General features: G+C 33.2%; 1 protein-coding gene and 1 non-coding gene across 2 annotated transcripts; both read right to left on the bottom strand.

Moving 5' to 3' along the window:
* Nucleotides 1-39804: 39804 nt before the first annotated feature.
* Nucleotides 39805-39999, bottom strand: LOC139846323 (U2 spliceosomal RNA). The gene has a single exon (XR_011759044.1). It is a non-coding gene; the product is annotated as a U2 spliceosomal RNA (small nuclear RNA).
* A 12589-nt stretch (nucleotides 40000-52588) lies between these two features.
* LOC139845444 (transcription factor bHLH63) lies at nucleotides 52589-56087 on the bottom strand. The gene is made up of 7 exons (XM_071835701.1): nucleotides 55457-56087; nucleotides 54972-55196; nucleotides 54713-54847; nucleotides 54534-54605; nucleotides 53449-53664; nucleotides 53191-53293; nucleotides 52589-52800 (listed from the first exon to the last, which is right to left on the bottom strand). Exons 1-7 carry the CDS (start codon nucleotides 55838-55840, stop codon nucleotides 52763-52765), a joined length of 1173 nt encoding a protein of 390 aa, XP_071691802.1. The 5' UTR covers nucleotides 55841-56087; the 3' UTR covers nucleotides 52589-52762.
* Nucleotides 56088-72089: the final 16002 nt, after the last annotated feature.

Raw genomic sequence — 72089 nt, 5'->3', positions numbered from 1 at the left:
ATTATTATTTTTACAAAATTATTAATATTGTTATTACAAAGATTATTCCTATTACCATTTTTTACGAAGATTATTATCATATATCATCACCATTATTATTATAAGTATTATCATTACTATTATTATCATTATTTTATTTTAATTACCATTATTAATTTTGTTATTATTAGGTATCATTATTATTAATATTATAACTAGTAATATTATATACATATAAAAATATATTTAATACATAACATAACTATATCATCATTTTGACAAATAATAAGATTTTTAGTTAAAACATACAAATAAATATATATTTTATCAACGTATTAATAAGACATATAATTTACTAATATAACAATTATTATATCACCAATAATAAAATATAAATTTGTTCGATTACGATTATATATCTTAATAGATATAAAATTAATATAGGTTCGTGAATCCGAGGCCAACCTTACATTTGTTCAATGACGTCATATGTATTTTTACTACAAAATACAGTCTTGTGAGTTTCATTTACTCCCTTTTACTCTTTACATTTTCGGGACTGAGAATACATGCGCTGTTTTTACAACTGCTTTATTAAATGCTTTTGAAAGATATTTTGAACTGCGAATACATGAAATGCTTTTATAAATGTTTGACAAGATAGACACAAGCAAAACATTCCTCGAATGAATTATTATGCAGACAGAAGTTCTGCGGATTATTATTGAATTATGTGGACAAGATAATTGCCACCTTTGAATTATGTGGACATGATAATTGCCACCATTGAATTATGTGGACATGATAATTGCCACCAATTGATATGAATGTTATGTATCGAGAGAATGATTTTATACACAGGTTATGTGTATGTTATTTTTGTGCACAAGATATGTGTACGGTTACTAAGATTTATGAAAGATGATTTCGTACACGAGAAAGGTGTACTGTATTTAAAAGATATCGCATGTGCATTACAGGTGGGTATAGGATTCGGGCCCATTTGTACCATGCAGGATTTAAATCTTGTGGTCTATCAAAATGATGAATTTTTTTTGTTTTATGATAAACATATGAACTCACCAACCTTTTGGTTGACACTTTAAAGCATGTTTATTCTCAGGTATGAAAGAAACCTTCCGCTGTGCATTTGCTCATTTTAAGGACATTACATGGAGTCGTTCATGGCATATAGAGGTCCGTTCATCACAATGGCACCAGATGTTATTGTATTCGTTCAGAAGGATTTGGACGGGGTATGACATGTTCTGGATAACACTAGTCTTACCACCTTTATCTTTATCTCTACCAAATACTGTATCCGTCTCAAATTTATTATCTTCTTTTAACTTTTCTTTTCAAATTTGATTTTAAATTATTTTTTATGTGTTATATAATACTTTATGAATATTGTACCTTTAAAAATATATTCAAAATCAATTTATTATACCATTATACTAAACCTTAAAGTAAAAGCGATTCAACAATGTCTCCTTTTCTCTCTCAAACCTTTAAACCAACATATCCAAACTCAATTCCGGTCAATCCAAATCATAACCCCCAATTCAACAACACAAAACCTCACAACCAAACAACAATCACGCCTCCTATCCCCCTAAATCAACAATTTTTTTGGGTGCTTTATCACGCTATACCATTCCTGATGTCATCAAAAGCACTCTAAAGAATTATGGTCAAATACAGGGCCTATCTTGGAAACAAGATCGCAGCTTTGCTTTTGTGAAATTCGCTAATTCATTTTAAGCTTCAAAAGTGGTGGATCGTATGAATGGTAAAATTTTAAATGGCAGAAAGATCTATGTGGGTTTCGCCAAAAAAGATATGGTAGTCCAAGGTGGGAAAGAAGATGATCCGTTGACTGGTGGATCCAATTCGTTTAATATAAACCTTTCATTTTACAACAAACTCAACGACAACTTATGTGATGACCCGGAAATTTCTGACTAAATTTAAACTTAATCTTTAACGTTTTCGACACGATAAGCAAAGTCTATGAAGTTGAATCCTAAAATTCTTGAACTATTCAAATACCCTTCGATTGTTCTCAACGATTCGCGAACAAATATATGTAAATAGATACATATATATACTATAACTTGAAAACGTAACAAAGTGTTATGAAAACGATACTGTGCATTAACCTTATTGGTTTGATTATCTGATTGATATATTTAACTACGGAGTTAAAAGATTATGCCAAACGATTGAATTAAAAGATATTTATTGAGTCCCTTAAAGATTATGATATTATTATGAGTCTCTGTTGTGAGGTCCACGTTGATTTGGGAAATTGTTCATTTTTAACGATATTCGAAATAAATGGTAAAGTGTTTGTTTAAATAACGTAATTTGGAGACATACAATAATAAGGAATATTAACTGTTGGAATTAGATATATGAATAACTTGTGATATGTATTTTAAAACGTATATATTAATATTGAAAATATATAAAATATAATATTAAACTGGTCATAAAACGAATTGTTATTATATATATATTAACAAATAGCGAGACAATGATTTATAGAAGTAAATGACCAAAACACTCGAAAGTTTAATATATACTTTGAGTGGTATAGTTTAGGGATAATTTAAGGCTATATTTTGACAAAGGTACGTGACACGAAACATAAAATGCAAGTTTTCTAAACGTACGAAAATGCGTTCGAGAAACCGAAACCGGGGCATAAGTCGAGTGACAACATACGAGACATCAGAACAAAAATTTCAAGTCAACTATGCACGAGAATGTAATATAATATATAATTAATTAATATAAATTATATATATTATATATTAATAAATAAATATGTCGACAAACAAGAAAACAAAAGTTTGTGAGCTGGATCAGAGGGCCATGCGATCGCATGGCCTTGATGCCTAAAAACCATGCGATCGCATGGGGTTGGAAATCAGGCCACATCTATAAATTCAGTCGAATTCGTTCCAGTTTTGCACACATACATATTACACTCGTATATATATTTATATTTATACTATTATTATTATTATTATTATTATTATTATTATTATTATTATTATTATTATTAAGATTAATATTATTATTAATCTTATTATTATTAATATTAATATTATTAATTAGTATTATACATAAAATACTACGACGAAGTTATGAGCGTGTCACTTTCAAAATGGTTTTCAAGCGAGATAGAGCTAAGGAAATTATGGGTTATTGCCAAGGAGGTTATGGGTAATGTTCGGGGGTATATTTGTGAATCAAACCTAGTGTTTATCATCTCCGTTACGTCTACGTACTTTCCTACAATATTGAATCTCAATACTGATACGTAAGCACTCATATTTTATATTTTATATATTAATTGTGTATCCATGTCTAGTGCTCGAGTATATATATTTATACATGTTTGTATGCTAAATCGCTAAACAGTTTATAATGAATCACGAATTAAATACATATATTATTGGTAAAAGGTATATGATATACATGTTTTTGGAAAGCTGGCGAAAAATCAATGACTTTTCATTTAGACATCGAATAGTTTTTATGAACGGATTAAAAGATATGATCAACTGAATTATAATTGATGTTAATTGGAATTGCTTATGAATTTGCAATTAAGATTTAAACAACTTGTTTACAAGATTGATAAAATGGATTTTTAAATATTACCAGCCGCGTAAATGAATCCTTATATAAGGTACGTCTCGTTTGTTGAACTATTGTCAAAATTGACTTTTTGAAACAACATTGGATAACTTTTGTATGTCGATATCGAGCATTAGGATTGTGATACACTATGACCTGACCTAGCTTGATAGACATTTATTAACCAACATATGTTCTCTAGGTTGAGGTCTACGATTATTTGGTAATCCGAGTTTCGGTCACATTACGATGAACAACTTTATGTGCTGCTAAGGTGAGTTTCATTTGCTCCCTTTTTAATTGCTTTTGCAATATATATTTTTGGGCTGAGAATACATGCACTTTATTTTAAACGCAATGGATACAAGTACATACTAAATTCTACACCGAGTTTGAACCGAAAATCCCTTAGCTTTGGTAACTAGTAACTGCCGGTTATAAGAACTGGTGGGCGCGAGTAGTTATATATGGATCCATAGGGCTTGACATCCCCGTCTGTTCCAGGTATAGAAACCCTAGTCTGAACTATAAAACAGATGTATGCTATTTGAGTGTATCGTATATGTTGGTTGCATGTTAAACACAGGGGTACTTATTAGATAGACGTTAAAGTTTAGTTACCAGGGTGCTCAATCTTGTAGAATATTTTAATAAACGTTTCTGGACGAAACAACTGAAATCTTGTGATCCACCTTTATATACAGATTATATGAAACTATAAAACTATGAACTCACCAACCTTTGTGTTGACACTTGTTAGCATGTTTATTCTCAGGTTTCCTAGAAGTCTTCCGCTATTTGCTTATGTGTTAGACAAGCTATGTGCATGGAGTCTTACATGACATATTTTTCAAGGAAACGTTGCATTCACCAAATCATCACCATGTATCTTATTTTGACTGTATTGTCAACGGAAGTATTAATGTAAACTATTATTTACGGTGATTGTCTATATGTAGAAATCATCAGATGTCAAAAACCTTTGATTTAAATATTCATTTATGATGTGCCTTTTTAAAAGAATGCAATGTTTACAAAACGTATCATATAGAGGTCAAATACCTCGCAATGAAATCGATGAATGACGTATTCGTCCATATGGATTTGGAGCGATCATCACAGTTGGTATCAGAGCATTGGTCCTAGTGAACCAGGTCTTGCATGAGTGTGTCTAACTGATAGTTGTTAGGATGCATTAGTAAGTTTGGACTTCGACCATGTCTGCATGTCAAAAGTTTTGCTTATCATTTTTGTCGGAAATTACCTACTTATCATTCCTAGTCTAGACACATTTTACTGCATTGATTGCATGAATAGTGTATAGACAAAATTCATATCTTAGTGTATCTGTTACTGTAAACTTTTCCTGACATCTTCTGAAAATTTCTCCGTGATTTATGGAATTTGGTATTATATATACATATGTAAATTATGTATTGAAGAATACCAAACTAAATTCTATAATCTAATTCATATCAAAAATCATCTCCCTAATTATACAAGATGGATCCCGTATCTAGTTCATATTCCTTAAACTCTGACAGCTATTCCGATATGGATATTCACCTGAATTCCGAAGACAGTGTAACCGGAATGGATCAATCAATTAGCCATCATCTATTCTGGATGAATTGGGGATGGGTTCATAATCTACTTAATCATTGGAGACAAGAAAAAGGCGATCCCTTCCATCCACCAGATTCACCTCTTGGCGAAGAACCTGAAGCACTTACCGGTGAACCCGTTCGTAACACCATTTTCACCCTCATTTCCAGAACAGCTCGCAACAACTATGTAATATCCAATATTGTAAATCTTATTCATCCGCTTATCCGAACAGCCAATCATCCCAGTATAATAGAAGAAGTCAACGAGCTTCGTGCTCGGGTAGTGGCTTTGTAGAATATAGTGCAAGGATTACAAACACCAGCAGCAGCACCAGCAGCATAAACAGTACCACCGATAACAACACCAACAGTACCATTACCACCACCAACAATAACATCCCCATCACACGCCTCAACATCACAATCTATACCTCGGATATCAACATCATACGCACCATAGGTACTAAGGAGTACCAACAACAATAATCGATGAAGTATTGATTCATAATTTCATTGAAGAAATATTCTGCGGCGATTATGTAATCTCTAAAGTCTTAGAGATTATCTATTCCAGCCGTAACTGTAAATCAGATGAGTGGACCGAAATGATAGAAGGAAGAGTAGAAACCCTGACCAGAATGGTGTACGATTTACAAGCTAGACTTGTTTTACCAGCAGCATCAACAGTATCGTCAGTATCACCAACACCGGCAAAACCTGTAGCACTACAAGTTCCACCAATTTCATAATCACCAACATCATCACAAATCAACAACGCGTATATTGTATCAACGAGTTATGAAGTATTAACTCATTTTCCCTGAAGAAATTATATGTATATTTTATATATATATGTGAAATTTGAAAACAAAATAAATCTTTTCGTACTAAGCTATTACATGTGAATCATAACTGGTAGGTACTACTCGGTTAGTTCATGTTACTAATATGCTATACATCCTTCGTTAATGACTTAACAATCGTTAACTACAATCTCTGTTTCAACTCAATGAATTCCATTTCCTAATAAACCAAGTGTATTATTCAATTACATAATTGATTTTACATTTTCATTTTCGATGTACTCGAAACTTTCCAGAAAACATCATCTGTGCCTTGTAAGGTTTACAAAAATTCCACGAGCATCAACATCCTTCACCGAGGAATATCAATAAGAATAAATAATGAAGTATTAATTTCATTAGTGAAATACTCCGCGAAGATTAGGTAATCTCTAATGTTTTGGAGATTATTCATTCAAGCTAAAAATTAAATGAGCTTAATATGATATTAACTCATTAAATCTGTATTACATCTGAAGAAAATATACATACAGATATTTTCATAAAGACTGTAATGAAAATTCTTTGTACAAAGTATTAATTGTGAAATTTTTTTAACGGGTAGGTAATACCCGGGAAATATTTAAGTTTGCAATTAATATGCTACACTGTACAACTTTGATTCAAATTTTTTTAATAAAGCTCACAATGATATACAATCTTTTTCATACAAATTCAATTACATATTCTGATATTGACGAATTAGAATCTAAGTCATAACTCTGAACCGGTGACATCATTCTTAGATCCTTACATCTTTCGAAGCAATACTTTGACTTCAAAACTGTGCAAGATCCTTCAACATTGTTTTTAACGAAAATAATCTTGCAATCCCTTTTCAAAGTATCCAGTTTTATCACACTTCCAACCAGTTAACTTCGACTTTTCAAGATTAACCTTATTGTAACTTTGACATATACATTTTTGTTACTGGGGAACCTTTTATGTTCCACCACACATGCAGTAAATTTACCAACAACTTCGTTGATCCTTGACCCTCCGAAAAATCATTATAATCATTGAAACCCTATCATATACTCGTCTACATCTTCTAACGGTAATTACCATACCAACTACCGAGAATTAGCAATCAGTATTTCAAATTTCGCAGCAATTCTACGCCAACAGTTATATATATACATATAATGTCTATCTCCTATACTTACTTACTTCGAATGTGAAGTTTCTGAAAAACACCTTAAACCGTGAACTAGTTCTCGAAATTTTGAAAAGTACTGATGAAGCAGCAAAAACTGTAAACGACCTTAACAGTAAAAAGTTTGATGATAAAGAATAGTGTGTTGGCAAAGCTTAGAAAAAGAAAAGGTTTGGAACTGAAAAACGGATTGAGCAAAGTATGAAGGAGGCTGTGGATAAATCACAAAGACGAAACCTGCCTTCCAAGAATCCAAATGATTCAGTATTTGCTGAAGCCATTAACGAATACCTTACTTCCGAATCTAAACCCTTGCGGACAATATTCTTCATCATCCTCTGATATTAGAAATTCTAAGATATTATCATATCTTTCATTATAAATATCTTCGATATTTCTGAAGATATCTTCATAACTATTATCATCTGAAATTATTTATCTCTTCACGCTATCTATGTTACATCATAAAAGAAACTATTTTAGTTTCTAATTTCTGAAAATTTTGAAAAAATGGATGTTTTTGAAGTAGTGTTGGGGATTGAAGCATGAGTTAGTATAATATAATGACACTTGATCAACGTGATTATATTACAGTAAGTCATGCTGAGTTTCTAATGGAACATGATAAAGGTTCACAGATCATACCCTCATCATGAACCATGTTACATAACTCTTTCATTCTATTTAACCTCTAAACATATCAAGAAAATATTTTTCTTGATGATTCGGTCTTTTTCGAGGTATTCTGGTAATTTGACAAATCAGATTGTGCCATTACCGTTTCTTTCTTAGAATATTACTTATGTTCATTCTGAAATTCATACCTACAAATTCTGGACCATTATTCGCTTGACTTAAAGTCAGGAAGAGAAAACGAAGGCATTAAGCTCCGAAATATAATGAAAAATATAAAGCCCGAAAACAACCCCAAAATTACAAACCGTGTATATCAATGCGTATAGCAATATAAAGACACGAGAGAATGAAAAACAATATAACTCCAAGGTAATAGTAGAAGAAAATAACCTCCTCTGGTGGCAGATGAAAAAGAAGAATGAATGATATGATAGCCAAGAAAATATCAAGAATCATAACTGGATGAAGTATTTTCACAAATCTTTTGTAAGTATGAAATAAGGAAGAAGATTATAGGAGTGGTGAAAATAAATGAAACGGATGAGGTCAATTTATAGCAAAATATCAGACATAGCAATCGAGGCAGATTACGCATTTAATCAAAGGAAATCCTAATTTTCTTAAATTCCGAAGAATCAAATCTTATTTAAATTATGAAGATTTTCTATTCCTTAAATTCCGAAAATCAATCGTTACTACGTCAAGAGATAAGACGAATCTCTATTCTCCATTTTACTCTATTACGATAACTTCCCTCATACGCTTCGAATAATTGTATTTTTTTATCCATATTATTCAACGGTGAAAAAAATTCTATTTATCAACACATATTCGTCATGAAAACATTTTTATTGTTAGCCATGACGACCTCACTCAAATTTCGGGACGAAATTTCTTTAACGGGAAGGTACTGTGATGACCCGGAAATTTCTGACTAAATATAAACTTAATCTTTAACGTTTCCGACACGATAAGCAAAGTCTATGAAGTTGAATCCTAAAATTCTTGAACTATTCAAATACCCTTCGATTGTTCTCAACGATTCGCGAACAAATATATGTAAATAGATACATATATATACTATAACTTGAAAACGTAACAAAGTGTTATGAAAACGATACTGTGCATTAACCTTATTGGTTTGATTATCTGATTGATATATTTAACTACGGAGTTAAAAGATTATTCCAAACGATTGAATTAAAAGATATTTATTGAGTCCCTTAAAGATTATGATATTATTACGAGTCTCTGTTGTGAGGTCCACGTTGATTTGGGAAACTGTTCATTTTTAACGATATTCGAAATAAATGGTAAAGTGTTTGTTTAAATAACGTAATTTGGAGACATACAATAATAAGAAATATTAACTGTTGGAATTAGATATATGAATAACTTGTGATATGTATTTTAAAACGTATATATTAATATTGAAAATATATAAAATATAATATTAAACTGGTCATAAAATGATTTGTTATTATATATATATTAACAAATAGCGAGACAATGATTTATAGAAGTAAATGACCAAAACACTCGAAAGTTTAATATATACTTTGAGTGGTATAGTTTAGGGATAATTTAAGACTATATTTTGACAAAGGTACGTGACACGAAATGTAAAATGCAAGTTTTCTAAACGTACGAAAATGCGTTCGAGAAACCGAAACCGGGGCATAAGTCGAGTGACAACGTACGAGACATCGGAACGAAAATTTCAAGTCAACTATGCACGAGAATATAATATAATATATAATTAATTAATATAAATTATATATATTATATATTAATAAATAAATATGTCGACAAACAAGAAAACAAAAGTTTGTGAGCTGGATCAGAGGGCCATGCGATCGCATGGCCTTTGTGACGACCCGGGAATTTCCGACCAAATTTAAACTTAATCTTAATAGGAATTCGACATGATAAGCAAAGTCTGTAATATTGAAATCTTAAAAACTTTGAATTGTGTTCATGTAAACATTTGACCTTTGACTAGTCTCGACAATTCACGAACAATTAATTATGAATAGATATGTGTGTATGTGTATATATATATGAGTTCAATACATAATTGATGATTATATGTTTATCGAATATATACTAAAATGTATAAATATTCAATATTAAATATATGTTATTATATATATAATAATTATTAAATATTACATATTACTTTATTAAATGTAAGTAAAATATAACTATAGTATTTTTAGTACTTTTATTAATGCTATTAATATTAATATTAGTATTATTATTTTTAGTTATTATTATTTGATATTATCATCATTATCATTAAGAGTTATGTTTATAAATTATTATTATCATTATAATTATAGTTAGGAGAAAATAATACAATTTATTACATTTATCATTAATAATAATATCATTTTTTCTTTTTTTAGTATTATCAATAACGTTAATATTATTATGATTAATTATATTAAACATGTTAAATTAATTAATATATATAAGATCATACGTACGTAACATAATCAGATTTGTTTTGAGTCTCAATCCAACTGTTTTCAATTTTCGTTCTTGTCCTAAATCAGTTTTATATCGTCATCAAAGGTACCAATCTATAAACTTTACAGCCTAATAATTTTCTTAATTTTCCTTGATTAAATAGAACCCTGTCAATATCAAGTGACTATAAAACAAAGAATTACACTGTGTTTTCACTTGAACTTCATAACAACCATCTTTTTACATCCATTCGATTCTCTTTTTCTTTTATGATTTCCGGCAACACACCTTCTTCCTTGTTCCATTAATCGCTAATCACCACCAAAAAAAAAAAAATACTATAATAAAAAAAATAACTACTATCTTCATCCTTAAACCTACCATTCTTTTAGACGGTATGTATTGTCTTGCTACTACTATACCTTTCTGATTTAACTATAATGATATACAATTATATTTGATGATATAACAAATGATAATACTAATAACCCTACTTGAATACATAATTAATTATACAAAGCCTTCCTTTATTAAAGTGTCGGTAATGGGTTAGTTGATTTATAATGGAGTTATTAAATTTAATGGATCCAATGTTAATCTATTACAATTCCATCGAAACAAGAGGGGCCACTCAATTGACGTTTTAAAGTTTTATAATTTGATGATGAGGGCTTCGATTGTCTGTTTCTTTCTGTCGCTACAACTCAACGAAAACTTTGAACCACTTTTAATATTCGATATTTTGTGTTGCCATCGTGTACTTCAAAAACAAAACCCATCTGATTTCCCTTTTCTTCTACAGCTCATGCTATTTTCTTTTCCTCCTTCGAAACCCATGTAAATATCAGACAACTATAGAAAAAGATTCCATTGATTTATAGGGCCACGTCTTATTTTTTTTTTCCTTCCTTTGTGAGTTGGCCGCTCAAGTGGATCATTTAAGGAACATGCAGTTTTTTTTTTATTTAGATAAACCCTTTGAATTTGGACGAACCCCACTTGATTAATATAAACATGAAATCATATTGCAAGGTGATTTGGTTGGGCCACCATATATTTTTTTTTTACCATGAACACACATTTTTTTCTTTTGGCCGTGGAATTTTTATTCATGTGGGGCTTGAGGTGTAATGGAAGATGATGAGGTATACGTTCCATATGTAAAGATATATGATGTTGAGTTTGGTATATGATGAGTTGTAAAGGAAATATGAGGCAGCAATATTTTTTGATCCTTGATAATGCTAAAAACGAACATATATTTCATAGCATTATTCCTCAAGAAAGACAAGCTTTTAGTTGCAATTGTTCTATTTACAAGTGATATTCGTTTAAATAATAAAAGGTGAAGACAAAAGACAGATTCAACGAATTGAAGACGCAAACGACCAAAAAGCTCAAAAGTACAAAATACAATCAAAGAGGTTCCAATTATTGATAAGAAACGTCTCGAAATTACAAGAGTACAAGATTCAAAACGCAAAGTACAAGATATTAAATTATACGCAAGGACGTTCGAAAATCCGGAACCGGGACATGAGTCAACTCTCAACGCTCGATGCAACGGACTAAAAATTATAAGTCAACTATGCACATAAATATAATATAATATTTAAATAATTCTTATAATTATTTAATATATTATATTATTTATAAAACCGTCGGCAGAAGAAAACAACCAAATGTGAGCCTCCCCAGCTGGCCATGCGATCGCATGGCCTGGAAGGCATAAATCCATGCGATCGCATGAGCCCCAGTTCCAGCCCACATGCCTATAAAAATCGAGCTTTGGTGCACCACAAATCCATCTATCTTTCTCTTCTCTCCATATATACGTAAAATATATATTTATAATTTATTTTTTAATTTTAATTTTAATTATAATTCTAATAATAAGGGTATGTTAGCGAATATTGTAAGGGTGTAAGTCGAAATTCTGTCCGTGTAACGCTACGCTATTTTTAATCATTGTAAGTTATGTTCAACCTTTTTACATTAATGTCTCGTAGCTAAGTTATTATTATGCTTATTTAATCCGAAGTAATCATGATGTTGGGCTAATTACTAAAATTGGGTAATTGGGCTTTGTATCATAATTGGGGTTTGGACAAAAGAACGACACTTGTGGAAATTAGACTATGGGCTATTAATGGGCTTTATATTTGTTTAACTAAATGATAGTTTGTTAATGTTAATATAAAGATTTACAATTGGGCGTCCCTATAAATTACCATATACACTCGATCGGACACGATGGGCGGGGTATTTATATGTACGAATAATCGTTCATTTAACCGGACACGGGAATGGATTAATAGCCACTAGAATAATTAAAACAGGGGTGAAATTATGTAAAAGGACACTTGGTATAATTGATAACAAAATATTAAAACCTTGGGTTACACTCAGTCGACATCCTGGTGTAATTATTAAACAAAGTATTAAAATCTTGTTACAGTTTAAGTCCCCAATTAGTTGGAATATTTAACTTCGGGTATAAGAATAATTTGACGAGGACACTCGCACTTTATATTTATGACTGATGGACTGTTATGGACAAAAACCAGACGAACATATTAAATAATCCAGGACAAAGGACAATTAACCCATGGGCATAAAACTAAAATCAACACGTCAAACATCATGATTACGGAAGTTTAAATAAGCATAATTCTTTTATTTCATATTTAATTTCCTTTATTTTATATTTAATTGCACTTCTAATTATCGCATTTTTATTTATTGTTATTGTATTTAATTGCACTTTTAATTATCGCAAGTTTATTTTATCGCATTTTTATTAATCGCAATTTCATTATCGTTATTTACTTTATGCTTTAATTTAAGTCTTGTATTTATTTTTAATATTTTACATTTGGTTTTAACTGCGACTAAAGTTTTAAAATCGACAAACCGGTCATTAAACGGTAAAAACCCCTCTTTATAATAATAATATTACTTATATATATATATATATATATATTTGTATTTTTATAAAAGTAAACTAATATAGCGTTAAGCTTTGTTTAAAAAGATTCCCTGTGGAACGAACCGGACTTACTAAAAACTACACTACTGTACGATTAGGTACACTGCCTATAAGTGTTGTAGCAAGGTTTAAGTATATCCATTCTATAAATAAATAAATATCTTGTGTAAAATTGTATCGTATTTAATAGTATTTCCTGGTAAAATTTAATAGTATTTTATACCACTCCGCTACCACATCAAGTATTTTTGGCGCCGCTGCCGGGGACATCATTCTAGCTTAAAAGCCGGAAGCGCAACGCTAATATAAAAAAAAAAGATTTTTATTTTTAGTACGCTTTTGTAAAAATACGTTTTAAATATTCAAAAATATTAAAAGAAAAATAAAAATATAAATATTTTTTTTAAGAGTTTGGTAAATATTTAAGTTTTATAAAGTTTCTTTATTTCTATTTTTTTTATTTTGTAAAAATATAAGTTTTATTTAATTAATAAATATATTTTATATTTTACAGCAAAAACAGGAAAAAAAAATTAAATTTCGGCCTGTACTGTAGCAGCCCACTCTATGGCCCGAAACCCTAGCCCATGCGATCGCATGGCTGGGCAACTGAGGACTCCTGCGATCGCATGAGCCCATCTGACACGCCAGATTAGACTGCAGCCAGCAATCATTACGGAGTATAATTATTAATTATAATTAATTATAACCCTAATTAGGGTTTAGGTTATTATATTAATTAATTTTAGATATTAATTAATTTGTATTTAAAATTTTAATTAGTTTTTATAAATTACAAAATTAATAGTTTAATAAAATAAATAATATAAAAATAATATTTTTATAAAAATTGTACTTTTTACAACTTTTTGTATATTTTTATATTTTGTCCCTTTTTAATCGTTTTAGCGTAACTTTTGTATTTTTCGCTCATATTTAGTTTTAATTTTATAGTCTTTGTCATAGTTATTTTTACTTCTAAATTTTTAGGCTTTGCCGTAGAATTCCTTAAGTGCTTTTTCTTTAGACTAAGATTTAAGTGCTTTAGAATTTTGCGACGCCTTTTTAAGTTTTAGTTTCTTTTTAAGTTATTTCCATTTGGGATTTAGTTTTTCTTGTAAGCTTTAATATTTTTAGACGACTTTTACCTATGTATCAATTATCATTCCAATTAGTAATTTCAATTTGCGATTATAATTTTAAGTTAGTTGTAGTAATAAGGTTAGGTTAGTCAAGTATTTTTAAGTTTTATAAGTTTCTTTTATTTTTCCGTCACCTTTTATTTTTCAACCATTTTTCTTTTTCGACCTTTTTCGACGAACTCTTTTTCTTTCTTATTTCTCGCTTTTCTAGTTTTAGGACATAGATTTTTATTCTACTTCTTATCTAAAATTCTTAAAATTACGAAAATTTATTTTAAGTGGTTAAATTGATAGACATCAAAATTTTCTGGTTCGTAGTAATAGTTGGATTTGTACGTGGACCGGGTTATTGGAGCCAAACAGTCCTCAATTATATTGAGACCAAACGAATCCTGCCCCTCTGCTGCATCTTTTGGCTATTCAAAACGTGGGCAAAATCAGAAAAGTCTATTAATTGGATAACTTATTATAATTTTTCTTTCCTTTTAAAAACTAATAGGATATTCAGTGAATGCACCGAGCAAGACGTTCATCACCTTTTATACGTTCACCACCTGTAACCAGATCAAGACATTTAGCAAATATAACCGCCGTTGATTTTTCTTTAGAATCGTCATCCAGTCGACCAAGTACTTCAGTTCAAATTTCCAATAATCCATTTTTTGAACCCGACCTCACAATTGAGAATCCGGAGAATATTCAGGAACGGTTCGTAGATCCTGAACCACTAAACTTTCCCCTGGAACCACCAATCATTCAAACAGAGATTGTTGAGGAACGAACCATTAAATCAGAATCCTCTAGTGATTCCGATTCAACAAATTCAATTATGGAGAATCTGGAACCTTTAAGTATGGAAGACCGAATGAGAGCTAAACGCACTGGCCAAGGTCACGCAATTACTCATCCAGACATTAATGCGCCAGATTATGAAATCAAAGGACAAATTCTACACATGGTGATTAATCAATGCCAATTTAGTGGTGCGCCGAAGGAAGATCTAAATGAACATCTACGTACCTTTAATAGGATCTGCACACTATTTAAAATCCGAGAAGTGGAGGATGAACAGATATATCTCATGTTATTTCCCTGGACTTTAAAGGGAGAAGCCAAAGATTGGTTGGAATTGTTACCTGAAGGGGCGATTGATACATGGGATGTTTTAGTTGACAAATTTCTTAAACAATTCTTTCCTGCATCTAAAGCCGTAAGACTTCAAGCAGAAATTGTTACGTTCACACAGAAACCAAATGAAACTCTATATGAGGCGTGGACAAGATATGGAAAGTTATTAAGAGGATGTCCGCAACATGGTTTAGATACCTGTCAAATAGTACAAATATTCTACCAAGGATGCGACATCACTACAAGGAAAGACATAGATATAGCAGCTGGTGGTTCTATTATGAAGAAAACCGAAACTGATGCTTACAAAATTATTGATAACACTGCTTCCCACTCACATGAGTGGCACCAAGAAAAAGATATCATTAGATCATCTAAAGCAGCTAGAGCCGATTCTAGCCATGACTTAGATTCCATTTCTGCAAAGATAGATGCTGTCGAGAGACGAATGGAAAAGATGACTAAAGATATTCACTCCATACGAATTAGTTGTGAGCAGTGTGGAGGACCACATTTGACAAAAGATTGTCTCAGTATTGAATTAACAATGGAACAAAGAGAGAATATTTCATACATAAACCAAAGGCCTGGAAATAATTATCAGAATAATTATCAACCGCCAAGACCGATTTACAATCAAAACCAGAATTATAACAGAAATATTCCATACAACAACCAACAAGGTCCTAGCAATCAACAAGTATCCAATAATACTTACAATCAGCAAAGACCTAATTTTCAAAATAAACCACCACAACAAACCGATGATAAAAAGCCGAATTTAGAAGATATGATGACGAAGCTAGTTGAAACTCAAACACAGTTTTTCACATCTCAGAAACAAACTAATGAACAAAATGCGCACGCATTTAGAAATCAACAAGCTTCTATTCAAAATCTGGAACAAGAAGTAAGTAACCTAGCAAGGTTAATAGGTGAAAGAAAATCGGGAAGTCTACCTAGTGATACAAATGCTAACCCCCGGAATGAAACAGCTAAAGCCATTACCACAAGAAGTGGTACAACACTCAAACCACCGGAAATACCTGTAACTTCTGATGAAGCTATTCCTACTCCACAAGAACCACAACCTGATCAAGATAAGGAAAAAAAACCGGTAGTTGAAAAGGTTAATGAAGATAACACAGTTAAGGATAAACCTTATGTTAAACCATACCAACCACCACTTCCTTACCCGAGTAAAATGAAGAAAGAAAAACTTGAAGCCGAGCAATCCAAATTCTTGGATATGTTTAAACAGATAAATGTAAATCTTCCTTTCATTGATGTGATTTCAGGAATGCCTAGATATGCTAAATTCTTGAAAGATCTAATCTCAAATAGAAAGAAAATGGAAGAACTCTCGGCTGTTACTATGAATGCTAATTGTTCAGCAGTGCTGTTGAATAAGATACCAGAAAAATTATCTGATCCAGGAAGTTTCACAATTCCGTGTTTTCTGGGTAGTCTTAGTTCAATAGAAGCATTGGCAGACTTAGGTGCTAGTATAAATTTAATGCCGTATTCACTATACGCTAAACTAGACCTTGGAGAATTGAAACCAACCAGAATAAGCATACAACTAGCCGATAGATCAATAAAATATCCTAGAGGGATAATGGAGAACATGCTAGTTAAAGTTGGTACTTTAGTATTTCCAGTAGATTTTGTTGTTCTGGACATGGAAGAAGATTCTCAAGTTCCTCTCATATTAGGAAGACCATTTTTAAACACGGCTAAAGCAATGATAGACGTGTTCGGTAAGAAATTGACCCTAAGTATAGAGGATGAGAGTGTTACCTTTTCAGTTGATAGAGCAATGCAACAACCACAATCTGCAGATGATACATGTTATTATATTCAAACTATAGATGCACATGCAGAATTATTAGAAGAATTTCCAGAATTACAAGGAACAGGAGAATGTTCTTTAGGAGAAGGTAATGAACCAATTGATGAAGCTGAAATGTTAGCTACACTTATAGCTAATGGATATGAACCAACAACAGAAGAAATTCAAATGCTAAAAGAAGAAGACAGATATCGATACAAATCATCGATAGAAGAACCTCCGAAATTAGAGTTAAAGCCACTTCCAAACCATTTGGAATACGCTTATTTACATGTTGAATCTGAATTACCTGTAATAATATCGTCTTCTCTTACTGAAAATGAGAAATCACAACTCATTTCTGTGTTGAAAGCTCATAAACCAGCCATTGCATGGAAGATTCATGATATTAAAGGAATAAGTCCTTCGTATTGCACACATAAAATCCTTATGGAAGAAGGTCATAAAACGTATGTGCAACGCCAACGAAGACTAAATCCTAATATGCAAGATGTAGTTAAGAAAGAGATTATTAAACTGCTAGATGCAGGTCTAATTTATCCAATCTCTGATAGTCCATGGGTAAGCCTAGTTCAATGCGTACCTAAGAAGGGTGGCATGACTGTCATTACAAATGAGAAAAATGAGCTTATTCCTACTAGGACTGTAACAGGATGGCGTGTATGTATTGATTATAAAAAATTAAATGACGCCACCAGAAAAGATCACTTTCCCTTACCTTTCATAGATCAAATGTTGGAAAGATTAGCCGGAAATAGTTATTATTGTTTTCTAGATGGATTTTCCGGATATTTTCAAATTCCAATAGCACCCGAGGACCAAGAGAAAACCACATTCACGTGCCCTTATGGTACTTTTGCTTACAAACGCATGCCATTTGGACTTTGCAACGCCCCAGCAACCTTCCAAAGGTGCATGATGGTGATTTTTCATGACATGATAGAAGAATGCATGGAAGTATTCATGGATGACTTTTCAGTCTTCGGTGATACATTTGAATCATGTCTAGTTAATCTGGAACGAATGCTTATTAGATGCGAACAATCAAATCTAGTTCTTAATTGGGAGAAATGCCATTTTATGGTTAAAGAAGGCATCGTTCTTGGTCATAAAATTTCAAAAGAAGGAATTGAAGTGGATAGAGCTAAAGTAGATGTAATTGCTAAACTTCCACATCCTACCAATGTTAGAGGAATTAGGAGTTTTCTAGGGCATGCCGGTTTTTACCGACGTTTCATAAAAGATTTTTCTAAAATTGCCACTCCTATGAATAAACTCCTAGAAAAGGATGCGCCATTCATCTTTTTAGATGAGTGTATCAAATCTTTTAATATTCTTAAAGAGAAACTCACTAATGCGCCGATCATGATAACACCAAATTGGAATCTACCATTTGAACTAATGTGCGATGCAAGTGATTTTGCAATGGGAGCCGTTTTAGGACAAAGGATTGAAAAACGATTTCAACCTATATATTACGCTAGTAAGACGTTACAAGGAGCACAAACAAACTATACAACTACTGAAAAAGAACTCCTTGCTATTGTCTTTGCTTTTGACAAATTTCGATCATATCTCGTTCTAGCAAAAACGGTGGTCTATACCGACCATTCTGCTCTTAGATACCTATTTTCAAAACAAGATGCTAAACCAAGATTAATCCGTTGGATCTTACTCTTACAAGAGTTTGATATTGAAATCCGAGATAAAAGAGGAGCAGAAAATCTCGCCGCTGATCATCTTTCTCGTCTTGAAAATCCCGAATTAGAAGTTCTAAATGAATCGGCCATACAAGACAACTTTCCTGATGAATATCTATTGAAGATAGATTATAAAGAAATTCCATGGTTTGCAGACTATGCAAACTACTTAGTTTGTGGATTCCTTGAAAAAGGATTATCGTACCAAAAACGAAAGAAATTCTTCAGTGATATAAAACACTATTTCTGGGAAGATCCACATTTGTTTAAAAGTTGTCCCGATGGAATAATACGCCGATGTGTATTTGGAGATGAAGCTAGTAAAATTTTAAACCATTGTCACACAGGACCAACAGGAGGGCATTATGGGCCTCAACTATCAGCAAGAAAAGTTTATGATGCTGGATTCTATTGGCCTACAATTTACAAAGACGCACACCTTCTTTGCAAATCCTGTGATGCTTGTCAAAGAGCCAGAAAAATAAGTCAACGTGATGAAATGCCACAAAATGTCATCCAAGTATGTGAAGTATTTGACATGTGGGGTATTGACTTTATGGGTCCATTTCCAAAATCTCATAATAATCTATATATACTCGTAGCCATTGATTATGTATCTAAATGGGCGGAAGCACAAGCTCTCCCAACTAACGATGCACGAGTTGTAGTCAACTTTTTAAAACGTCTTTTTGCAAGGTTTGGAACACCGAAAGCTTTGATAAGTGATCGGGGTACTCATTTATGTAATAATCAACTTGAGAAAGTTCTTAAAAGATATGGAGTAACTCATAAAATCTCCACCGCATATCATCCACAAACAAGTGGACAAGTTGAAAATACCAACCGAGCTTTAAAACGTATTCTAGAGAAAACCGTAGGATCAAATCCAAAGGAATGGTCCATTAAATTGGAGGATGCACTCTGGGCTTTTAGAACAGCCTACAAAACTCCAATTGGAACCACACCTTTTAGACTTGTTTATGGAAAAGCATGTCATCTTCCAGTAGAAATTGAACACAAAGCATTTTGGGCTTTGAAGACATGTAATCTTGATTTACATGAAGCCGGACGTCTACGATTAAGTCAACTAAACGAATTAGAAGAATTAAGACATGAAGCATACGATAATTCGTTAATCTATAAGGAAAGAACGAAGAAATGGCATGATAAAAGAATCAGAAGTTCAAAAGAATTTAAGGAAGGAGACAGAGTTCTTCTTTTCAATTCACGATTCAAGCTATTTCCTGGAAAATTGAAATCAAGATGGTCTGGACCATTCATAGTCAAAAGAGTTTTCTTATACGAAACGATAGAATTAATAAATTCAAATGGGATTGAATTTAAAGTTAATGGTCACAGAGTTAAACATTACATACATGATCCGATGGAAGTCGACAACGAAGTTAATCACAATTTCGACACCACAGCTAACTAAGTGTGGGGAGAATCAAGTCTTTAAAGGATAATATGTATTTCTGTTAGAGTTAGATTGTCTGTTTTCGTGTAGTTCCCGAAAATGGAACCCGGATGGTCTTTCCCTAGCAGACCCTAAAGAACTAGTCTTCTCCCCCCATTCTGAATTTTTATTTTTTTTAGGTTTTTACAAAATGAAGACTGCCTGTGAACTAAACCATGGTCTAATGCTACACGCTTTGATCACTAAACGTAATAATGACATACTACCGAGTGAATTAGTATCAGTAATCAGAGAAAGAATGGACGGAGTTAGAAAAGAATCTAGATGCGAAGATAATAAGTTACAATTTGGTAAAGGAAAATCAAAATCCGCAGCGAAAAGAAGAGCACGACACCTAGAAAGATGTCACAAATGCGGAAAATGGTCACATGGAGGTAAATGTTCAAATAATCAAACCTATTCAAATACCGAATTTGTTACTTTATGCAGAGACGGACCGTTCATATGTTTAGAAGAAAAGACACTGAATGCTCGAGGTTACGCCTATGTAGCTATGGAAAACCAATTAAACCGACTATCTTATGAATGGGATAGATCATATAACTAAGAAATCTATCTCACAGGTAAGTCTGTACAGTTTTTATTTTATTTTTTTTTATTTTTAACCTTTTGATAATAAACGCTAATTTGTTCGCTATAAAGTATTAAATTGGTATTGAATAAAATTAGGTTTGGCGACCGAAATTATTGATATCATTCAAAAATTTATTACATCACTGCTAAATGTAACGTTTATTCTTAAGGTATAAATATCTTTAATCAATCAACCCAAAATATTTCAAAAATTCGTCATGAGTTAAATTAGGTCTTGGAACCGAAATTACTTTACCGAAAAGAGGGGCGCATATTTTTGATAATATTTGATTGATTAAAGTGGGATAAAAAGCCAAAAAGTTTTTTAATTTTATTTTTACCATGTTTTTAAAATTAATATTTAAATCTTAAATTAATATTGTAAACTTTGTAAAAACAATATTTTTAAAATTGTAAGTATTTGAATTTTTAAATTAAGTTTGGTGTGAATTTTTAATTTTTAAAATATGAATTTTTAATTTTATGCATTTCAAATTTTAAGTTTGGTGTGAATTTTTAATATTAATTTTGAATTTTATATTTAAGTTGTGTGAATTTAAAAACAAAAATTTACTTTATCTCATTAAGTTAAAAATAGGATTTTTAAAATTCTTCGTAAGTTGAAGACTAGGTCTTTGAACCGAAATTGCTTTACCCGAGGAAGGGACGAGAACTTTTATTATCATTATTTTTAATCTTATTGAATTAAAGTATGCCAAAAACATTAAAAAACCAAAAAACCTTTACTTTAAAAAAAAAACCGCGCTTTGATTTGACAAATTTTAAAATTTTGTCGAGGGACAGACTAGGACAACGATCCGAAACGCCCTCGCTCCTAAAGGAAAACAAAATTTTTAAAATTTAATTAATTATAAGTTTTATAAAGCATAAGGTTTTATATAAAAAAAAAAAAAAAGCTGAAGACACTGTAGCCGGTACCCCATGCGATCGCATGGGGTTTGCACTTGGAACCCATGCGATCGCATGGGGACCAAATGCAGGTCAGAAACAAATACAGCAGCGGGTCTGTTATTCACACAAAACACACACATACACCCGAAAAAACTCTCAAATCTTCACCAAATTTCGCTAAAATTCACCGTAATTCGTCATTTTTCTTGCTCTAATCATGCCTAGATTCTCATTCTTTAGCAAATTGGTAAAAATTACACCCCTAAACTCTATAAATTCCTAGTTTTTGTGATAATTACCAATTTTTTACCTAATGCAATTTTGTTAATTTCTAGTGTAATTAGTGTTAAATTGTTAGTATTTTATGCATGTATAACCTAGATTGATGCTATTTAACATGATTTGAAGCCAAAAACTTCAAAATTTTTAGAAATCTAGGGTTTGTGTTCTTGAGCAATTTGGGGCTTTTTGATATAAACAGGTTATGGCCGATTTTTGTCATGAATTATTGCTAAATTGAGTAGTGTAACATGTTTAGATAGTTAAATGATCCAAACAATGATCCTAAACATAATTTTTGGAGATTAAAGTGGACTTTTTAAGTCCAAAATTCATGAACTTGATTAATTTGATATATTTGCCATTTGAGACTTGTTTAATTATTAATAATGAATATTTTGACATGTTATTTGAGTTAAATGCTTATGAATTTTGTATACATTTTCATATGTGCTTATTTGAAAAGTGTAGAATTGTGAAAATGTGTATAAGTTTAATTTTGATTTAACATGTTATAGTGATTGTTTTAAGTTGTTATTTTGCTAACACTAATGCATATTTGGATGCACAATTTTTGTGTTTAATGTGTTTTACAGAGAGTCGATACTGGAGGTTCAGGAGCATCATCATCTAGACGACTAGCACCAGCACCAGAACCAGAACCAGAAATGCAACACGAACAAGAACCACAACAGGAACAACAACAGCCTGATCAGCACATACCTTATTATGATCCAGTACAGTTTGTTGATGAATTCATAGTATTCCCAATGAGGCCGCCAGTAGAATTCCCAACGATTCCTGAGCACACTCTACATCCTAATCTGAGATTTGATAGAAGATGGAGACATTACGAGACATATCAAAGGAACAAATTCAAATTGGTAACAAAAAATGTAGAGGTGCCAAGGGTAATTGATTGGGCCCCTTTGGAAACGGTCCATCTAGCTGACCGTGTTAGACAGCTTTTAGTTCAAAGGTATGGCAGTTCTTCTTTTACAGATTGGGAACGTCTTTTCACCATTCGTAGACCTGTATATAAGGAATGGTGTGTTGAGTTGATGAGTACTGTATCACTTGATACAAATATAGTTAGGATAGATGATAGAAGATTTCTTAGGTTTATCCTTGGCGGTAGGATGTACAAAATGTCCATGCTGGACATGACCAGGGCCTTACAGATATATACTCCTGGTGAGTTGCTATTACCCGATTGTACAAACTTGATTCATTATGGTGAACGGGTAGATAGTAACTTTGACGCTGACGCCATTTGGAGGCGTATGTCACATTTTGATGTTTTTACACGAGCAGGAGGACTCTCCTATACACATATTGACAGAGCCGAGCTTCGTATTATTCATAGATTTTTGGCTAACTCGATTACACAAAGAGGTCATAATAAAGAAAAAATTACCTTATATGATTTATTCTACCTAAAGTGTATTCGGGATCCTAGAAGCTTTGTCAATATCCCTTACTATGTTGCTTTTTATTTATCTAAAATGGTAGAGGGAATGCAGGACGGGAGTATAATAGGAGGAGGTATTTTTGTTACTCTCATTGGAGAGTATTTAGGTGTTGATAGGAACCAAGGGGGTCCATTACAGATTTGTAGAGAACAGGTTGAGCCCTTAGGATTGAAAGTTTATGTGGGTGCTAAGGTATTGAAAAGTAGACGTAACCAGGCAGTACCCTATGAGGGATCTCATCCTCAGGTAGAGAGAGGCTCATACGAGGAAATGGAGGAGGCGGAAGACATTAGGGATGTCTTTCGAGATGCTATTCTTGACGTCCACGTTCGTATAGATGATGAAGCAATGACGAACGCGGCAAGACATAGTATGTATGAGCAGTGGAACTCCGAGCGAGTATACGAGGATTATAGGCGACGCCAACACGATAGCTGGTTAGTTCATCAGCACCAAATCATGAGCCAGCTATCATATCAGGTACCAAATAACTATGTACCTACTCGACCTGCTCATTTTCCGCCACATAGCCCCGATATCCGACCACCCTTTAACCGGTATGACTATAACCAAGCCTATCAGAACACCTATAACCAACAATGGAACCCACCCGATGAGATGAACTGGAACCCCTATCCAGACTGATTTAGTTCCATTTGGTTATTTTTATGATTATTATGTTTTTATCTTTTGACTTTTTCATGTTTAAACTTATGTTATTGGATATATTTGTGTAATTTTTATTATTTTATTATTATTGTGTACTAATATTTCATATTTAGAATTTGAAAGTGGGATATTAAGTCCCATTTCAAATTGCCATGCATGATTATACTTGTATGTATGTATATTGTCGATTGTTCAAAACAGGGTAAAACAGCGCATTTTCAAAGACTGGCATTAAGTTCAGCAAAAGCTACTAATTTTGACGACAAGATGACAAATAAATGTGATGTAACAACAGACGAAATGAACAAATGCTATGCACCATTTATCATTCAGCAAACAAACGTCAATATATTTGGAAACTTTGGTAAAATTTAATCATTTCTACGCTAATCACCCTCAATAATTTAAATTGTACTGATTTCTTGCAAATGAGGGTATTGCAAGATCTTAAGTGTGGGAAGGGGTTAAATTCTTTCGGATTTTAAATTTTTTTACTTTATACACTTGGTTACCATTAAAAATACTAGTAAAGCAGTAGTTGTATTAGAATATAGTGCTCTCTGATAATAAATAACAGCCCTAGTCTTATATACTGACTACCCAATTCTAGTAAATTTTTTAAAAATTTTCAATTAAATGAACTCAAATTCATGTTTATACATATTTATGAACGATAAAACTAGGTGTTAACACCGAAATTATTGTTACCTCGGAAAGGACATAAATTGAGAAACAAACCAAAATGTTAAAATTCATTTAAAATGGAATAGAGGACGATAAAAAGGAAAATAAAAGCCAAGTGTGGGAAAATTTACCAAGTTATTTTAAACATATGTCACATATATCTGTAACAAATAACTGAAAATACTTTTGCTTTGGACTAAACTAAACCATTTTACCCGATGAAAGAAAAGAAGAGATGGATCTACACGATGAATCAATTCCATCATTAAAAGGAAGTAAAGTCTTCCGAAAAAGACACGCGCTTCTTGATTTAGGTCAAGAAGTTGTCGTCTAGACCAGCTGTAGGTTGACGAAAAATCTAGAAAAGTCATCTCTAAAATCAGTAGGAAATCCACGGACCTCAGCATCAAACAGGGTCGCCAAGTGGTCAGATTTATCCTAACCATGAGAAGGATTTATCTCGTACAATGGGGGGGCACCGTGCAAATTAGCTTGATAAGACTAATGAATCAGATCTCCAGAAAGGATAATCTCCTTAAAAGATCAAAAAATCAGCTTTTAAGACTGATATTACTCAATCCTTGAGATTGACTTTAAAGATTGAGAATTACAAACTCATGGAATTCGATGATATCTAAACTCGAGCTTGAATTAGAAAATATTTTGATCAAATTAAAACCGATTTGTTTTCTGAAAACCCATTTTCAATGCGTTCATTACCATTGAACGTAAAATCCTAGGAATTCACCTGGAATTCATTAGGTCACCTGAACCAAATCGGGTGTCAACCGTAAGAACGGTGGTTGCATAGTGGTCAAAGATAGGACCTTGTGCCAGACCGAAAAATCATAAGGGTGAGCTTTACTATTGCTCCTACCAAGGATAGTAATTGCATCCGACACGTTATAGACCATAATTAAAAGCATGACAGGGGACATTGCCTTAACAGTTGCTTGTTCAACGCTTTCCTTTACAACCGGACGGTAGTTTATCGAAAGGTAATATACGGGACAAGTAAACTGGACGTGTTGCTTTCCAAATACAAGGTTAGCAAGTGGGTGACACAAAACCGCAAGTTTTGAGCTAAAATTTTCAAATCTGAAACCCACCAAACCCACAAAAATATTTTGCAAACACCGGTGAAGGGTTATTCGGGAAAACTTATCTAGGGTAAAAGCTAGATTGAATTTTCAAAAGATCAAATATTTTCATAAAGATCCAATTTCCTTAAGGATCTACATTTTCATAGTCATGTGGGACTGTAAACCGCCTTTCAAATGTGCACTTTGCTTTGGAAACCGAAAGTAAATCGGCTATTTGATTGCAAGTGTCGTTGACCTAAACCCGAGGCAACTGTAGATGACACACCCACCTTTAACCATGGTTCTATCGTTACTATCATTGTTTATACCGCCGTATAGAAATCACTGATGTACAAAGTGTGAAGAATAAAGAAGTGATTCTAGTATTTCAAGACGATATTGCTTGAGGACAAGCAACGCTCAAGTGTGGGAATATTTGATAATGCTAAAAACGAATATATATTTCATAGCATTATTCCTCAAGAAAGACAAGCTTTTAGTTGCAATTGTTCTATTTACAAGTGATATTCGTTTAAATAATAAAAGGTGAAGACAAAAGACAGATTCGACGAATTGAAGACGCAAACGACCAAAAAGCTCAAAAGTACAAAATACAATCAAAGAGGTTCCAATTATTGATAAGAAACGTCTCGAAATTACAAGAGTACAAGATTCAAAACGCAAAGTACAAGATATTAAATTATACGCAAGGACGTTCGAAAATCCGGAACCGGGACATGAGTCAACTCTCAACGCTCGACGCAACGGACTAAAAATTATAAGTCAACTATGCACATAAATATAATATAATATTTAAATAATTCTTATAATTATTTAATATATTATATTATTTATAAAACCGTCGGCAGAAGAAAACAACCAAATGTGAGCCTCCCCAGCTGGCCATGCGATCGCATGGCCTGGAAGGCATAAATCCATGCGATCGCATGAGCCCCAGTTCCAGCCCACATGCCTATAAAAATCGAGCTTTGGTGCACCACAAATCCATCTATCTTTCTCTTCTCTCCATATATACGTAAAATATATATTTATAATTTATTTTTTAATTTTAATTTTAATTATAATTCTAATAATAAGAGTATGTTAGCGAATATTGTAAGGGTGTAAGTCGAAATTCTGTCCGTGTAACGCTACGCTATTTTTAATCATTGTAAGTTATGTTCAACCTTTTTACATTAATGTCCCGTAGCTAAGTTATTATTATGCTTATTTAATCCGAAGTAATCATGATGTTGGGCTAATTACTAAAATTGGGTAATTGGGCTTTGTATCATAATTGGGGTTTGGACAAAAGAACGACACTTGTGGAAATTAGACTATGGGCTATTAATGGGCTTTATATTTGTTTAACTAAATGATAGTTTGTTAATGTTAATATAAAGATTTACAATTGGGCGTCCCTATAAATTACCATATACACTCGATCGGACACGATGGGCGGGGTATTTATATGTACGAATAATCGTTCATTTAACCGGACACGGGAATGGATTAATAGCCACTAGAATAATTAAAACAGGGGTGAAATTATGTAAAAGGACACTTGGTATAATTGATAACAAAATATTAAAACCTTGGGTTACACTCAGTCGACATCCTGGTGTAATTATTAAACAAAGTATTAAAATCTTGTTACAGTTTAAGTCCCCAATTAGTTGGAATATTTAACTTCGGGTATAAGAATAATTTGACGAGGACACTCGCACTTTATATTTATGACTGATGGACTGTTATGGACAAAAACCAGACGGACATATTAAATAATCCAGGACAAAGGACAATTAACCCATGGGCATAAAACTAAAATCAACACGTCAAACATCATGATTACGGAAGTTTAAATAAGCATAATTCTTTTATTTCATATTTAATTTCCTTTATTTTATATTTAATTGCACTTCTAATTATCGCATTTTTATTTATTGTTATTGTATTTAATTGCACTTTTAATTATCGCAAGTTTATTTTATCGCATTTTTATTAATCGCAATTTCATTATCGTTATTTACTTTATGCTTTAATTTAAGTCTTGTATTTATTTTTAATATTTTACATTTGGTTTTAACTGCGACTAAAGTTTTAAAATCGACAAACCGGTCATTAAACGGTAAAAACCCCCATTTATAATAATAATATTACTTATATATATATATTTGTATTTTTATAAAAGTAAACTAATATAGCGTTAAGCTTTGTTTAAAAAGATTCCCTGTGGAACGAACCGGACTTACTAAAAACTACACTACTGTACGATTAGGTACACTGCCTATAAGTGTTGTAGCAAGGTTTAAGTATATCCATTCTATAAATAAATAAATATCTTGTGTAAAATTGTATCGTATTTAATAGTATTTCCTGGTAAAATTTAATAGTATTTTATACCCCTTAGCTTTGACATCAATCCTAATCTCACGTAAACAAATTAGGCCATTTGAATTGATTGGTCTGATAATAGACTGCGTTCACTTGTGCCAGCTAAGTCGATTATTGGGCAAATAACATCAACCCACGAGCAAACAAGTTCACAACACTTTCTCTGCCTGCTTGTTCCGAGATTATTGTGACAGAAACAGAATATTACTCCGTATTAGTATTGTGAATATTGATAGGGTTTTAAAGGTGTAAATGTATAACATAACAGAAAAAGAATGGTAGATGAATGGTCTAGGGTGTTGTCAGTTAAGCAAGGGATCTCGAGTTCGAAACCAGGTATAGGCGATTTATTTTTTTATTTATAACGCTGGGCTGTCAGGTAGTTGGGCCGAGAAATCAAATTAATGTTGGGCTGCCATGTTTTCTAGTTGGGCCGAGAGAAAATGGGCATGGAAATGAGGACATAATACTAGGAATTTTGATATGTAGTGAGAAATAAAACGATAATGATATTGTTGTATGATGACTTCGATGATGATGATCATGGGAGATGATATATGATGTTGAAGGTGATGATAAGGATAGTCGTATCATGATAATGACGATATGATGATATAAAGAAGAACTAGAAACAGCTAGAACGGGTTATACATAACTGGGTTACAATTTAATATAGAAAAATAGAAATGAACGAATGGTTAGGCGTGTGTTGAATGAACGAGAGGTCACGGGTTCAAGTCCGGGAAAAGGCACTTACTTTTGGAACTTATTCTTCGAGGTAGTTACTAGATTTTTATTTTTATTATTATTAATATTATCATTTTTATTATTACCAGAATTATTATTATTATTATTATTATTAATAGTATTATTTTCATATAACAAATAAATATTATATACTCATATTAATATTACATAAAATTATATTAAATATATTAACATCAATTATATAGAAATGTCAAATAACAAACTATCGAATTTTAATTGTAACATCAAATAGGTATGTATATAAATATAGATATATCAATATAACTATATAAATATTAACCATTGTTGGAATATATACATAAATGATATAGGTTCGTGAATCCGAGGTCAACCCTACACTTGTTAAATGACGTCATATGTATTTTTACTACAAAATACAGTATGGTGAGTTCATTTGCTCCCTTTTACTCTTTACATTTTTAGGACTGAGAATACATGCGCTGCTTTTATAAATGTTTTACGAAATGGACACAAGTAATTGAAACTACATTATATGGTTGAATTATCGAAATCTAATATGCCCCTTTTTATTAAGTCTGGTAATCTAAGAATTAGGGAACAGACACCCAAATTGACGCGAACTCTAAAGATAGATCTATCGGGCCCAACAAGCCCCATTCAAAGTACCGGATGCTTTAGTACTTTGAAATTTATATCATGTCCGAAGGAGGATCCCGGAATGATGGGGATATTCTTATATACATATTGTGAATGTCGGTTACCAGGTGTTCAATCCATATGAATGATATTTTTGTCTCTATGCATGGGACGTACGTTTATGAGAAATGGAAATATGAAATCTTGTGGTCTATTAAAATTATGAAATGATTATTTATGATAAACTAATGAACTTACCAACCTTTTGGTTGACACTTGAAAGCATGTTTATTCTCAGGTACGAAAGAAATCTTCCGCTGTGCATTAACTCATTTTATAGGTATTACTTGGAGTCATTCATGACATATTTCAAAAGACGTTGCATTCGAATCGTCGAGTTCATCAAGATTATTATTAAGTCAATTTTAGTTAGATATATTATGAAATGGTATGCATGCCTGTCAACTTTCGATGTAATAAAAGATTGTCTTTTCAAAAACGAATGCAATGTTTGTAAAATGTATCATATAGAGGTCAAGTACCTCGCGATGTAATCAATTGTTGTGAATCATTTATAATCGATATGGACTTCGTCCGGATGGATTAGGACGGGTCCTGACAGCCTTGATGCCTAAAAACCATGCGATCGCATGGGGTTGGAAATCAGGCCACATCTATAAATTCAGTCGAATTCGTTCCAGTTTTGCACACATACATATTACACTCGTATATATATTTATATTTATATTTATATTATTATTATTATTATTATTATTATTATTATTATTATTATTATTATTAAGATTAATATTATTATTAATCTTATTATTATTAATATTAATATTATTAATTAGTATTATACATAAAATACTACGACGAGGTTATGAGCGTGTCACTTTCAAAATGGTTTTCAAGCGAGATAGAGCTAAGAAAATTATGTGTTATTGCCAAGGAGGTTATGGGTAATGTTCGGGGGTATATTTGTGAATCAAACCTAGTGTTTATCATCTCCGTTACGTCTACGTACTTTCCTACAATATTGAATCTCAATACTGATACGTAAGCACTCATATTTTATATTTTATATATTAATTGTGTATCCATGTCTAGTGCTCGAGTATATATATTTATACATGTTTGTATGCTAAATTTCGTCGCTAAACAGTTTATAATGAATCACGAATTAAATACATATATTACTGGTAAAAGGTATATGATATACATGTTTTTGGAAAGCTGACGAAAAATCAATGACTTTTCATTTAGACATCGAATAGTTTCGATGAACGGATTAAAAGATATGATCAACTGAATTATAATTGATGTTAATTGGAATTGCTTATGAATTTGCAATTAAGATTTAAACAACTTGTTTACAAGATTGATAAAATGGATTTTTAAATATTACCAGCCGAGTAAATGAATCCTTATATAAGGTACGTCTCGTTTGTTGAACTATTGTCAAAATTGACTTTTTGAAACAACATTGGATAACTTTTGTATGTCGATATCGAGCATTAGGATTGTGATACACTATGACCTGACCTAGCTTGATAGACATTTATTGACCAACATATGTTCTCTAGGTTGAGGTCTACGATTATTTGGTAATTCGAGTTTCGGTCACATTACGATGAACAACTTTATGTGCTGCTAAGGTGAGTTTCATTTGCTCCCTTTTTAATTGCTTTTACAATATATATTTTTGGGCTGAGAATACATGCACTTTATTTTAAACACAATGGATACAAGTACATACTAAATTCTACACCGAGTTTGAACCGAAAATCCCTTAGCTTTGGTAACTAGTAACTGCTGGTTATAAGAACTGGTGGGCGCGAGTAGTTATATATGGATCCATAGGGCTTGACATCCCCGTCTGTTCCAGGTATAGAAACCCTAGCCTGAACTATAAAACAGATGTATGCTATTTGAGTGTATCGTATATGTTGGTTGCATGTTAAACACAGGGGTACTTATTAGATAGATGTTAAAGTTTAGTTACCAGGGTGCTCAATCTTGTAGAATATTTTAATAAACGTTTCTGGACGAAACAACTGAAATCTTGTGATCCACCTTTATATACAGATTATATGAAACTATAAAACTATGAACTCACCAACCTTTGTGTTGACACTTGTTAGCATGTTTATTCTCAGGTTTCCTAGAAGTCTTCTGCTATTTGTTTATGTGTTAGACAAGCTATGTGCATGGAGTCTTACATGACATATTTTTCAAGGAAACGTTGCATTCACCAAATCATCACCATGTATCTTATTTTGACTGTATTGTCAACGGAAGTATTATTGTAAACTATTATTTACGGTGATTGTCTATATGTAGAAATCATCAGATGTCGAAAACCCTTGATTTAAATATTCATTTATGATGTGCCTTTTTAAAAGAATGCAATGTTTACAAAACGTATCATATAGAGGTCAAATACCTCGCAATGAAATCGATGAATGACGTGTTCGTCCATATGGATTTGGAGCGATCGTCACAACTTAGATCTTACTGCTATCATTATTGACAAAGAGCCTATGAAAGCTCAGAAATTGCTTAAATGGTTGAAAAGCCGTAGTATTGCAATTCGATCTGTTTCTGTTTGGGGTTTATTCGCTTACGTTGTTCAATGTGCCGATGCCGAGAGTTTTCACAGGATGACTATGGGTCCCACTATGAACGTTGTTGAATTTGCAGAAGTCGTCATTGGAACCAAAGAACAAACAAATTCTCAAGATTCACAAAGTTAGCAATCAAAGGAATCCCCTTTGAATGTTGCTCGTCAGATTGCACAATTGAAGTTGCAAAAGAATTTGGAAAGGTTATTCAAATAGACACAAAGTCTCATCGGGCTACACAAGCAGATACACTATTTGCTTTAGTTGAAGTTTGTGATCCAGGTCCTATCAAAACTTATGCTTATGATAAAGTATCGAATCAATTTAGATGTAAACTGTGGGTTGAAGAACTTCATCTTCATGATGAAGTTGAGATTGTGTCAGAGGATATTATAGAAGAGTACAATCATGTGTTACAGTGTACAATCAATGCAGTTGAAGAACAAAAAAGAGCCATGATTCGGGACATTGTTTGCCCGGAATCTAATCTTAATTCGCCGGAAAATCCACCGGAAGAAGGAGAAATTACCGTTGGGGATGAGGATTTAAACTATGTAACTCCAACTAAATCTTTTAGCAACGGTAACAAATCAAAAGATATTCATTATTCGTTAGAAAATGTAACTAGTGATGTCAAATCTCAAAAAGATATTGTGGATGGGATCAAAAAGTCAATTTTTACATCTAATGGGAATAATAATAAGGACAGGCATGCGCAAGATACAGATAATATTTCCACTCCCCATAAGGAGTCCTTTTCACTAAACCAAAATGACTTTCATACCCTTTCTTCCAAAGCAACAAACCTTATTTCATCTCCTGTTCAATACAAAAATGACTCATCTGCCATTTTCAAACATTTGAAAAATAAAGCAGACATTTCTTTTTCCAGCCCTGTTTCAAAGTTTAACTCTCAAGTTCCAATTGAAGAACAATGCATTGGAGAAAATAACAACTCCTCAGCTTCTGCCTCTTTTACTCCTGCTGTCCAAAATACCCATTCCTCGTCTATTTCCAACTGGTTTAAAAACGTTGCTCATTCCAAGGTTGTCTCCTTTAATGGTCACACTCTTTCGCCTTCTGCAACAGAACCACACCAATCTGATCATTGTCTTGGAAATTCTTGTAAGAAAGAATGTCAAGAAATCAAAGCTAGATGCTTACCCATTGAAAAACCTATTCAACCTTTTGTTCAGACCAAAAAAGGTGGTACGAAAATGTCCAAAGAAAATACCAACAATTGGATGGACGAGGTACCAAACTTATCCGATATTTTCGACATCACCAGCGAGATCAATCACGTAGTAGGCATTTCTGCAAATGTCAAAAACAACAACACAAACGGACAACAATTTGGTTCAAAAAAGTTAACATATAAAGAAGAGTTGTATAATTTTGGAGTGATGATAGAAAATATGACTAACGATGATACTCCAATCAAGAATCATTAATCAAGAGGCTAGTTTCTTACCATTTTCATCACTCTTACAGATTCAATTTCCTGTACAAAGACGTTTAATTTCGACAAAATTACATGTGCTCAATCTCCTCTGACAAACAATATTGTTTCATTTGGTCTTCGTATCGCCAATTTGATCCTCGAGATTCTATTGAAGACGATGAATCTTTCCAGTAATTAGCAATTGACGTGTTTTTAGGGCTCAGGTGTTGAATGGACGCTTCCAATTCAATTAGGGGAGGATGGATCTTCAATGACGATTGAATCGTCTCTTTCTCCTCTTTGTTTAGGCTAATGAGCTTCGCTTTTGTTGGGCTTGTTTTATTGTTAGGTGCTTAAGTCCGCTTTTCGAGTGGGCCTGGTATTCGAGTGGGCTCTTAATCCGGGTCAATATTGGGGTTGGCGTTTCTCGTATGCATGGTTTTGCTTTCGAGCTTCTTTTGTTTCGTGTTGTTCTTTCAATCTTCTGTCATGATTTTTTTTTTTTTTTTTTTTTTTTTTTTTTGCGCTCAAAAGCCTCTTTCATTGTAATATGTTGAATATTTATCGTTCTGATGAAAGTTTTTTAATAAATTTCTTTTTTGCCGTAAAAAAAATCAATTTATTATAATCAATTTATTATATATAAATGATGAGTTGTATTCCCTTGAAACCAAACATTTGCTTGAAATTCAATGAACCAATCAGAGCGCGACATGTGGCGCGACAATCACATGTGATTGGAAAAAAAATTAAAAATTTTTTAAATTTTTTTTTAAATTTTAAAAAAAAAAATTTCGGAAATTTTTTTTTATGAATTTTTTTTTTTTTTTTAAAATTTAGCATATCAAATCCAATCACATGTGATTGTAAAATCCAATCACATGTGATTGTGGAACTCAATCAATATGATTCAGCATATCAAATCCAATCACATGTGATTAAAAAAATTACAATTTTTTTAAAAAAATTTCAACCGGAAACATACTTTAATTCGGTGATTTGATCAAGTTTGTTAGCGTTTCGTGATCATATCTTCAAAATTTTAGACTTGGTGTTTGAAGGTTTTAGCACAAATTTAGTGAAATTCGTTATTATTCGTCATTTTACTGAATTTTATTTTTCAATCACATGTGATTGGATTTGACATGCAACAATCACATGTGATTGGGTTTTACAATCACATGTGATTGGCATGCCCAATCACATGTGATTTACTGCATGTTAAATTTAATCACATGTGATTGAAAAAAAAATTCGAAGAAAAAAAATTTTGAAATTTTTTTTTTTCGAATTTTTTTTTATTTTTTTTTTCAATCACATGTGATTATCGCGCCACGTGTCGCAATCTGATTGGTCCCTTGAATCTCAACTTAAAGTTTGGTCTCATTGGTCGCATTGTTATTTTTTTTTATAGAATGAGAGACCATTGACTGCTACACCGCCATCTTCGGCTACTACGACGGCATCACCTCCGCTTTCCTTCCCAAACCCCAAATTGATTACCGCTACACTACTCGGAGATTCACCAGCGGCGGAGCAACAACATCCACCGGAGGCGTAGCTGTCGTACATTACTCCAACTACTACGCCCGACTATTGCGCCGTACATTATACGCCGACATCAATTACAGGTGAATTTATTTTATTTCATTAGCCTCAATTTTTATTTTCATATTTCAATCGATAATTTGATTTTCAATATCGCGAGATGAATTCGCAATCGATATCGATGTGATGGTATATGTCTTGGTGTGTTTGATTTATGTAGCTCATGTGTGGTGAATTTTAAAATTAAATTCGCCCATTAATGTTTGGTGATAATTAGGGTTCCTGAGCGTATAATGTATAATTTGTTGATATATGAAGTAATGATTTTTTGATGTTTGAAGTATCTTGTTACGACAATTTTAGAGATGATTTGTTATGTATTAATTGTAAAAAAACTAATAATCAACCTACCAATCAGTCACAATAAGTATGAGAAATGAGAATGCAATCTTTGAACGAAGAAGAAGAAGAAGAATATATGATTCGGCGTCGATGATAATCCTAAATCCAAACACGCTTTTGATTGGGCTCTTCTTCATTTTTGGCGTCCCGGTGATAACACTTAAATGAATCAAAGAGAGGTAGCAAAGTTATGATGGGTGAGGATTCAATAGGAATAAAACTGCAAAAGTTATTAAAACCAATCAAATATGCTAACTTACTACAATCCATTTTCAATTAACTATTAGACCAATTTTAACCCTGCTCTGACGTCACAGGCATATTGTTCACTTTTTGGCCAAAATGTGCAATCTGCCTGTAACGTGGCAGTGTCAGCATTTGACACTCAAATAACCCTGACGCCCCTCCAGTGTCAAATATGTCCCACCAGTTTTATACAATTTAAATTTAATATATTATTTAATAAAAACTAAAATATTTTAAACATTAATAAACTTAAAATCATACATTCGGATAAAAAAAAACTAAAAACATACATAATACGGAAAAAAAATAATATTCGTTACTTAAAAACTTAAAAACTAATTGTCGTCTTCGGATGAGTCGTTGTTTTGAGGTGGTGGCGTTGGTTGGAGCAAGTATCTTTATTTGTCGAGGAACACTTTTTGAAGCCCTTCAATCATTTGTTTTCGGACTTGGTCATCGATTGCCGGGGGGTTGATGGTTAAATTGGTAGCTCCTTGAAACGCGGTTTGGAGTGTTGCTTCCTTTTTCGCATGTTCTATACCCGATGTTCTTGCTTCCTTATGCTTTGAAATAGCTTCCAAAGCCTCATCCGCTTTTGATGATCGAGTTGAAGAACGAGTTTTGTCGGTGTCGGTACTTGTTGATCGAGCCTTCTTTTTTGCCCGTTCTCGCCCCCATTGGCCTTGGAAAAGGATCATTCTCGAAAAGATCGTTTTGAGAAAGTGGAACATCAAAATCTTCATCGTTGGCATCTAAAGAAACATGACTACGCGTGCCGGGAACGTACCACTTCGCGTTATCTTTCAAAAACCACCAAGCATCCATCATATTAATTTTTTTCCCTTTGGTATTTAGTACATAGATTTCATGGGCTCTATTCTCAGCATCGAGGTCACTCTCTCCGCTTCTCCTATTTCGTAGGGCTTCGTTGTAAGCGACATTATACTCTTGACAATTTTTGTTAATATTTCTCCATTTTGAGGACAATTGGTCATCGCCTCTATACCACCCGTGCTTGTTGTTATTAAATTTCTTATAAACCGTACCCCACAACGATTCATACTTTTGCGAATTTTCCTTTCGGGAATCTTGAGAAGAATCGATCCAACATTGCGCCAACCACTCTTTTTCTTTGGTAGTCCATAGTGTGCACTTTTTTTTTAATCGGAACTTGTTCGGTACCTACATATATTATATATACATAATGAACATAAATATTCTATTCCATTAACATAAATAATCAAACTATATATACACATAAATATTCTATATATATATATATATATATATATATATATATACACACACACACATATACATATACATATACCGAAATATGTAAAAAAAATCATGATTAATACAAATATATACATATACATATACCGAAATATTAAAAAAAATAATCAAATTTTACCTTCTTTTTTTATGTTTTCGTTGTTTACGTTGTTGCGTTTTCGGCACCGTATCAACTTGAGTCACCGGACTTTCCGGACGCGGAGTTTCGGGACGGGGAGATTCCGGATGCGGTGTGATCGGAGGCGGAGTTCCGAAATTGCGGGCTTGTTCAAAAAGTGAGTTTTGTTGCAACCAAACTTGATGTTGTTCTTCGGGTGTCAATGGACGATGTTGGGGCAAAACAATTGGAATTTGTTGTAGATGGCTCGGGTGTGATGAACCTCGACCTATATACGATCCGTACCTCAACATATCGGTGTACGATACGTATTCGTTCGGGTATGGTGGTCTTTGGTTCGGGTATGGTGGTCGTTGATTCGGATTCGACATAGTTAGATTTAAAAAAAAATTGAAAGTTGGAGATAGGAATGGATAAATGGACAAGATAGTTGTATGTGGATGAAGATGATGATATAAAAAGATAAAATAAAAAGATTTTACGGAAAAAAAAGAAGTGAAAACCGGTCAAAGTATCCTTTGGGACGCGGACCAACCAGCGATCGACACCTGTCCCTGACGTTACTGTTACCACCCGTTGGAAATCTCACCGACGCCCCTCATCCGTCACGTCTGACGCCCCACTATAGGCGTCAGGGGGCGTCACCCGTCGCCAGCTTGTCTGACGGGACCCTTCTGACGCCGGGTTAAAATTGGTCTTACAAGATAGTTGATTGATGGTCATTCTCGAGTTTGGACTTCATTGATAGTACATCATATCTTGTGGTGATCGGGGATTAGTTGGAAATGGTCACGAGATACTTATTAGACAGCTTAAATTCGATTAAAAATATTAGACACGAACTTAATAAACCATTGGTTCAGTTAAATTTTGGTTGTCGTTACCAAGCTCGCTAAGATGTAAGATTATACCTTTCTTTAGACCTTTTCGTTAGGTATTGGTTCGTTTTGTATAATCCTTGATACCTCTTATATTTACTCACCACAATAGTTTATTTGTGCGGGTAGCCTCCCTCACAAAACATGGAACTGCATCTGCTAACGAGACTTGCACCCTTGGAAAATAAAATAAAATAAAATAAAATCCTTTAAGATGAGATTTCTATCAAGAAGAACCTATTAAACATTCTACAACAATAAAATCTTGTCATTAATGATATTTAATTGACTATGTGATTGAACATTCTATTAATTAATAACTTTCAACTTTTTTCTTTTTAAATTATAGGAGTTGATATTTCCGAACATGTTTTTTTATAGATCTACCAAGATTTAATAAATTACCCTTAATGATGTATTATACGTAGTACAAAATTTCATTTCAAATTATTGGAGGGATTAATGGAAAGTAACAACAAATGTTTGTAGATCAATCGAAAATATGTTTGCAAATATATGAAACAAGACTTGCCCCTGACAAACGGAATTAAATCCTTTAAGATTGGAAATTCTATCAACAAGAACATTATCTACAAAATTTTTTTTACAATAAGACCATCTTTATCCCTGAAGAGGCGTGTTGCTGGGTGGGGGTGGGGTGCTTGATGAGTGTGCTGCCAGACTGTTGGGTAATGGTTGGCGTGCTAAGTGGCGTGTTGCTAGGTGGAGGTGGGGTGCTTGATGAGCGTGCTGCCAGACAGTTGGGCAATGGGTGGCATGCTGAGTGGTGTGTTGCTGGGTAGGGGTGGGGTATTTTTTAAATAGATATGGTATATAATAAGTCAGATAGCCAAATCGATTCGATGGTATATATTACCCCACGTCACCAAATTGTTGAACACACACCAAATTGAGCCGGTGTTGGGTTGAAGCACGCCTCGAGCACTTGGTGGAGCACCCCATGGTTACCAGGCGTGTTGACCAACACATGACCCAACACGCTTGCGTTAAATATGGTCTTCTAATAATAGCTTGTGATTGTCGTTAAATTACATCGACTATTAACATCAATTTTCAACTTCTTTTTCTTAATTTAAAAGCCTAAATTCAATAATTTTACGTGGAAATACTTTAAAGGGCCCTAAAATCTAAGAGAAGCCCAATTCAACAAAAATTTGATTTTGTAATTGGAGGGGTGTGCCAGGCCTAAGCTGGAGTGCAACGCTAAGGCGACAAATGAAGAGCCCCACTAGCAAGCTAGTGTGATGGCCTTCCCCATAAAAAATAAGATTAATATCGAGTGAGCCGATAGCTCACATATCAGATATTAAACTGATAAGAACAAATACTACACTTGATCTTAGCCAAAAGGCCGAGAAAGGTATGCCTACTCGCCTTTTCTTTTATACACAACTCCCCCTTGGCACTTTTGCTGTCTCAGCCGATGTGGGATGCAAACCTCATTTTAGTAGTAGCTGTCCCCCTTTTATTTTACATAAAGCACATTCATGTGCAAAACGTAAAAGATCTTTTAACATTATTTCGTTTCATTTATTTCATTTATGCTGATGATGATTGGTAATCTACTTGATTCAAATTATTTTTCTTCAAGATTTGGATTAAATTGTTACTTCAAATATGAAAATAGTTGGTTTAATTGCATCTATGAAATATATCGTTAAAATAACTTAATATCTGTATATACAGTTTTGTACTACTCTATATGCATTTCCATTTCCAATGTTTTCTTTGTGAAATTGTTGCAATACCACTTTTATATATTCATATGTACTCTCCGTATGTTGATACTTTGATACTTGGAACAGTATTTTGAATTGTATGTAATAAAGTTTGAGAAACACTTGTGAATGGGTAGAGATTTTGTTTATATGTACATGGTATAAAGTATATAAGATATAAGATTTAGCGAACAAAGTGTTTTCCTCGCACATAATAGGGTAATAGCAATGAGTTTGAATCTGTTTGTTTGCATTCAATGATTCAACTAATGAACTATTATCTGGTTGATTATCACCAATTTTTTATTTCATACCAAAACACGTTACTACATAAAGCAAGCGGTTAGCCTTTGTACTGGCATCAGTTCTTCATTATCAATGGCTATGTCAACCAACAAGATTTATTCAGTTCTTTATGAACCATTCTATAAATTCGTTCCCAACTATGAAACTGTCTCCTGCTTCTTTATTTAACTTTTTAACATTTGTATGATGTATTATTGCTTAAACGAAATAGGTTCAACTCACTTAACAAGGAGAATTGGTAACCATTATAGGAGTATAAGTGGATTTACTCTAGCTATACATCCCCTTGATCAATTTAGCAGTAACGCACCAATATATGTCGGTAGTTGACTTGGAAATAGTCTGGAGATTATTATTATTATTATTATTATTATTATTATTATTATTATTATTATTATTATTAGTGGTGGTGGTGGTGGTGGTGGTGGTGGTGGTGGTGGTGGTGGTAGTGGTGGTGGTAGTAGTAGTAGTAGTAGTAGTAGTAGTAGTAGTAGTGGTGGGCTTGAAATTACTCCAATCATGTACAATCCTACATTATGTGGGCTTGAAGACTCGAGGAAAAGCAATTTTTATCCTTCTGACTAAATTACTCTCTAAATCTTGCACCTTTGCTGCTGATACTGCACCGGCCCACTTGTACATTTTATGTGATCTTAACATGCAAAATTCTACTTCTGCCATGATTCGTGTGTCCACAGTAAAACTTTATGATTAATATGAAATGTTTTTTTCTCAATATTGATTTTGTTTCCTACACATTATATAATAATAATCCTAAATATTATAGGATAACTTATCTATGTAAATTATATCCTCAATAAAACTTAGTGACGTATATTTTATTCGATAAAACTTGTTATATTCCATGATTTGCTATAGCTTCCCTACAAAACCATAGCAGAGCATATTGTACTTTTCCGACCCGGAAATTTCTGATCAAATTTAAACTTTATCTTTAAATGATTTAATGTTTTCGACACGATAAGCAAAGTCTGTAATGTTGAGTCTCAAAGTTTTGGAACTATATTCATGTAATCAATTATTCTTTGACTAGATTCACGAACAATATATATATATATATATATATATATATATATATATATATATATATATATATATATATATATATATATATATATATATATAATTTCAAGTTATTTAGTAAATGATAGTAACATTCGATTATTGATTCGATTGATATTTAGATAAGTTAACTAAAACGTTTAAGATGAACCAGTAAAACACTAATTTGCTACAGTATTTTTCGAATTGCTACAGTACCCGAAAAGCTACAGTGTTTTCGAAAATCACTATTTGCTACAGTAAAAAATCTTTGCTACAGTAACTTTGCTACAGTAAAACACTATTTCAAAATGAAAATGTATATATGTATATGTATATACTACGTGACGATGATTTATAGAAGCAAATGACCAAAACACTTAATTGATTAAAACTACACTTCGAGTGACATAGTTATGGATAATTTAAGTCTATATTTTGACAAAGGTACGGGTCACGAAACGAAAAATGCAAGTTTTCTCAGCGTACGAAAGGACGTTCGAAAAACCGGAACCGGGACATAAGTCGTGTGATGACGTACGACTTATCGGAACAAAAATTACAAGTCAACTATGCACTTGAATTTAATATAATATATAATTAATTATATAAATTATATATTATAAATATAATTAATAAATATGTCGACAAGCGTAGGACAAAAACATTTGTGAGCTGTCATACCTTCCCGTGCGATCGCATGGGAAATGGCTTGGGAAGCCATGCGATCGCATGACACCCTTTTGCTGGCCACATCTATAAATTCGTGATTTCTGTTTCTGATTCATTCATATATCTATCTCTCGACTCTCTCTCTCTCTCTCTCTCTATATATATATATATATATATATATATATATATATATATATATATATATATTATTATTAAGATTATTATTATTAATCTTATTATTAATAGTATTAGTATTATTATTTTTACGATACAAAATAATAATATACATAAAATATTACGACGGAGTGATTTCCAAATGATTTCAAAACGAGTTTTCGAGCAAGCTAGAACCAAGGAAATTATGGGCTATTGCCATGGAGGTTATGGGTAATGTTCATGGGTAATACTCGCAAGTCAAACCTAGTGTTTATCATCTCCGTTACGTCTACGTACTTTCCTTCAATATTGAATCACAATATTGATACGTGAGCATTCATATCTTATTTTTTTATATTAATAGTGTATACATGTCTAGTGCTCGAGTATATATGTTTATGCATGCTTTTATGCTAAATTTCGTCGTTAGATAATTTATGATGAATCACGAATTAAATACATATATTACTGATAAAAGGTATATGATATGCATGTCGTTAGAAAGCTGACGAAAAATTAATAACTTTTCATTTAGAAACCGCGTAATTTTAGTGAACGAATTAAAAGTTATGATCAACTGAATTATGATTAACGTTAATTAAAATTGCTTTTGAATCTGCAATTGATATTTAAACAAGTTGTTAATAAGATTGATAAAGTGAATTTTTGAATATTACCAGCCGAGTAAATGAATCCTTATATAGGACATGTCTCGTTTTGTTAAACAACTGTCAAAATTGACTTTTTGCAACAACTTTTGATAACTTTTGTATGTCGATCTCGAGCATTAGGATTGTGATACACTATGACCTGACCTAGCTTGATAGACATTTATTGACCAACATATGTTCTCTAGGTTGAGATCTACGGTTATTTGGTAATCCGAGTTTCGATCACATTTTGGTGAACGACTTTATATGCTGCTAAGGTGAGTTTCATTTGCTCCCTTTTTAATTGCTTTTACAATCTATATTTTTGGGCTGAGAATACATGCACTTTATTTTAAAAGCAATGGACACAAGTACATACTAAATTGTATACTGAGTTTGAACCGAAAATCCCTTAGCTTTGGTAACTAGTAACTGCCGGTTATAAGAACTGGTGGGCGCGAGTAGTAGTATATGGATCCATAGGGCTTGACTTCCCCGTCTGTTCCAGGTATAGAAACCCTAGCCTAAACTATAAAATAGACGTATGCTATTTGAGTTTAGTACATGTTGGATTTCGTGTATTGTACATGTTGGTTGCATGTATGTTAAAACAGGGGTATTATTATATCGACGTTAAAGCTTAGTTACCATGGTGCTCAATCTTGTAGAATATTTTGATAAACGTTTCTGGATGAAAACAACTGAAATCTTGTGATCCACCTTTATGTACAGATTATGCAAAACATTAAAACTATGAACTCACCAACCTTTGTGTTGACACTTGTTAGCATGTTTATTCTCAGGTTCCCTAGAAGTCTTTCATTGTTTACTTATATGTTAGACAAGCTATGTGCATGAAGTCTTACATGGCATATTTTTCAAGGAAACGACATTCAACAAATCATCACCATGTATCTTATTTTGACTGCATTGTCAACGGAAGTACTATTGTAAACTATTATTTAAGGTGATTGTCTATATGTAGAAATCATCAGCTGTCGAAAACCTTTGATTTAAATATTCATTTATGGTGTGCCTTTTCAAAAGAATGCAATGTTTACAAAACGTATCATATAGAGGTCAAATACCTCGCAATGAAATTGATGAATGACGTGTTCGTCCATATGGATTTGGAGCGATCGTCACAGTTGGTATCAGAGCGTTGGTCCTAGCGAACCAGGTCTTGCATGAGTGTGTCTAACTGATAGTTGTTAAGATGCATTAGTAAGTCTGGACTTCGACCGTGTCTGCATGTTAAAAGTTTTGCTTATCATTTCTTGTCGAAAATTACCTGTCTATCATCTTAAGTCTAAATGTGTCTTATTGCATTGATTGCATAGATAGTATAGACAAAATTCATATCTTAGCGTATCTGTTACTGTAAACTTTTTCTGACACCTTCCAAAAATTTCTCCGTGATTTATGGAATTTGGTATTATATATACATATGTAAATTATGTATTGAAGAATACCAAACTAAATTCTATAATCTAATTCATATCAAAAATCATCTCCCTAATTATACAAGATGGATCCCGTATCTAGTTCAAATTCCTTAAACTCTGACAGCTATTCCGATATGGATATTCACCTGAATTCCGAAGACAGTGTAACCGGAATGGATCAACCAATTAGCCATCATCTATTCTGGATGAATTGGGGATGGGTTCGTAGCCTACTTAATTATTGGAGACAAGAAGAAGGCGATCCCTTCCATTCACCACATTGCCCTCTTGGCGAAGAACCTGAAGCACTTACCGGCGAACCTGTTCGAGACACCATTTTCTCTCTCATTTCCAGAGTATCTCGTCACGATAATATACTATCTCAAATTCTAGATCTTATTCATAAGCTCGTCCGAACCGCCAATCATCCCGGTGTAGTAGAAGAAGTCAACGAGCTTCGCGCTCTGGTAGTGGCTTTGGAGAATATGGTGCAAAGGTTACCAGCACCAGCAGAATTACCGACATCAACAGTACCACCGACAACAACACCAACAATACCATTACCACCACCAACAACATCCGTACCGCAAGCCTCAACATCACAATATGTACCTTGAACATCAACGTCATACGCATCGTAGTTATTAAGAAATACCAGCAACAATAACCGATGAAGTATTAACTCTTTTCCCCTTAAGAAATTTTATGTTTATTTAATATATATGAATTTTGAAATCAAAATAAATCTTTTCGTACTAAGCTATTACGTGTGAATCTTAACTGGTAGGTACTACTCGGTTAGTTCATATTACTAATATGCAATGATGTACATCCTTCCTTAACAACTTAACTATTGTTAACTACAATCTCTATTCCAACTTAATGAATTCCATTTCATAATAAACCAAGTGTATTATTCAATTACATAATTGATTTTACATTTTCATTTTCGATGTACTCGAAACTTTCCAGAAAACATCATCTGTGCCTTGTAAGGTTCACAAAAATTCCAGGAGCATCAACATCCTTCACCGAGGAATAAGAATAAATAATGAAGTATCGATTACATTAGCGAAATAATCCGCAAAGATTATGTAATCTTTAATGTTTTAGATATTAATCATTTCTAAGTCAAGCCGAAAATTAAATGAGCTTAATATGATATTAACTCATTAAATCTGTGTTACATCTGAAGAAAATATACATACATATATTTTCATAAAGACGGTAATAAAAATTATTTTGTACAAAGTATTAATTGTGAAATCTTTAACGGGTAGGTAATACTCGGGAAATATATAAGTTCGCAATTAATATGTTACACTGTACATTCTTCAACTTTGATTCAAAAATTATTAACAATGCTCACAACGATATACAATCGTTTTCATACAAATTCAATTACATATTCTGATATTGACGGATCAGAATTCAAGTCATAACTCTGAACCGGTGACATCATTCTTAGATCTCTACATCTTTCAAATCTATACTTTGACTTCAAAACTGTGCAAGATGCTTTAACGTTGTCTTTACCGAAAATAACCTTGCAATTTCTTTTTCAAAGTATCCAGTTTTACCCCACTTCCAACCAGTCAATTTCGACTTTTCAGATTAGCCTTATTATAACCTTGACATATACATTTTTGTTATCGGGGAACCTTTTATGTTCCACCACATTAGCAGTAAATTTACCAACAACTTCATTGATCCTTGACCTTCCGAAAAATCTTTATACTCATTGAAACCCTATCATGTACTCATTCACATCTTGTAACGGTAATTGCCATACCAACTACCAGGAATTAGCAATCAGTATTTTGAATCTCGCAGCATTTTCTACGACAACAGTTATATGTAGATAACATCTATCTTCTAGACTTACATACTTCGAAGGTGAAGTTTCTGAAAAACATCCCAAACTATGAACTAGTTCTCTGAAATTGGGACAATGCTGATGAAGCAGCAAAAACGGTAAACGACTTTAACAGTCAAAAGTTTGATGATAAAGAATAGTATGGTGGTAAAGCTGAGAAAAAGATAAGGTTTGGAACTGAAAAACGGATTGAGCAGACCATGAAGGAGGCTGTGGACAAATCACAAAGACTAAATCTACCTTCAAAGAATCCAAATGATTCAGTGTCTGCTGAAATCATTAGCGAATACCTTGCTCCTTACTCTAAAACCTTTACGGACAATATTCTTCATCATTCTTCAATATTAGAAATTCTAAGATATCATCGTATCTTTCATTATAAATATCTTCGATATTCCTGAAGATATTTTCACAACTATTCTTATCTGAAATCATTTATCTCTTTGCGCTATCTGTTTTACATCATAAAAGAAACTATTTTAGTTTTAAAAATCTGAAATATTCGAAAAAAATGGATGTTTTGAAGTAATGTTGGGAACTGAAGCATGAGTTAGTATAATATAATGACACTTGATCAACGTGATTATATTACAGTAAGTCATGTTGAGTTTCTAATGGAACGTGACAAAGGTTCACAGATCACACCCTCATCATGAACCATGTTACATAACTCTTTCATTCTATATAATCTCTAAATATATCAAGAAAATATATTTCTTGATGATTCGGTCTTTTCCGGATATTCTGGTAATTTGACAAATCAAGGTCGTGTCATTTCAATTTCTTTCTTAGAACATTAACTATGTTCATTTTAAAATCCATACCTACGAATTCTGGACCATTATTCGCTTGACTTGAAGGCGGGAAGAGAGAACGAAAGCATGAAGCTTCGAAATATAACGGAGAATATAAAGCCCGATAAAAACACATAAATTACAAACCATGAATATCAATAAGTATTGCAACGTAAAGACACGGGAGAACTAAAAACACTATAAAGCCAAGAGTATAGTAAAAGTGAATAGATTCCTCCGGCGGCAGATGAAAAAGAAGAATGATAGATATGAAAGTTAGGAGTATATCAAGAATCAAAACTGGATGAAGTATTTTCACAATCTATTAAGAAGTATTAAATAAGGAAGAAGATTATAGGAGTGGTGAAAATAAATGAAACGGAAGAGGTCAATTTATAGCGAAATATCAGACATAGCAATCGAGGCAGATTACGCATTTAATCAAAGAAAATCCTAATTTCCACAAATTCTGAAGAATCAAATATTATTTAGATTATGAAGATATTCTATTCCTTAAATTCCGGAAATCAATCATTACTACGTCAAGAGATAAGACGCATCTCTATTCTCCATTTCACTCTATTACGATAACTTCCCTCATACGCTTCGAGTAATTGGATTGTTTTATCCATATTATTCAACGGTGATAAAAATTCTATTTATCAACACATATTCGTCATGAAAACATTTTTATTGTTAGCCATGACGACCTCACTCAAATTTCGGGACGAAATTTCTTTAACGGGTAGGTATTGTGACGACCCGGAAATTTCTGACCAAATTTAAACTTTATCTTTAAATGATTTAATGTTTTTGACACGATAAGCAAAGTCTGTAATGTTGAGTCTCAAAGTTTTGGAACTATATTCATGTAATCAATTATTCTTTGACTAGATTCACGAACAATATATATATATATATATATATATATATATATATATATATATATATATATATATATATATATATATATATATATATATATATATATATATATATATATATATATATGATTTCAAGTTATTTAGTAAACGATAGTAACATTTGATTATTGATTCGATTGATATTTAGATAAGTTAACTAAAACGTTTAAGATGAACCAGTAAAACACTAATTTGCTACAGTATTTTTCGAATTGCTACAGTACCCGAAAAGCTACAGTGTTTTCGAAAATCACTATTTGCTACAGTAAAAAATCTTTGCTACAGTAACTTTGCTACAGTAAACACTATTTCAAAATGAAAATGTATATATGTATATGTATATACTACGAGACGATGATTTATAGAAGCAAATGACCAAAACACTTAATTGATTAAAACTACACTTCGAGTGACATAGTTATGGATAATTTAAGTCTATATTTTGACAAAGGTACGAGTCACGAAACGAAAAATGCAAGTTTTCTCAGCGTACGAAAGGACGTTCGAAAAACCGGAACCGGGACATAAGTCGTGTGATGACGTACGACTTATCGGAACAAAAATTACAAGTTAACTATGCACGTGAATTTAATATAATATATAATTAATTATATAAATTATATATTATAAATATAATTAATAAATATGTCGACAAGCGTAGGATAAAAACATTTGTGAGCTGTCATACCTTCCCATGCGATCGCATGGGAAATGGCTTGGGAAGCCATGCGATCGCATGGCACCCTTTTGCTGGCCACATCTATAAATTCGCGATTTCTGTTTATGATTCATTCATATATCTATCTCTCGACTCTCTCTAAATATATATTATTATTATTATTATTATTATTATTATTATTATTATTATTATTATTATTATTATTATTATTATTATTATTATTATTATTATTATTATTATTATTATTATTATTATTAGTATTAGTATTAGTATTAGTATTATTATTTTTACGATACAAAATAATAATATACATAAAATATTACGACGGAGTGATGTCCAAATGATTTCAAAACGAGTTTTCGAGCAAGCTAGAGTCAAGGAAATTATGGGCTATTGCCATGGAGGTTATGGGTAATGTTCATGGGTAATACTCGCAAGTCAAACCTAGTGTTTATCATCTCCGTTACGTCTACGTACTTTCCTGCAATATTGAATCACAATATTGATACGTGAGCATTCATATCTTATTTTTTTTATATTAATAGTGTATACATGTCTAGTGCTCGAGTATATATGATTATGCATGCTTTTATGCTAAATTTCGTCGTTAGATAGTTTATGATGAATCACGAATTAAATACATATATTACTGATAAAAGGTATATGATATGCATGTCGTTGGAAAGCTGACGAAAAATCAATAACTTTTCATTTAGAAACCGCGTAATTTCGGTGGACGAATTAAAAGTTATGATCAACTGAATTATGATTAACGTTAATTAAAATTGCTTTTGAATCTGCAATTGATATTTAAACAAGTTGTTAATAAGATTGATAAAGTGAATTTTTGAATATTACCAGCCGAGTAAATGAATCCTTATATAGGACATGTCTCGTTTTGTTAAACAACTGTCAAAATTGACTTTTTGCAACAACTTTTGATAACTTTTGTATATCGATCTCGAGCATTAGGATTGTGATACACTATGACCTGACCTAGCTTGATAGACATTTATTGACCAACATATGTTCTCTAGGTTGAGATCTACGGTTATTTGGTAATCCGAGTTTCGGTCACATTTTGGTGAACGACTTTATATGCTGCTAAGGTGAGTTTCATTTGCTCCCTTTTTAATTGCTTTTGCAATCTATATTTTTGGTCTGAGAATACATGCACTTTATTTTAAAAACAATGGACACAAGTACATACTAAATTGTATACTGAGTTTGAACCGAAAATCCCTTAGCTTTGGTAACTAGTAACTGCCGGTTATAAGAACTGGTGGGCGCGAGTAGTAGTATATGGATCCATAGGGCTTGACTTCCCCGTCTGTTCCAGGTATAGAAACCCTAGCTTGAACTATAAAACAGACGTATGCTATTTGAGTTTAGTACATGTTGGATTGCGTGTATTGTACATGTTGGTTGCATGTATGTTAAAACAGGGGTATTATTATATAGACGTTAAAGCTTAGTTACCAGGGTGCTCAATCTTGTAGAATATTTTGATAAACGTTTCTGGATGAAACAACTGAAATCTTGTGATCCACCTTTATGTACAGATTATGCAAAACATTAAAACTATGAACTCACCAACTTTTGTGTTGACACTTGTTAGCATCTTTATTCTCAGGTTCCCTAGAAGTCTTCCGCTGTTTGCTTATATGTTAGACAAGCTATGTGCATGAAGTCTTACATGTCATATTTTTCAAGGAAACGTTTCATTCATCAAATCATCACCATTTATCTTATTTTGACTGCATTGTCAACGGAAGTACTATTGTAAACTATTATTTAAGGTGATTGTCTATATGTAGAAATCATCAGCTGTCGAAAACCTTTGATTTAAATATTCATTTATGGTGTGCCTTTTCAAAAGAATGCAATGTTTACAAAACGTATCATATAGAGGTCAAATAACTCGCAATGAAATCGATGAATGACGTGTTCGTCCATATGGATTTGGAGCGATCGTCACAATTTCCCTTCTTAGGGAGTGTTTTGGGGGTCTGTTTATCTACTTATTGCTTAATGCTACTGAAGATAATCGATACTAAACACTTCTAAAATTTATTTATATGCTAATTTTAGAAATAATAAAAACTTGAAATGAAGCGCGCAGGTTGTTACCTACAATATTTTGAACTAACGATAGTTTTAACATTACAAATCCTAAACATCTCCCTTAACGAAGCTAAAATCTTAACCCTGCTACTGCTAGTTACAAATTATCAATACCGTTGTTATGGTCCAGAAATTTCTTTTATCCGTTGTTTATCTGCTACTGTTAGACATTAGGACATTATAAACATGTGTATCCTGTAATATATGTGTACATTAGCAGTAAGTGTGTGGCCCTCTAAGGTTACGTTGTTCTGTAAAGTTCAGTATATATATGTAGTGTATAAACATAAACCTTTGGGCTACTCCATAATTAAGTACAAAAGAAGTACTTGAAATACATAAAAAAGATTATTGAAGTAGTTGTCAGTGGTTGCAACTAGAGGTGCATGCCACATACTTCTGAAAAAACAGGACCAAAGATGTGAATGAAATGGTCCTAAAAATATCTATGAGCAAGAGGTTGACTGATATCCACACTTTGGCAAGAGAATCTTCTGATCCTTTTTTTTTCTTTTTCTAAATTATTTCTTGAAACTGCAGTATATGAAGTGAGGAATTGAAGGGATTCAATGAAGGAATAATTTTGTGCCTGCTGAAGTGGGCCTAGAGAAAAAAAGGGCTATACTTATATCGCCATCGTGTGAGGCAAACAATATCAACAAGATCTTGGTATGGATGAGGCCCGGATTCACCGGTCACTGTTACATTTTGCTTGAAAACGAAAGAAAAATGTGGCTCTTAGACACCCTAAGGGCAAGTAGAAAAATAGCGAAACTCGTACACAGTTTTCATGGTCCCCTTGTCTTTTTAATATACCCGTATCTAAGTACGTATCTGTCTTTAATGTTAAAGATGTGGTTGTACGCGCTAGTTTCTACTCACTTTAGGATATAGAGTAGTAGATGATTGTATAGGTTAAGTTCAAACTAACTACCTTTGATGTAAGCAAGAAACGACCAATAAATTGAGTTTTTAGGATTGCAAGAGTAATTGAATGTAGGGTTACAATTATGGCCCATTTGAGAATGAGTTCTCTCGTCATTTATTGCACTATACGTCTCTTTTGGTCCCAAAAGAGTACCCATACGACTCATAGGCTGGTTTGTCTGTTGGTTTTTGACTTGTCACTAGCTTGGGTCATTTAGGTTCCTTGCAGTCTTTGATGCCATTGATGAGAGCTTGTAAGGTAGGTGCGTTAATGGATCGGATCTGGATCAAATCAGGTAATACGTCGATGTTACTCATGACCCAAGTAAGTGAATCATGACTGGTTAATTTGATATTGCACTTAGATTCAATAATGTGCTACTTAATCAAAATATATACTTCATACGAAAAAATCTTCGATCGCTCTCCGCTTTGCTTCTACATTTTTTGCAAGTTGCAATTTGTAGGCCAATTGTGATAATAGAGTAATAGACCACCATATTAAGAATGGTTGTGAGTTGTGATCATGGTTGAAGTTGATTTCATCTTATATGTCATTTTCTTGGTCCCTATTCATGTTTGCATCTTTAATTCATTAAACATTATAGAACCTTATCCATATAATAAAACAGTAACTTCTGATTTGTAACATGCATTATATTTTCCAATTATTGTTCCTACAATGCCAGTATTTGTACTCGCATACGCGATATGTACTTTGGCGAACGAGTAATGAATAAGGATCAGTAACAATTATAATCTATTCCAAGCTAAATATAATTTTGGTTTCACTCTTCACATCTCTATCTTCATATTGCTTTCTTCATTTAAACCTGCAAAGAATGTAAATAGTGTTTCATTATTTGATATTCACTTAAAAGAAATGTATACTTATCAAGTGAGGACCTTTTTATGGTGTGCTAGAAGTGCATTATCTTCAAGCTGTTTTTTTTTTTCTTCTTTTTTTCAATGGAAATGGACAATTTATGGTTATCTATAGGACCAAAACGTTTAATCATTTTTGGTGGAAGACAGGGATAAAGAAAGATACCTACTATGCAACTTTCTTGGTTATTGAGCTGGGACTCATTTAATTTCTTTAAGAAAATCATTCCTACTTTTTGTGGGTCTCTCTATAGTCACAATCTTGCAAGTATAGTTTTTATTAGGCATCATTTTTTTTATGACTTTAGAAAGTTTTTTTTAGTTTCACTACACTTTACCTGTAAATTGATGGGATTGAAATGGCATCAATGTTCCCTGTTCAAATTCCATTTTGTACAGATTCTGTAAATCAGCATCCCACATAGCACCTGGCTGGATTTGCTGTGACAAAAAATAAGTTTGAATCTTTGATAAGAGGCTATGACTATTTAGGTACACATTGATATGCACGAAGTACAAATGTATGACTTATTATTATTCACAGTGAACAAAAGTTACAGTTGAAAGAATGAATGGGAAAGATCAGAAGAAATTACATTGAAACAAGATGAATCCATAAATGTTTCAGGGATCGGAATCGGAATCGGAACACTACTAATACTTCTTAAAGTCATTTCTGCTTGATTAATTCCTGTGTCTACTCCACAATATGACGCTAGTTGATCCAATGAATTTAACTGAAAATATGCAGAATTAGCCGTTTCTGAAGAACATCCGAGTGCTTGAAATTCGCTTGTCGGGGATGGAAACATCTGATATAAACATATAGTTGTTAGTACTAGTGATAATTTCAAATTCTCCTAAATTATGTTGTTCCGCTCGAGGTGGTAATGTAAATGAATACGAAGGATTTGGGTAATGGGTTAAAATAACTACTACTATATCATTTGGTACGAGTTTGTTTGAGTTGACGTGAAACACTTTTTGTCCAATTTTTATGATCTTTTGTAAATAAATAGTGTGATTACCTGACATGGTATTTTAACAATAACATAGTCTTATGAACAGAATAATACGTAGTAATAATAATGTAAGCCTTATCATGTATAGTAGGCATAATACTTTAGGGAGAGTTCGACCCGTTCCCTCTAAGACCGCACCCTATGGATACGTTACCCGTCGTTATAAGCGCCCATGCGGCATTCATTACCCGTTTGGTGCCATAGGCACCAATTCATTATAGGTTTTAGTTATAGGATTTCACCATTGATTTAACGGAAGAAAGAGGGATAGTTATAGTAATTGTAGGTCCCAGTGGATTTTTATTGTGGGACTTGATGCTTTATTGCTTGTACGTTGTATATTAAGAAGAGTATTGTTTTAGTCATGATAGGGAGTGTTTAGTTATGAGTTAGTTATAGTATATTGGTGTTGATGTGGCGCTGATGTGGAAGATTAAGAGGATGAATAGTTTAGCTACGATAGGAAGTGGCCTAATAGTTTTAATGATTCACGAAATATATACAAGTTGTCCATAAAAGGACTCAAACCTCAACGTTAAAGGGTCACCTCAATAGTTTTACTGTCTAACCCGTTAGATATAAAACATAGCCCGAATTCCATTTCCCATGATTATAATATGAATATGAATATGAATATGAATGTTATATATTATTCTTACCTCTTTCGTGAAAACATTATCGATATTGAAATCTAGCTCCGGATTAACAGTAGCGAGCTTCATGGACAGGAACTATTAAAATCAAGTTATACATATGTTCAGTAATATACAAAACAGAGTTACATAAAAGTCAATTTCATATATATGAGGCTAATGATCTGAATTATAATTGTTATTACCTCTACTTGTTTTTGTAAAGATTGAACATAGTTAATAATTTCATCAAGCATTCCAGCTTTGCCTGTGATCTTGTTGCACCCTGGTACCAAATCTTGCAAGTACTTCATTCTCTCACTAATTTTCTCCCTTCTTACCTAAATGTATATATTAATTAATTAATTAATTGTCATGATCAAATTCAAATTTCGTCATAAATCAAAAATCATAATCATTAAATCGTTATCCGAAATAAGTTTTGATGATTTTCTGTTCACATACTCTTTCGGCTAAACTATGGCTATCAGTGGCTTGACCACGTCGCGCTCGAACATGAATATAATCCTGTTTTTGAACCTCCGACACCTTCGATTTTTCTTTCGATGAAGTGTTTGTAGAAGCTTCTTTACTATCACCTGCTTTTTCACTGTTACTATTTTGATCTGTGATTTTAGAATCCCCTTCTTCAGCACACCCTTTTATTTTCTTTTCCTTTTCAGTAACTACCTGAAAGTGTCACACATCAAATTTTTTAATTTTATTTAATTTAATTAAATACTTGTACCGTTTAGGAAACTTGACATTAAAACATACGGAGTAATAATAAAGTAAACGGTATTCTTAATCTTAATTCTTAATTCTTAATTCTATTCTAAGAAACAATATAAGACCTGTCTTAATTTCAAAACATTTATGCATAACGTACAATCATGTTAAACATTTAAAACATGTTTATGAAGGACTGTTATTATCAAATCTTTAATTACCTGTATGGTTTGACCCTTATCGGCTTTCCTCTTCTTAGGTGACACTGATACAGAACTTGAATTCCCTTGTTGAAATGACTGATCTACCCCTGATGGTTCCATGTTTAATCTTGTGTTTTGATTCATATTCCCATAACTCAATTGATCACCATATGCTACACCATCAAACCTGGCCCAACCCTCATCCATTCCTGGGTCGGGCTTCACGATATCCAGAACGGGCTGGTTACCGATCAAACCCGACGTATACGTATTTTGAAGATGCTGATCATTATTCCCATTATAAAAACATTGTTGTTGTTGTTGTTGTTGCCATTTCATTCTTGCTTGTTGTCTTTCAAGTAAACTCGGGTCGTTACGAATGTTGTGTAATTCGGTATTCATTGTGAATCAAGAAATGGTAATGTGTTGTATGTAAAGTGTAATGAAGGAAGATTAGGTAGGTTTGTATGTAGTGATCGTAGTCGTAGTACGTTTTTACATGCCAAACTCACGTCCTCTCAAAAACACGATATGCCTTTGCTTCTCTTTTTTGATGTAAAAAGACGTTTTAGTACATCAAAGTGTGTGTTCTTTTTCTTTAAATGTAAGGATAAGTAGGGGAGTGTGGGGGTGGGTGGGTGGGTATAAATAGTAGAATTGAAAAGAGTTGCCGGAGAGTGACACCTGCCGGAGTGTCTGACACAAGTGGCCGGAATATATATATATATATATATATATATATATATATATATATATATATATATATATATATATATATATATATATTATATAATGGGTTTTTGTTCAACTACAAATTTTTAAAACAAAAAGGGTAAAAGGTCTTTAAATGTTGACTTGTTTTAGGTTAGTTTTGGAGTACTTAAGTAGTCATATTATGGAGGCAAGAATTCTTGGAAGATACTTTATTTCTTAAGCTAATTCAACGTTGATTATCTCAAGATTGTGAAGAGTTTGGATGTCGTTTCAAAGTGCGTAGAGAGTGAACTCAGTCTGCGCATATTGATCTCCATCTCCATTTTCATAGTGAACTCAATTTGTATACAAATCGATATTTTAGATGGTTATGGTAGATGCATTTCGGTATGTACAAGAAAACATCTTATGTCGAGCTCTCTGAAAACATCTAGACTTTTACAACTTGAATTAAAGAGTGTTTCATGTTTCTGGATGTATATTTGAGCTTCGCGACGCATCATAACGGATTAAAATTCCATGAATATTTTCATATCTCAAAGTGAAAGGAATCAAAAAATTGTTGACTTTTCAAATTCGATCGATTGAGTGTATTACATGTTAAATGACTGTTAGTTGAGCATTTGATGAGTAAATTCAAGTAAGTTTCGTTTTAATTTCATCATCTAAAACACATTGGATTGTTTAATTGAATTTTTAAGTTCATGTGACCACGCTAACTGTTCTTCGTGTTCTGAGATTTAGTTTCGCGAAATCTGTTAGTAAAGGTGATCGAGTCATGTTTCTACAATATCAATGAGTGATTATGAACATATTTTATCAATTGACATGATCACAAATAGACTTCTACTCGACATGACCGTGTCGTTTCTGCACTTGTATTTCAATTGTATGTTCTTTGTACTCGTTTTGCTGTCAATGTAGTCGTTCATATTGTTTAGAACGAACTGAGCGAAGGTTAATGTATTTTTGTCGTTTGTGACCAGTTACTTTCACAACGGATCGTCACGATCTTCTTACTGTTGTACCACAAGATCTTCTGTTGTACCACAAGATCTTCGGGTCTATTATATATACATATTAATATTTTTGCAAAAAAAAATGTGTTCAATATTGACTTCTTAAAGTTTTTTTTTTTGTTTTTTTTTGTCAACTTTGACCGTAAATATTTTTATTTGTGTTATATAATATTTGATAAAAAAAATATATCTTTGAAAACACATTATAAAACATTTATGATCAAAGTTGACGAATACAAAATTTAAGAAGTAAATAATGAACACTTATGTTTAAATGAAAAAAAGTGTATTGATTTTGTAACAACGTGAAGTGGGTTTCAAAATTTATCCATGTAAAAGGGTGTAATCACCTTCAATTTTTAATTGAAATCCTATTAATCAATCGTTATTTATTTATAATATATAGAGTATTACCACCGAATTATTGGTTGAGTGGTAAAAGTCTCAGTTGATTTTAGACTCGTATCCTTTGAAAAATAGGTGTTGGGGTGCAGGGTGCAGGGTGCATGTTTAAATCCCCGGGAGGACGGGGGAGTTTTCTTCAAAGTTGTGCCTCTGATATCCATCACTCTGTGCGGGTTAAGCAGTTAACATAAAACATTCTGGGTGCGCTTTGCGCGATGAATGTGAGGAGTTTATTCATAACGGGTGTGTGAGTGGCAAATGAGGTGATTCGATGTCAAAAATGACGTTTTAAGTAATACCAATACAAATTTAAGTCACGATCGAGGGTTAAATTTCAAACCTCTTATTTGGTTAAAAGGTTCTTTACTTAGAGCGCTCGTAACGGTTAGCCATTGAAGCCGCCGTTGGAGTGTTCAATGGCGCCGATATTACCGGCAAGCCGTAGGTTCGTCGTTGAATGACCATGAACCATTTAGCCGTTGCATAGCAGATTCATTCATGGATGTTTTGTACAGTTAGTGTTTGAACGACTATTTTTTTTTTTTTTATTTCTCAAAAGACTAGTTTTTTTTCTTTTTTCATCCACACTCTCATTTATATACACCCAACCTCTATCTCTCATTTTCATCAACATTCAACTCTCATTTATCATCAACTTCATCACCTTCACTGTGATGACCCGGAAAATTTCGACTAATTTAAACCAATTCTCTATATGATTTAATATTATGTAAACCGGTATATATATATATATATATATATATATATATATATATATATATATAAGTAAAACACTAATTGCTACCGTAAAAACGACTTTGCTACAGTAAAACACTATTTTCTACAGTGAAAGCGACTTTGCTACAGTAGCTACAGTTTGCTACAATGAATTGCTACAGTGAAAACGACTTTTGCTACAGTGAATTGCTACAGTGAAAAACGACTTTGCTACGGTAAACACTATTTGCTACAGTAACACTATTTGCTACAATAAACACTATTGCTACATTGCCACTATTTGATGTCGACGGACTAGAAAATAAAGCAGAAATGAGCTGTCCAGCCTAGCCATGCGATCGCATGGCAAAAGCACTGAAAACCCATGCGATCGCATGGGGATCAAAATCAGGAAATATGCCTATAAAAAGGCAGTTTGCTCGACGAAATGAAATACACCTTCTTCTTTTTTCTGTGTTCTAAGTTATATTTATAATTATAATTAAAATTTTAATTTAAGTTTAATAATAATAAGGTATATACGAGGGTGTTTTAATTCGGGTTTCAAACCGCTTTAAGCTTTAGAAATATTGAGTATTGTTTGGGGTATTGTTCTTGAATCCAAGGTCAACCATACAGTCGTCTACCATCATTACGTCTACGTAATTTACCTACAATATTGAATCGCAATATTGAACTGTGAGTTTATAGTCTCCCTTTTTAAATACTTTAAATATTTTTGGGCTGAGAATACATGCAATTTATTTTAAACGCAATACGACACAAGTACATACTAAATTCTACACTGAGTTAAACCGAAAATCCCTTAGCTTTGGTAACTAGTAGCTGCCAGTACATAGGATATGGACTGGTGGGCGCGAATAATTGTATATGGATCCATAGGGCTTGACATCCCCGTCCGAGCTAGAGCGCTAGCCTTTTAACTGACGTATGTTATTTGAGTTTATGACACGTTGGTTTGCGTGTATTAAAACGAATGGGGTAATTATCATTATAGCGTTAAGTTTAGTTACCAGGGTGCTCTGTTACGTAGAATCTATTGATAAAGTTTTGATGAAATCTTGTGGTCTATCTTTATATACTTATGACTCGAGCAATTAAACCTATAACTCACCAACATTCGTGTTGACTTTTTAGCATGTTTTATTCTCAGGTCCTTAGACTGCTTCCGCTGTGATGTGCTTGTTGCCTGCATGGAGTCTCTCATGCTTTGTACAAAGTTTATTGCATTCAAAATAAAACTGCGTTGTGTAATAAATAATTGGACTGTGATGTCAACCTGTAAATTAAAGACTTATGTATTTTGGGGTTTTGCTTATACCTAAGCATTCGCCCACATGTTTATAACTTTCTATGTTTAGAAAGTCACTTATTTTAATGAATGCAATATTTTATCAAAACGTATCATATAGAGGTCAAAACCTCACTGTGGAATCAATGATTAACGTGCCGCGTCAATAGCGATTTTGACGGGTCGCTACAGTTGGTATCCGAGCTTGAGGTCATAGGGAACCAGAAATTACATTAGTATGTTTAACTGGTAATTGTTAGGATACATTAGTGTGTCTGGACTATGACCATATCTGTTTTTACTGATTTTTGCTTATCATTTGGTCAAAAACATTATATGTGATATATTTATATGCTAACGTAATTGTTGTTTCAATTATGTGATAGATGACTTCTTCTAATCCTATCATTTTGTACGACTCGGAATCGGACACTGAATCTATTCTATCCACAACTGAAAAGGGCGTTCCAATACCTATTAAAGAAGAAATTGTGTTAGCCGGGGAATCTCAACTTCAGGTTAACCCAGAGGAGGTTCCATCTCCACCCAGCTCTAGTTTTCCGGAGCCACAGTATCATTGGCATAGACCCATAATCCCTGGAATAAACGAAAATCGTCCATTTCTAAACGAACATGGACATTGGGCCAGATACACCGCCGACGGGCGGGTTGTGCAGATTACGCCTGGCTGATTTCGGTTCATGACCACCTGTACATATTCTCGTACACATGATTCAGACAGTTCGTCATCATATTCTCCTACACATGACTCAGACAGTTCGTCATCGGACGAGATCAGTGAGGAAGAGGATTTCGCTAATGAAATAAAAGAAGTCACTAAGGAGAAATTCTAACTTGCTATAGATAATAAAAACAACCACAAAAATAAAAAGTCCTTAGTTATTAAAAAGGAACATGACCATTCGATCCGTAACCACCCTTATTGTATTAAACCCACTTAGGCAACGGGTACCTCAAAACCCCAACCAAAAAATTAAATACACTGCTAGAATGTCTGTCGGACCTTGCACACACAAACAATTGGCAGAGAGAACCAAATGGGAAGAAGTTTCTGATAGTTCTGAATAAACGACCTCGCAACCATAAATCTTTCATGCACTATTCTATTGTTTATGAGTGCTACTCTATCTTGTTATGTAGAATAAGCATATGTAAAATATCGGTATTGTATGGTATTGTATTATTTTGGTTTATTAATAATAAATGCATGGAATGATTATTTGTATTATTACTACTTCTTATTATTATTACATAATAACGTAGTAACTCGTTATAATTTTTCATAGTGGAATATTATTAGGATTTTAGTAGTTAATTCCTTGTACTAGCTATTATGTATGAACTTAACGGGTAGGTAATACCATAGAAATAATTATAAAATGCTAATAAGAAGAAAAGGCTTTTATAATAATTGGTTCATATTATTAATATGCTACGATTAACTATTGACAACTCATTTTACCTATAATATTCTATATGATTAAATTATCTCTGTTGTATTTATTGAAGAAACATGTCTCAAATGTCGGATGATGAGTTTGAGGAACTAGTCGAGAAACGTGTGAATGAAAGAATTGCTGCAGCTGAGGCAGCAAAAGCAACAGCCGAAGCAGCAGCCGAAGCAGCAGCAGTAAACACAAACTCACGAAACGGATGCTCATACAAAACTTTTCAAGGATGCAAACCACAGACGTTTAGTGGAACCGAGGGACCAGTTGGTCTAACCCGATGGTTTGAAAAGATGGAGTCCATTTTCAAAATCAGTAATTGTGCGGACAGAGACAAGTCAAAGTATGCTTCGTGCACGTTGCAAGACGGTGCACTTACTTGGTGGAACAATTATGCTAAAGCAGAAGGAGTAGATACGGCATATGATATCTCTTGGGAAGAACTGAAAAAGATGCTAATCGAGGAGTACTGTCCTCGAAACGAGATCAGAAAAATGGAATCTGATTTATGTAATCTGAAGGTTTTCGGCGCGAATCTCAATAACTATGAAAAGCGTTTCATGGAACTAGCCTTGTTGTGTCCTAAATTGGTGCCAAACGAGAAACGAAAGATAGAAATGTATATTGACGGTTTATCGATCAATATCAAAGGAAATGTTACATTGTCCAAACCGAATACGATGCACGAAGCCATGACAATGGCACACCAACTCATGGACCAGATCATAGAGAGTTCGATTAAGGCACCAATTACCGAAGTCAAGACAACTGAAGGAAAGAGGAAATGGGAAGACTATAAGGGCAAAAGTACTCACCTGAACAAACAAGAAACTTTTAAAGATAAACAAGATGGGGCAACTGCAAGTCCAAACTATAAGGGACCCCATCCGTTCTGCAAAAGATGTTACACACATCATGCATGTTATTGCCAAGTGGTCTGTGATAAGTGCAACAAGAAAGGACATGTGGCGAAAGATTGTTATGCCACCGTTTCTGAAGTAAACACAAAACCGACTGATGTCAAGAAATGTTTTGGATGCGGGAAGTCTGGTCACTTTATAAATCTATGCCCTGATAAGGAGAAGAACAAAGAACCCACACATGGGAGGGCATTTAATGTTAGTGCCAGTGAAGCATGTGAGGATCCTAATCTTGTCACGGGTACGTTTACCGTTAATAATCAACTAGCTTCTATTATGTTCGATACGGGTGCTGATAGAAGTTATATGTGTAAAGACTTTAGTTCTAAACTAAAATGTGCATCATTGCCTCTAGACGATAAATATACTATTGAATTAGCTAATGGTAAACTGATAAAAGCCGATAAAATTTTCCATGGTTGCGAAATAAATCTCGCTGGTGAAACCTTCAAAATCGATTTGATACCCGTAGAATTAGGAAGTTTTGACGTAATCGTTGGCATGGACTGGATGTCCAAAACAAGAGCGGAAGTTGTTTGCGCTTAGAAAGCAATCCGCATCCCTCGTAAGGATGAAACGTCATTAATGATTTATGGGGAGAAGAGCAACTCAAAGCTGAACTTTATCAGCTGTATGAAGGCCCAGAAAGTTATAAGAAAAGGTTGTTATGCTATTCTGGCACACGTAAAGAAGATCGATACTGAAGAAAGAAGCATTGATGACATGCCGGTTGTAAGAGAATATCCCGGAGTATTTCCAGAAGAATTACCGGGGCTACCTCCACACAGATGTGTAGAATTCCAGATTGATCTCGTACCAGGAGCCGCACCTGTAGCCCGATCCCCATATAGACTTGCACCTTCAGAAATGCAAGAATTACAAGACCAGTTGCAAGAATTATCGGACCGTGGATTTATTCGTCCCAGTTTTTCACCTTGGGGTGCTCCTATTCTGTTCGTCAAGAAGAAGAATGGATCTATGAGAATGTGCATAGATTATCGAGAATTAAACAAATTAACGATCAAGAATCGGTACCCATTACCGAGGATTGATGATTTGTTTGATCAATTGCAAGGATCAAGTGTTTATTCCAAGATTGATCTACGCTCCGGATATCATCAGCTGAGAGTGAAGGAAGAAGATGTTCCTAAAACCGCGTTCAGAACCCGTTACGGTCACTATGAGTTTCTAGTCATGCCTTTTGGAATAACTAATGCTCCAGCAGTATTCATGGATCTAATGAATCGCATCTGTAGACCGTTTTAGACAAATTTGTCATTGTTTTTATCGACGACATATTGATTTACTCGAAGAACAAGGAAGAACATGAGCAACACTTAAGACTGGTACTAGAGATACTCAAGAAAGAAGAATTGTACACAAAATTTTCAAAGTGTGATTTCTGGTTACAAGAAGTACAGTTTTTGGGCCATGTTGTCAGTAAACATGGAATTAAAGTTGACCCTGCCAAGATCGAAGCCATTAGTAAATGGGAAACACCGAAGACTCCAACAAAAATCCGCCAATTCTTAGGTCTTGCTGGTTACTACCGATGATTCATTCAAGATTTCTCTAGAATCGCCAAACCCTTAACTGCATTGACTCAAAAGGGAAAGAAGTATGATTGGTCCACGGAACAGGAATCCTCATTCCAGTTATTAAAGAAGAAGTTAACGTCTGCACCCATTTTGTCATTACCGGAAGGAAATGATGATTTCGTGATCTATTGTGACTCTTCGTGCCAAGGTTTAGGATGTGTATTAATGCAACGCACAAAAGTTATCGCATATGCCTCACGACAACTAAAAATTCATGAAAAGAACTATACGACGCACAATTTAGAACTTGGAGCAGTAGTTTTTGCACTCAAAATATGGAGACACTATCTATATGGCACCAAGTGTACTGTGTACACTGACCATAAGAGTCTTCAGCATATTTTTGATCAAAAACAACTCAATATAAGGCAACGTCGCTGGGTAGAGTTGTTAAACGATTACGATTGTGAAATCCGTTACCACCCCGGAAAGGCTAATGTTGTAGCTGATGCCCTAAGTTGGAAAGAAAGAGTAAAACCTCTTAGGGTCCGAGCTTTGAATATTACAATTCGTACTGATCTCACAAAGCAAATTCAAGCAGCACAGTTAGAGGCTTTAAAAGCAGAAACCGAAAAAGGCGAAATGAGCAAAGGGTTAGAAAAACAACTTGAAGTAAAAGCCGATGGAACCCTGTATTTTGCTGGTAGGATATGGGTACCAAAACATGGTAACCTAAGGCAACTAGTACTGGATGAAGCACATAAAACGAGGTACTCAATTCACCCAGGAAACAGGAAAATGTACCACGATCTCAAGAAGTTCTATTGGTGGCCTAATATGAAGACAAAAATTGCTACTTATGTAAGCAAATGTTTGACATGTGCAAAGGTCAAAGCTGAGCACCCAAAGCCGTCAGGATTACTGCAACAACCGGAAATTCTGCAGTGAAAATGGGAAAGAATAACCATGAATTTCATTACGAATTTCCAAGGACTGCAAGTAGTCATGATACTATTTGGGTGATAGTTGATCGTCTAACTAAATCAGCTCACGTTCTACCAATAAAGGAGACAGACAGTATGGAGAAATTAGCACGCCTATATTTAAAGGAAGTAGTTTCCAGGCATGGTGTACCCATCTCCATCATATCTGATCGCGACACCCGATTCACATCACGTTTTTGGCAGTCATTACAAAAAGCATTGAGAACTCGATTAGATATGAGCACCGCTTATCACCCACAGACAGATGGTCAAAGTGAAAGCACAATACAAACATTGGAAGACATGTTACGGGCATGTGTGATTGACTTTGGAACCGGTTGGGATCGACACTTACCATTGGCAGAATTTTCATACAATAACAGCTATCATACGAGCATCAACGCAGCGCCATTTGAAGCACTTTACGATAGAAAGTGCAGATCTCCTATCTATTGGAGTGAAGTAGGAGAAAGACAACTTACTAGACCAGAAATTATTCATGAAACCACCGAAAAGATCATTCAAATACAACAGCGATTGAAAACGGCCATGAGTCGCCAAAAGAGTTATGCTGATGTAAGAAGAAAACCGCTAGAATTTCAAGTGGGCGACAAAGTCATGTTGAAAGTGTCACCCTGGAAAGGCGTTGTACGATTCGGTAAACGAGGAAAGCTAAGTCCTAGGTATGTAGGACCCTTTGAAATCACCGAAGGAATTGGAGCAGTTGCTTATCGATTAAAGCTACCGCAAGAACTTAGTAGTGTTCACAACACATTTCACGTGTCAAATTTGAAGAAATGTTTAGCTGAATAGGATGTCGTAATTCCTCTTGACGAAATACGAATCAATGATAAACTCCATTTTATCGAAGAACCTGTTGAAATCATGGACCGTGAAGTCAAACAATTAAAACAAAGCAAAATACCGATAGTTAGAGTTCGTTGGAACGCTAGACGAAGACCCGAGTTTACTTGGGAACATGAGGATCAAATGAAGCAAAAGTATCCACATTTGTTCACTGATATCGCTCATAAAACAGGTACTACTTAAAATTTCGGGACGAAATTTTCTTTAACGGGGATGTACTGTGATGACCCGGAAAATTTCGACTAATTTAAATCAATTCTCTATATGATTTAATATTATGTAAACCGGTATATATATATATATATATATATATATATATATATATATATATATATATATATATATATATATATATATATATAATAAGATGTACAATTAAAACACTAATTGCTACCGTAAAAACGACTTTGCTACAGTAAAATACTATTTGCTACAGTGAAAACGACTTTGCTATAGTGAATTGCTACAGTGAAAACGACTTTGCTACAATAAACACTATTTGCTACAGTAACACACTATTGCTATAGTACCACTATTTGATGTCGACGGACTAGAAAACAAAGCAGAAATGAGCTGTCCAGCCTAGCCATGTGATCGCATGGCAAAAGCACTGAAAACCCATGCGATCGCATGGGGATCAAAATCAGGAAATATGCCTATAAAAAGGCAGTTTGCTCGACGAAATGAAATACACCTTCTTTTTCTTTTCTGTGTTCTAAGTTATATTTATAATTATAATTAAAATTTTAATTTAAGTTTAATAATAATAAGGTATATACGAGGGTGTTTTAATTCGAGTTTCAAACCGCTTTAAGCTAAGGAAATATTGGGCATTGTTCGGGGTATTGTTCTTGAAATCCAAGGTCAACCATACAGTCGTCTACCATCATTACGTCTACGCAATTTACCTACAATATTGAATCGCAATATTGAACTGTGAGTTTATAGTCTCTCTTTTTAAATACTTTAAATATTTTTGGGCTGAGAATACATGCAATTTATTTTAAACGCAATAAGACACAAGTACATACTAAATTCTACACTGAGTTAAACCGAAAATCCCTTAGCTTTGGTAACTAGTAGCTGCCAGTACATAGGATATGGACTGGTGGGCGCGAATAATTGTATATGGATCCATAGGGCTTGACATCCCCGTCCAAGCTAGAGCGCTAGCCTTTTAACGGACGTATGTTATTTGAGTTTATGACACGTTGGTTTGCGTGTATTAAAATGAATGGGGTAATTATCATTATAGCGTTAAGTTTAGTTACCAGGGTGCTCTGTTACGTAGAATCTATTGATAAAGTTTTGATGAAATCTTGTGGTCTATCTTTATATACTTATGACTAGAGCAATTAAACCTATAACTCACCAACATTCGTGTTGACTTTTTAGCATGTTTTATTCTCAGGTCCTTAGACTGCTTCCGCTGTGATGTGCTTGTTGCCTGCATGGAGTCTCTCATGCTTTGTACAAAGTTTATTGCATTCAAAATAAAACTGCGTTGTGTAATAAATAATTGGACTGTGATGTCAACCTGTAAATTAAAGACTTATGTATTTTGGGGTTTTGCTTATACCTAAGCACTCGCCTACATGTTTATAACTTTCTATGTTTAGAAAGTCACTTATTTTAATGAATGCAATATTTTATCAAAACGTATCATATAGAGGTCAAAACCTCATTGTGGAATCAATGATTAACGTGCCGCGTCAATAGCGATTTTGACGGGTCGCTACATTCACTAATTACATTATGTCTTTCAACAAACAAAAACAAAAACAAAAACAAAAACAACAACATGCTACCTCAAATATTGATGAAGATATGTGGAATAACATGAATATGCAACATCAATCTCTCATGGGCTCATCTTCTAACACGCAATATCCTCAACTAAATAAATGGACCGTGTGGTCGGACGAGGAAAGTAAGATTTTGGCCAAGTGTTGAATGCGCGCTACTCTAAATCCCGATATCTGAAACTCCCAAACACATAGCTCTTTTTGGTGGGTCATCCGACACGAGTACAACTCTCAAGTAAGGGAACAAAGGTGTATGGATCAAATAACGGGCAAATGGAGCAAGATGCCCAAAGATATCAAGTTATTTATCGCTCTTTATGGTAAACTTGTTAAGCATTAGCCTAGTGGACACAACGATGTGGATATCATTTTGCAAGTTAAGAAGGAGTTTCGTGAACAACAAAAGAGAAGCTTCGCGTACGAAGAAGCGTGGAGGGTTGTTAGAGATTGTCCCCAATTTTTAATGTATGTAAGTGTGGTGACTGCCAAATGTCGACAAACCGAGCCTGGCCCTGTCAATTTGGGAGATGCCGACCAGACTTCGACTCCGACCCCGACAGTCAATTTGGAGAATTTATTTCGAGGTCCACCAATCCGCCGTCCATCGAATCGTACAAAGAGTCAAAAGAGTTCTTGTTCGTCGGATGCGGCATCTCGTTGTTCTTCAGAGGATGCTAGAGCATTCATTTATGAAACTACAAATGCTACACGTGAGACGATGAGGGGATAAAGGAGGAAGCTGAAAAACGAAAAAGAAAGTTGTAGGAGCAAGTCGACACTCATGTGATGTTGGAAGGTTTGAAGCTTCTAGGGCAACCGGTGTCTTCCGACATTCCACCCGACCAATACGACTTGTTAATGCGAGCTATGAATAACATAACGAAGAAGAATGCGAACAAGTTTAGCGATGACAATTAGTTTTTATTGTTTTTAACTTTGATGTAATGTCGTTTTTATATCTTCATGTCTTGTATTTCTGTGTTTTTTGATTTAATAAAATGTTCACTTGTTTGACGTAATTATTTGACAAACACAAATAATAATAATAATAATAATAATAATAATAATAATAATAATAATAATAATAATAATAATAATAATAATAATAATAATAATAATAATAATAATAATGACAACAATAATAATAAATTTTTTAATACAAATAAGAATATCATAATTTTTGTATATGAAATACAAGTAATAATAATAATTAAGTTTAATATAAAAAATTAGAGGTGGGACCAAGTCGTGGTACGTCATGGTGGTTAGCAGTTAGTCTTTGATTGATGATGGGAAGGAAGTGCTGATGTGACAATCAGTCTTGGGAAGACACAACGTGATGGTTAAAAGTCCTCTTACCACGGAGTACTAGAATACGAGCGATTTGATTACAGATATATATTTTGTGCTTCTCATTATAAATATTTATTGTTAACTTTTGAAAGTCTTGTTTATCAATTTTAACCGCAATACTTATGTAACGACCCAAACCAAAACGCAATCGAACCCGCTTAAAATATAACAAAAAAAAAAATTTCTCTGTTCAGCTAATGGCGCGGCGCGCCAAAACGGTCTGTCCCATTTTTCCATTTTTGCGAAAAAGATCGGCCACTTCCCGACATAATTAGACAAAACGCTTTTAACCACATATTCAAACATGTAAAACTAACACGATTCAAACATAAAATGAGTTTTACAAAGCGGGACCCACACGACCCAAAATACAAATTTAATACATAATCATGAGTTTCGACCACCAAAAAGTTTAAATGCCAAACGACTCAACGAGCATGGTGTTTGGGGTTAAACTACCAAAGTCTTGATCAAACTCCAAAAAGCTAATACTTCTGATGTTATGCGAGGTGTATATGAAATAGCTTATATTTTACTAGGAAAAACTATTAAATACGATACAATTTTACACAAGATATTTATTTATTTATAGAATGGATATACCTAAACCTTGCTACAACACTTATAGGCAGTGTACCTAATCGTACAGTAGTGTAGTTTTTAGTAAGTCCGATTCGTTCCACAGGGAAATCTTTAAACAAAGCTTAACGCTATATTAGTTTTACTTTATAAAAATACAAATATATATATAAGTAATATTATTAATATAAAGGGGGGTTTTTACCGTTTAATTACCGGTTTGTTGATTTTTAAAAACTTTAGTCGCAGTTAAAACCTAATGTAAAATATTAAATAAATAAAACTTAATTTAAAGCGTAAAGTAAATAACGATAATGAAATTGCGAAAAATAAAAGTGCGATAAAATAAACTTGCGATAATTAAAAAGTACGATAATTAAAAGTGCAATTAAATACAATAACAATAAATAAAAATGCGATAATTAGAAGTGCAATTAAATATGAAAATAAAGGAATTATGCTTATTTAAACTTCCGTAATCATGATGTTTGACGTGTTGATTTTAGTTTTATGCACATGGGTTAATTGTTCTTTGTCCTGGATTATTTAATATGTCCGTCTGGTTTTTGTCCATAACAGTCCATCAGTCATAAATATAAAGTGCGAGTGTCCTCGTCAAATTATCCTTATACCTGAAGTCAAATATTCCAACTAATTGGGGACTTAAACTGTAACAAGGTCTTAATACTTTGTTTAATAATTACACCAGGATATCGACTGCGTGTAACCCAAGGTTTTAATACTCTGTTATCAATTACGTCAAGTGTCCTTGTACATAATTTCACCCCTGTTTTAATAATTCCATAAACTATTAATCCATTCCCGTGTCCGGTTAAATGAACGTTTATTCGTACATATAAATATCCCGCCCATCGTGTCCGATCGAGTGTATATGGTTATTTATAGGGACGTCCAATTGTAAGTCTTTATATTAAAATTAACAAACTATCATTTAGTTAAACAAATATAAAGTCCATTAATAGCCCATAGTCTAATTTCCACAAGTGTCTTTCTTTTGTCCAAACCCCAATTATGGTACAAAGCCCAATTACCCAATTTTAGTAATTAGCCCAACATCATGATTACTTCGGCTTAAATAAGCATAATAATAATTTAGCTACGAGACATTAAATTAAAAAGGTTGAACATAACTTACAATGATTAAAAATAGCGTAGCGTTACACGGACAGAATTTCGACTTACACCCTTACAACATTCGCTAACATACCCTTATTATTGGAAATTAAAATTAAAATTATAATATATATATATATATATATATATATATATATATATATATATATATAATTATATATTTTAATAAGTCTATAGTTTATGTAATTCATTTTCGGATCACCGTTTATTTTAAAATCATATAAGTTTGAATTCATCTTGTTTAATATCAATCGGAACATTAAATGAGTATTACAATTATTAAATATTTATTTTTAATATACTTTATATATATGTATTTATTTTAGTAATAATATTATATTATATTTTTGTTTTACATAATTAACTAAAGCATATAGTATTTTAAATTTAGTCACAAATGACAAGTCAGAATTTCGTGACTGTTAAAACCATTCGCTAGTCACTGATTCTGTCCTTTAGCACGAGAGCCTTGGCCTTACTCAACAAGCCCTCGCTAACATACCCTTATTATTGGAAATTAAAATTAAAATTATAATATATATATATATATATATATATATATATATATATATATATATATATATATATATATATATATATATATATATATATATATATATATCGTATGTGAGATAGAGAGATGGATTGATATCTTATGATGAACCAAACACGCGAATTTATAGGGCTGTGACCAGATACTGTTGGCCATGCGATTGCATGGGAATTACTCTTCAAGGCCATGCGATCGCATGGCCTCTATTTCCAGCTCACATGAGCTTGTTTTCTTATGCCGACGGTTTTTAAATATAATATGATATATATATTAATTTTAAGAATTAATTATATATTATATTATATTCATGTGCATAGTTGACTTGTAATTTTTAGTCCGTTACGTCGAGCGTTGAGAGTTGACTCTGGTCCCGGTTTCGGATTTTCGAACGTCCTTGCGTATAATTTAATATCTTGTACTTTGCGTTTCGCGTCTTGTACTCTTGTAATTTTGAGACGTTTCTCATCAATAATTGGAACCTCTTTGATTGTACTTTGTACTTTTGAGCTTTTTGGTCGTTTGCGTCTTCAATTCGTCGAATCTGTCTTTTGTCTTCACCTTTTATTATTTAAACGAATATCACTTGTAAATAGAACAATTGCATCTAAAAGCTTGTCTTTCTTGAGGGATAATGCTATGAAATATATGTTCGTTTTTAGCATTATCAACTTCCAAAAAGGCATCCCCTATCAACAAAGCGGGAACTCTACTCCAAAATAATGCCCTTACCCTTGTCCACAACCGAACCTATAAAAAGGTAAACAACGAGAGGGTAAGCAAAGCTTAGTGAATGCAATAATTATACATATACATATATAATATATCTACTTGCAAACACTTACACAATACCGTACATAAGCTAGCAATTCGACAACCATGCAAAACATTATGCATATACCAATAACAGCAATTCACATTGAGCTAGCAATAACAAAAGCATATGGTTCATAATTAAATATGCTAATGCACAATTCATACAACCATGGTTAACCAATCGTAAAAGGAATAGTACTCAAATTTCCCATTGGTGTTCATAACAACCGTTAGTGCACAACACATATATCACTAACCCTTGGACAACACATGTCCGTTTATAAAATCGTTAGTGTACAACACATCTAACACTAAATCGGACAACACATATCCATTCATAAATCATTAGTGTACAACACATATAACAGTAAATTGGACAACATATATCAGTTTTTAAAACCGTTAGCGTACAACGCATATATCACTAACTTGGACAACACATATCCATT

This window comes from Rutidosis leptorrhynchoides, chromosome 4, assembly GCF_046630445.1.
Source record: "Rutidosis leptorrhynchoides isolate AG116_Rl617_1_P2 chromosome 4, CSIRO_AGI_Rlap_v1, whole genome shotgun sequence".
Lineage (NCBI taxonomy): Eukaryota > Viridiplantae > Streptophyta > Magnoliopsida > Asterales > Asteraceae > Rutidosis > Rutidosis leptorrhynchoides.
Note: the sequence above shows the minus strand (reverse complement) of the source record. Positions and strands in the feature narration are given on the sequence as shown.

What these genes read in the sequence shown, in the direction of transcription:
- LOC139845444 (XM_071835701.1), bottom strand. Translation starts at nt 55,840, where the DNA reads ATGAATACCGAATTACACAACATTCGTAACGACCCGAGTTTACTTGAA. An exon ending in GCCATAGTTTAGCCGAAAGA is followed by an intron (nt 54,848 to 54,971) that starts GTATGTGAACAG and finishes ATATACATTTAG; the next exon opens with GTAAGAAGGGAGAAAATTAG. An exon ending in ATAATGTTTTCACGAAAGAG is followed by an intron (nt 53,665 to 54,533) that starts GTAAGAATAATA and finishes TGTTTATATCAG; the next exon opens with ATGTTTCCATCCCCGACAAG.